Raw genomic sequence first — 72,089 nt, 5'->3', positions numbered from 1 at the left:
AATATGTTAGAATTATAATTCTGCAGAAATAGTTGAAGGTTCAAATGAATGTTATAATTTGAGTAGTTCTCTAAATAATGTGAATTTCGGATATGTCATTTTCTTAGGTGTCTATATTTCTCATAATCTTGACATTTATGATTTTGAAAAGTATATGTAAAGTTGTGAGGGATTTAGTACTCAACAATCATTATAAAATTGTTCATATGTCCTTAGAGTGGATAATTGCTATTGTACTCTCCCAAGATCCATATTTGGGAGAGTATAGCAATAGCTTGATCTTTTGCATCTGTACCCTTCTGAAAGCTTTCTTGCAAACCCATGATTATTGTAAAATTCATTTTGTTAATGAAACTAATAGGCTACTTCCCAATATAGGGTATTCCCAGAAACTTGATTGAATGTGAGATTTGGAGTTTTGGGCGTTAATCAAGTAAGTAACATTACATATAAATGTATATGTATGTATATAATTTCTGATTATCGACAATTTTGAATTTATTTAAATTATTTTAAAGTTTTTTTTTGTAAGATTAAAACATTTGCTGGGCTTTGATTCAGTTTCTGTCATTATATACTTATTAAATTTTTGAATTACTTTTCTTTCACTAAAACTTTAATTCCCACATTTTGATCATATATGTTATTCTTTGAACTATTATGTTTGTAAATTGTTTTGAGTATAACTAAATTATTTTTACTAGAAAGGAATGGGATCATGCGTATGTTTGTATATTTGCTCGATAAGTTATTCTGAAAATTCTCTTTTGCCCTAACCTGTCTGAAAATTCTAAAATTCTGAAATTTTGTTTTGTTTTCCGATAACAAAGTTATTTTGATATAAATACGCTTAAACTCCATTTAACTAGGCACTAACCCTGTCACTGGGGGTTAAACACTAACCATGTCGACATAAAACTCTCAAGGGCGGCTTAAGTTAATAAAAGGCCTAAAACGAAATTTTAGAATAAATCATCTAATTTATTTAATAAAAATTAAATTTTATTTAGATTTTATTTTAATAAAAAACTTGTTTGTTTTTCTTTCTCCATGTTACTAAACTCGTGATAAGGAGATATATTTAAAATCTAGGAGCAAAAGTCAAAATTAAAAATGTAACAATATGAAAAAGAACAAAAACTCTTATTTATAATTATAAGAAATGAATATTATATTAATTTTGAACAAATAAATGCATGAGAAAAGTCAATAGGATCAAAATATAATTTTGATCCTATTAGTTAGAGAAGATATGAGATTGGTTAAGCATCAAAGTAAATATTTTACTGTGTTATTTTTAATTTTAAAAGTTAGCTAAGATTATTTAGCATTGGCTAAATATTAAATTAAAATATTTTTTTATTACGATAATTATTGAGAGTTCTTCAAAATTTTAAATTTTTAAAATTTTTATTAAAAAATTAAAGACGAGGCCTTAAAATTAAAATTATTATTAAAAAAATTTAAAAATGAGGCCTTGAAAAATATTGGGGCCTAAAGCAATTGCTTCATTGGCCTTACCCTTGAGCGGGCCCTAGAAACTCTGACTCTGTTAAGAAGCTATAGTTTCGCACAGTTCCGTCGGTGAAGAATAACGGCCTCTAATATTCTGGCTCAGGTCACCGAGGGTAAACTAATGATCTCTGTTATTTTGTTTTGGCTTTAGTGATTTGGAGACATATATTTATGTCTGCTATTAAATTGTATTTTGTTGAACCTCTTTGATTTCATGAACTATAATTTTGATAAATATTTGTTATACCTGATATGATTGGTTTTTGATTCTTAATTTCTGAAAAATTTTCTTATGTCCCAGTTATTTTTAGCGGGTTATTTACTGGGCTATCAAGCTCATAATTTTGTTGTTGAATTTTTTTTAGATCCAGAGTGATTAATACAACAGTTATCTTAGTGAGCTTGCGAGAGATTGCATTCTTGATCACTTCTAAATTTGTGTTGTCTTTCTGTCTGTGTGAGTATTTGATTTATATATAGAACACTAGTTTGTATTTGAAGTTGGGAATTCTGAACTTTGTAAATATTTGATGTTGACTTTTGAAATTACAGTTCTATTAGATTGTTTGTTCTGTTTTGGATCAGGTTTTGAGGTCTTGTATGTCTACTTGGCTTCGGCCTTGCAGGTGTATGGCCGTTTGTCGGCGTCCCTTGTCCATTGAGCCGGGTTCAGGACGTGACACTTATCTTCTTTCTATTTGCATCATATATATATATATATATATATATATAAATTATAGTTTGAAGGGTCCCACTTAATTTTATAGTATATTAAAATACACGTGTGTTTGTATAGTTGAATTTAATTTAATTAAAATAAAATAAAAGATCTGAGCCTCACATGCGTGTCTAAATGCAAATTGGGTGGCAGGAAATTGATGAGATGTCCATGAGAAAGCTACAGGAGAAAATAAAGCATGGGCATCTTCGGAAAAAAAAAAAATGATTGATCGGCTCTAGACGGATGCGAAAATAATTTTCTTGGAGTTCAGTAACATTGGTAAAATCCAAACTAATTCGATAATTTTCCTATTTCGCACAGAGTTAATTCGATAATTTTCCTATTTCGCACAGAGTTAATCGCATATCATTATTACTTTATATCTTTGCTAAGCAATGGCAAGACCTAAGAGAAGAGAGCGAGCAAGGGGCTTTCAGCCCTCCTTAAAGATCAAGCTTGCTCAAGAGAAAAACTCTCTCAACCCTCATGCATCAAGGGTAGCCCCCTTTTCTAAGCCCCCTCCGAGATTCTTGCTGCTTGAGAAACTTGAACCTTAGTTACACTTGAAAGACAGCTCCTTGCCGAACGTGTTATCAGATGAGTCAATCTTCTTAGAAGGTTAGTGTATCCTGCCATTGGAGTGAGGCCATTCCACCCTGCACAAAGTAGGATAATTCAGTGTTAGGGCAATGCCTGTGTAAACCTAATCTCAGGGAAGATCATTCTTACTCTTTTGTTGATTTTAATTAGATTTTGTGTTGATTACTTGCATGCTAATTACTATATATATTCTTTTTTTCCAACAATTATTATTTCTAATTAACTCTACCCATTAAACTCTATTGACATGTCTTCTCTATTAGTTTTAAAATCAAACACTTCTAATTGAAGCCACTTATATTTTCTTAGTTTTGTTTTTTCAAAATATGAAATTGAAAACAAAAAAACAAGAATTGGCAACATTGGTAAATCACCCCATAATAATCTTCTTCTGCACCACCATCTACATGTATAGTCCATAACGTACTTGATGATTGTATAATTATTCATTATTATATATTATTTTGTACACTCATTAGGCATGTATTATAATTATATTATAAAATTTGATGTTAAATGTAATATGTTTTGCATTCTCAGGCTTCGGGTAGTACTTAAATATGATATCGAGAGAGCCAAAACGATGAAGATGGAGTTCTCTCGACATCAGTCAAAGAAGGCAATGCAAATAGGATTATTTATGAGCATCTTACGGCCGTAAGCCTCTTCTAGAGAACCATGCGCACATGCTTATGCCCGTAAATGCACTACACCATAATTGGTCTTTAGCGGCGTTTTTAAAAACACCACTATATTTAGAGTTTTCGTGGCATTTTTAAGTAAAAGTAAAACAACACTAAACTGTAAATTTTTGCGGTATTTCTCAACAAACGCCGCTAAAGTACTGAAATTTAGTGGCGTTTTTAAGTAAAACACCATGAAATTCTTGATGTTTTTAAATATAAAAGTCATAAAATTTATATTTCGTGGTGTTTTCCAAAAAAACGCAGCCAAAATGATAGAAAATTTTAATTTTAAAATTCATAAAATTAAAATTTCACGGCGTTTTTAAATAAACAACGCCAAATTCTAAAATTTTTTGAATTTAAAATTTATAAAATTAAATTTTCACGGTGTTTATCCCATAAAGAGCCAAGAAACTATAAATATTTTTTAATTTAAAATCTACAAAATTAAAGTTTAGCAGAATTTATGCATAAAAACGCCGCCACGTTATAGATTTTTTGAAAATTCAAACTTAACACCATCTATTTTGAAAATTTTAAATTTGACTCCATTTATATTAAAATTTACATTTAGTAGCTTTTTTGAGAAAAAAAAGGCACTAAATACCATCATTTTTTTATTTATAAATATCTTTTAATTAGAGGATATTGAAAAGAGAAAGAAAGTGAAAAAAGAAAGGAAAATTATTTTTTAGTCCATAAAAGTTTCCAAACTTCTCTAAAAGTCCCTCTGACATTTGAATTTGACAGACAGTCCCTCCTTTTTTATTTTGCTAATGGTTTGGTCCCTGGTTGTAACTCCGTAAGTTAACTTCATGCAATATTCCATTTTTGCCCTGCTAGTTGGAGGGAAAGCTGGCGCCACATAGAGGTGGGCACGGGCCGTCCGGAAAACCAACCCGCCCGAACCGCTCGCCAGATCAATGACCCGGCGGGCGGTTCATCGACCCGTAACCGACCCTGTCGTCAGACGGGCGGTTTCACGGGTTGGGGTTTTTCCCAACCCGTGACCCGGCGGGTTGACCCGCCGGGTCAAAACCCGGTTGGGCCCGGCGGGCCGGGTCAAACCCGGTTTAACCTTATTGTTTGTTTTTTTTTTTAATACTAAGTACTTGTTGGTCATGGGATTTGAATCCATGATCTTGAACTTGGATAGCAAAAACCCAACCACTTGAGCTAAAATTTGTTTCAGATATTTATTGGAAAGAATTATACATAGATAGATATAGGATATGGATCAAAATATTTTATATATTTAATTTATAAAAAATTTAGAAACCATATAATAAATTAAAAAATTATACAAATCAATTAGTAAAATATCAAAGTATCAAACAATAAATTTTCATAAATATTTTTTTTTTAAAATAATTATTTTGTTAATTGTCTTTTGGCTCATAAACACTAAATCTCTACATATGCACACTTTTAAATTCGCTTTAATAGCGCACTCTTATTTGTCACACATATATATTAGATTATTTTGTTTCAATTTATAAAATAAAAAATAAAATTACAAAAAAATGTTTTTAAATTATGTAAATCAATTTATAAAAAAATATATTAGTAAAAAAAAGAATATCTTTGAATAATGGTTCACACCATATTATTTTGATTTGTAACTTTTTTTTCAATGACAACATGATAAACACAATAATAACCCTATTGTTAGAGACCAAAGTAAAATCTAGAGCCAACCCTAATTATAATAAATAAATAAGTTGATGATAACTTCAATTTAAAATAAGAATACTACTTGATATATACATTTTGTTGCACTTAAAAAGGTGTGCTAATAATTTAATTTGATAGATAAATAAATTAAAAGTGTAGCTTTTTTTATCCTTTTTAAAATTATTTTGATATGTCTTAAAATTTTTTAAGTTATTATAAATTATTTTAAATTTTTTGTTGTTTGGGATTAAATTTTAAAAATATTTTGTAACTTATTTATATTTATGTATGTTTTAAATTAAAACAAAAAAAATTTGTAGGCCAATTGGTTAATGTTATTTTCCCATGTGAGAGGTCCTAGGTTCAAACCCCATCCATGACATATTTTTTTGTTATTTACAAAAACCCGTGTGGTCAAACGGGCCTGGCCCGGACCCGGCGGGTTCTGTGATAAGCCGGGCCGGGTCAACCCGGCCCGCCGGGTCTCCCCTGTAGCACGGGCCGGTTCCGGGTCCGGCTTCCGGTGAACCGGACTCGGCGAGTCGGGCCCGGTTAACCGGCCCGTGGCCACCTCTAGCGCCGCTCGGTCTTGTCAACTTTTTGGAAAATAGTACGGTTGTCAGTTTTAACTTTACATGCTTCTTTAACCCAAGCTGCCTTCTTCTTCTTCCATCATCCTTTTTGTTGGTTTTTTTGTTTCCATCTACGCAGGATAGATAGATTTGTCTCTTACCCGTTGTTCTGGTTTTATTTTGCACTCTTGTACTTTGAATATTTCTTCACTCGGAAGACAATTCATGTAAGCTTCTCCACACTTGTTTTGGTTTTATTTTTTGTGGTCATGCAATTGTTGACCATGCTTTCTTCATGCAGGCAGTCAATAAATACCTTTTACGCAGTTGCTAGGTATAGGGGGGAGGGCTGAGTCCTCCAGTTCACAGCGTTGACTCCTTGGGAGTTAATTCTAGATGAGATATGTCAAAGATGTGAGTTTGACATTGGCACTGTGAAAGTGAAGTTTGTCACACCCGATGCAAACCGAACTATTTGTCCTATTGATTCTGAAATTGACTTTAAGCTTATGTGCCAAATATATCAAATACTAAACAGCGCTGCCGTTGACCTTATTGTTGATGCAGATGCAAATGCTGTATACATGCCATTGTGTTCTTCACTCCCTTCGTAAATATCCTTTCTTTGCTTGATGTGTAGTCATTTTATTTCATTCTTCTACATTATGTCCTCATTCATAAATAATATTTCTCGTATAGTATATAGAGTAGTCACTTATTGTATGCACTTTCCGGTTAATTTCTGGAGATATCATTTACCATTATCTATTTCAACTTATATTTGTCTGTTTATACTTAAAAATTTCTGTTTTCGCTTAACATTAACCGATATCGCTTAAACTCTGCTTAAATGGAAGAGCACTCATTTTAGATGCGAGAGGCACGGGGTTCGGTCCCCCTTATCTCCAACCATTATTTTGATTTTTTAATTATTATTTTTAATTTTTAATTCCACAAAACCATTCTTTTTTGTGAACATTATATATTTGCGCTTAAATTTCCCCGATTTCGCTTAAACTATTTTTGTCCTCTGCTTAAGAGTAAACTATTTCACTTAAACTTATCCGATTTCGCTTAAAATTGTTATATTTCGCTTAAACTTCTTTGATTTCGCTTACAATTATGCGATTTCGCATAAAATTTTTTGATTTCGCTTAAACTCGTCCGATTTAACTTAAATTTATCCGATTTCGTTTAAAGTTGTTTGATTGAGCATAAAAGTGCCATGATTTCACTTAAACTTATCCGACTTGTACACTACAGTGATTCATTTTTGAAGAGTGTGTCGCTCAACAGGGCCACATTTTCACCGCATCAACAACCTGCGGGTGTTCTATCCATCCGGCCTTCGTCAGAAGATCATGAGATTGTTTTAATGGAAGTCGGTGATCAGTTTTCTGACAGTGAACATTTTAAGGATGCACTTAGGAATTTTGCTATCAAACGCAATTTTAACTTTACATTCATCAAGAATGACAACCAGAGAGTGATTGTCAAGTGTGCTGCTGAAGGTTGTGAATACCAACAATATCTTCACAAAGTTTTCTTCTTCTCCCCTCTTCCGGACTAGTGTGATAAGAGTTTTTTTGATAGCTTCCCTATGTCTTTCATAGGTTTTCGAGAAATATTTTTCTTCAAATTCTGAATGTGTCTTTCTCTTTTTAAAACCACCGCGTCCCCATCGCATTTGAGACCAAGAATAATGGATACATCTTCGGCCCTAAACGTCAACAAGCTCTCACCAATTTTAAATTTTTGGGAGCACTCATCGTATCTCTGCAACAGAGCATTGAGCAATCTCCTCTCTTGTAGTATAGGTTCAATTTCCATTAACGATGCGAAAGGAGTACTCCGGATGATTTCTAAATGCCTAGAACTCATGTTTTGTCTTAACTCAGCAATCGTTTCCGCTATAGAGACCAAATAACACCTACCGTTTACAAAATTGGTTGTCATATGTCCAATACCTTCACCAAGAAGGATTAAAGAACTATCAATAATATTTAAGCGGAAACTAGAAATTATAAGTGGAAACACATTTATTTAAATGAAAACCGATTAATTTAAGGGGTAAACAACACATGCAAAAAAAGACAAAACTAAAACTAAAACCAAACGTTTATAAACATCATCTTCCATTCGTGAAAGAACGACAACTTTCCAAATTTAAGCCTGGATCATACACAACAAACAAAAATTAAAAAACCTTCAATTACAAAACCCTAGAAACCTAAAACAGCGATGTAAACAACCCTACAATCTTCCATTAATACCTTCAAGTTTGCTGATTCAAGAGTATGGAGATGGTGTCAAGGAAACAACAATGAAGACCCGGGAAAGCTCTAGCAAACTTCTTTTCAATACCTTCAGTTGAACATAGGGGTTCAATGTGTGTAACTCTCAGCATCTGAAGGGACAAGTCTCAGAATGTGAAGGGGCAACTGAGAGAAGGCACGCACAGGAACCAACACTCCCTTCTCGGGATTCGTGGCCGCTTAACCCGCCCACTTCCCAATGTGGAGAGAGAACACATCATTGATGTAACTGGCGAGCATTTCGGTCTTTTCTCCTCAAAATTCACGGAGTTAGCAACTGCAAGGACCAAATATTCATATGTACGGAAAAGGAGGGATGAACTGTGAATATTCAAACTAGAAGGGTGTTTCTGTGAATACCTGAACTTTGGAGGGATTTTTTGTTCATTTCCAGAAAAAGAAAAGAGGAAAATGGAAGAAGGAAAGATGAAGATGATGATGATGATGCGATAAAGTTAAGAAGAAAAGGAATAAGAAGGAATTAGAAGAAGAAGAAGAAGAAGAAGAAGGAGGAGGAGGAGGAGGGGGAGAAAGAGAAGCAATTAGAAAGGAAGAGAAAAAAGAAAATAAAAAAAAAATCCAAAAAAATATAATAATAATAATAATAATAATAATAATAATTAGAGAACTGATTTATTTTTATATTTTAAAAATCAATTCTAAAATATTAGCCTTTTTTTAAATCTATTTTTAATTTATTTTTGGGAAAATTACTGTTTACCCTTCGTGAATTTCAAAAATTCCAAAACAACCTCTCCAATTTTGGCAAACCCCGGACAACCCTTCCGTTATTGTTCAACTTCCCTTTTACCCCCTGTCGTTCACTTGAAATGCGACCATGTTATGAAATTCCATTTTTGCCATTGAAAATGACGGGAAAAAACGGCCACTTACATCATGTCCAACCTTTATACATACAATTTTGCATTTTTTTGTTGCCTTTTGTCAAACAAAGTTTAGAAGGCTCATCACATCTTCTTCTTCTTCTTCTTTTTCTTATTCTCCTCATTTGGTTTGTTATATTTGAATTCTGTCGGTTTCTTGATAAGGTGAGAATTTTACATTTTTTGTTGCCTATTGTTCACGGCGCTGACTTCTTGGGAATTGGTGTTAGCTTAGCTGAGATACGTGAGCGATTGGGTCTTGATGTTCCCCTTGTCAGGGTAAAGTTTGTCACACCCGATGGATATAAAACGGTTTGTCCAATAGAAAACGAGGTTCACTTTCAGTGGATGTGCCATTGTCGATCTTGTCGAGACAGACGCTATGCCATTGTCGAATCCTACTGAAAATGAGTTTTTCTTGTTGTAAGATTCTTCTCTTTTATGTTTATCTAGTTATATAAGTTGATTAACGTTTAACGTCACCTGTCTCTATTTAAATACATTATTTTTATATTTAACAATTGTCTTTTTCGTTTAATTTATTTGTCAGTATTCAACTATTTGCATTACTGTTTAACATGTAATGTATTATTTAAACATTTTATGTCTCTGCTTAAAATATTTATCTTTTCCGTTTAAACTGACTTGTTGGCAGGTGGCCAATGGCAAATTTATGGTATCTCGTGCACAAGAATTAATGACAGCATTAAATTTTCTAAAATTGACATATATATCGGAAGACCCCTTTCTCTTTCTTGTTAATGAGAAAAGCTCTGTCCCCCGTGCGTTTCCTTTTTTTTTCTCGGATTTGAAGCATCAACCAGCTTACAGACTTCACACCATAAGTGAGAAGGAAGACCACTTCCCCTGGACACCCCCTCCTCCTCGTCCTCTGCTTCTTCTCGGATGAGTTTCATCTTCATGTGTCCAGGATATTTGTTTAAAGGATGTGTCATGATCATCTTCTTCTTTAGAATCAATCACGCAACAAGTTAAACTTTCTTTTTCTATTCAAGTCAGAAAGCCCGCCTAATTGCCTGAATAGGGAGGATGACGGGCAAGCAATTAAGCGGGTATTTTGACTTGATTAGGACAAGAAAGTTTTCACGTATTGCTTGATTGCGGAGGATTCTCTGGAGAGGGTGACCTTGACACATACTTTGAAATGAAATTGATATTTATCACTTGAGAATTGTTCTCATCGTTTAAAAAATTTTCCTTAGTGTGCAAATATTATTGTTTGTGTTTAACTCATAGGATCTTCGCTTCATTCAGACCACAAGTTAAACTATCTATTCTTGACCAGGTCGAAATGCCCGCGTAATTGCCTTAATGCATGGATTCTCCAGCGGAGGAGGACGGGCGTTTCGACTTGGTCAAGAAAAGAAAGTTTAACTATCTTTTCACTTATTGCTTAATTGCGGAGGATTCTCCAGAGGAGGATGACCATGACACATCGATTATATTTAAACTGTTTAACTGCCTTTTTTAACTGTTCGTATTCTATATTGTATAGGTTCAAGTTGATGCGCAATTATGCAACCGCCTTGCGCATTCAAAGGTAGAGATACTTGTTGATAAAAGCCGAAATCTTAATAGACGAACTAGGATCGACTCACAAGTGTTCGATGCCCATGAAGACATTGTAAATGTTGTGGATGTTGTAAATATTGTAAATATTTTATTTGAAATGAAACAAACGTATCTGAGTGTGAACTTTTGATATTTAATCAGAGGTAATTGTAAATGTTTAAATATTTTAAATGAAACAAACTTATTTGAGTGCCAACTTTTGATATTTAAACATTTTTAGAAACAAAAAATGGCATTGTAAACAAACAAAATGTTAAACAAAATCGGCTTAATTTTTAAATAGTAACAACGGTGTTTAAACAAAAAATAAATATGTTTAAACAGTGACAACGGTTTAAACAAAAAAATAAATATGTTTAAACGATATACAAATTATTTAAACAATGAACCGATAGTTTAAAGAATATATATAATTGTTTAAATGTAAAAAGGTTGACGTTTAAACAGAGACCCATGAGGTACCCAAGAGGATTGATGGAATGTCTATAACACGATGTTTTGGAAAAATATCCATCTTCAACAAGATGTCGCAGAAAGCATTCAATTTAAACAATTACATATATTTTAAAACAGTTAAATCAAAATATTTAAATGGTTTACATATTGGTTTAAATGACATATTGTCAGTAACAACATTCAATTTAAACAGTAAACAAGCAAGTTGCTCAAGTGTTCTCTTCATGGAGGCTCATTTAGTGAATACAATATCAGTAACATCATTCAATTTAAACAATAACATATATTGTTAAACAGTCAAATGATAATATTTAAACGGTTTACATATTTATTTAAACTATATAAAAAGGTTTTAAATACTGAACCAACATGTTAAACACTGAATCATATTTGCTAAACATTAAAGATTGATATTTAAACAGAGAGAGAGTCATGATAAGTGGAGTACTTTCTTTCGAGCGATGAGAGGTTAGCTTCTATCGTCCTTTGCTTACTTCACACTGCAACATCTTCCTTACAAGCGAAGAAAAATTTTGAGACAATGGTGGAAAGCGACAATGGTGGAAAATGAAGAAGAACTACGAGCCAAGGAGCCAGTAATGATTGTCTCTAGGGATTAACCCTTGTCGGTCACTTCAAGTGGGTCCATGTAATGAAATACCTTTTTTGCCCTTTAAAATGGTGGGAAAAATACCGCCCAATCACATCGTGTCTGACTTTATGCATACAGTTGTGTACTTTTTTGTGAAACACATTTTAGAAGGCTCTTTATGGATAGTTTTTGTTCAATTTGATTTGGTTTGTTCAATTTGAGTTCAGTAGTTATATTATGGATAGTTTTTGTAGTATTACTAGATACAACGGGGAGGGAAGAGAGCTAATGTTCACGGCGCTAACTTCATGGAAGTCGGTGTTAGCTGAGATATGTGAGCGATGGGGTTTCAATGTTTCCCGTGTGAGGGTGAAGTTTATCACACCCGACGGGTATAAAACGGCTTGTCCAATAGAAAATGATGTCGACTTCCAGCGGATGTGTCACGTTCACTCGATCTTTAAATGCTCTATAGTCGATCTTGTTATGGAAAAAGACAATGTGGCATTGTCGAATTCTACTGAAAACGAGCTTTTCTCATTGTAAGATTATTGTCTTTTATGTTTATCTAGTTGTTTAAGTTCATTACAGTTTAACTTTGATAGTCTCTGTTTAAATATATTCTATTTGCATTTAAATTTTATCTTCATCGTGTAACTATATGACTTAACGTTTAAATTATGATGTTATCATTTAAGCACATTATGTTTCTGTTTAACTTATGGATGATTTCATTTAAACTGAAGTGTTGGCAGGAATTCGGATTCTGCGAGCGCGCCCGGTCAACCCCATGGCAAACCTGATGGTGTGGGATGCCTTCCTTCCTCGTCAGATCATTTTGAAGTGTTGTCGTTGGATATCGGACAATGTTTTGAAGGTGTTGAACATTTCAGGGACGCACTTCAAAATTTTACAATCAAACGGAATTTCGACTTCAAATTCAAAAAGAACGAGAAACACCGGGTGACTGTGGAATGCGCTGCCGTTGGTTGTGAATGGCGTCTTCATGCATCAAAAGAATATAATAAAAATATTTTCAGATCAACCCGTCACACACTTGAGGTGGTGGAGTGGGATCGGCCTCACACCCAAAAGCGTCCAAAAAATGGGTAAGTGCACGAGTGATACAGAAATTCAAAGACCGGCCCTTGTACAAAGCCATTGATATTCAGAAGGACATGTTGCAGGAATATGGTGTCCACATTCCATACAAGCAGAGCTTGGTTGTTAAAAGAGCATGCCCGGGTGGTGCTCGGCGGCAGTGACATCTCCAGCTACGATTTGTTGCTCTGGTACGTGGATAAGGTGGTTGAGACAAACCCTGGCAGCATTGTGATTGTGAAAAGAGGCGGTAAGCGGTTTAACGTGCATTCTTTTCTTTCAGAGCGTGTATTGTCGGATTCAAGAACGCTTGCAAGCCGCTGCTGTTTGTCGATGGTACCCACCTCCTTGGAAAATGTCGGGGTACTCTACTGGGTGCTACAAGCAAAGATGGAAACAATGGTTTCTTCCACGTCGCCTTCGGTATTGTCGACAACGAGACTGATGCCAATTGGACTTGGTTCATATCTAAGTTAGGTGATGCTTTATTTGAGGAAAGAGATTATCATAAGATAATTACATTCGTCTCGGACAAGTCCAAGGGCCTTGTGAACGCTATTGCGAGAGTCTTTCCTTCTTTCCCACATGCATGCTGTCTTCGACACTTGGAGGCCAATTTCATGAAAGCCAACGTCAGACTAGGGAAGGCATTGAGAGATGAGTGCTGGTTTATATACTTTCGTATTGCGTGGGCATCCACGGCTAAAGATTTTGATGATACTGTGAATGAACTTCAGGCCACATCACCGGAAGCCCATCACTGGTTGATTAATAAATCGGATATGGTACATTGGTCGAATTATCTATTCAGAGGCGAATGTCTGGGTGAGTTGTATTCAAATGTCTCGGAGTCGTTCAATGTTTGGATCATAGAAGCTCGGCATTTGCAGGTAACGAAGATGGTTGACTCAATAAGGTATTCTAATGTTCATTTTCACTTAAGAATTCGTATTAACCTTTGAAATAGTTTATAATTAAATTTTCAAATATCTTTTTCTGTATTTAACCATCTACATCATTGTTTAATTTATGATAATACCATTTAATAAAGTGTGTTTATGTTTAGCTATCAATGTCTTTGCTTAACCTTGTATGAAATTTGTGTTGTACGCTGTATAGGTTCAAGTTGATGCACATGTTATGCAACCGCCGTGAGCAAGCGAATAAATAGGAGACCTACTTGTGCCCAGACATACATTCGAAGGTGGAGATACTTATTGAGGATAGCCGAAATCTTGGTGTTGGTCCTTGTGTCCATGATCATTATGAAGTGATTGACCAGTGCAGCTACTTTGTAGATCTTGCCATCAGAACATGCTCATGTCGCAGGTGGCAAGTTTATGGTATCCCGTGCAAACACGCTTGTGCTGCATTAATGCAAACAAACACCAACGTTCATCGATTTATTAGCGGCTACTTTACCGTCAACAATTACAAACTGGTGTATAAGGAAGCTATATTCCCCATACCCGACGATGACAAGCCTACGTTGCAGCCACTGCCTTGGCTCCTGTCACAATCGCAGATCTTGCAATGAAACTGTCGCCAACTAGCTATTGTAAAACAACTGATTTTTAAAAAGAAACAAACTTATTGTGTGCCAACTTTTCATTTTTAAACAGAGAAAACCTTATTCTTACAATTAACACATGTATTTATATAGAGACATTGTTATTTTAAACGGTAAATAGTTATTTTCACAAGTGACTAGTTCGTCTTAAACTGTAACATGGATATTTAAACAATGACATTGACAGTTAAACAATGAAACTTAAAATTAAACAATGAAAGTGCAAGTTAAACAATGAAACTGGAAGGTTTAAAAAAGAGTCAAGTATATAAATATAGATACATGTAAATTTACATTGACAAAATTTTTCATGTTCTTCAAAAATAATGAATTGAATTTAAACTGGTTTACATTTAAAACTAAGATAACGTATTCTATGAACCCACTTTCGAACACTCCCTTTTGGCAGTGATGCCAACTGCCCTCCCTTCCTTAAGTATGCGGGAAACATACTTTAATCGCAGATAAGGGACGTCCGTCTGCGGTAGCCGTAGCTTCTCATCGGCGAGTAACTGCTCGATAAACCGCATTACATAAATGGCGCAGTCGACACTTCCTTGTTTTTGTCATGGGGTTTCAGTGTCGTGAACAAGTGGGTACTTTGCGGTTGCCGACTCGCCGAACTCTATGTCGATACAAAGGTCGAATAAGTTCTGCTGTGGAGGTATACAAGTTGATATTAGAATAGCGGTTATTTACCAAACACTATTACTCAAACACAAATTATTAAAGCACTTACCATTTCTAGCGCATCTTTATCGTGTTCCTTGCTTTGGCATGAAGAATAATGCATGTATTCTTGTTTGTCATTGTCAAGGACGACTGTGGACTCTTTTTTTCTCACTCGGCCTCTTATTAGGGTTAGATCGGTTAAAATAAATGGATCACAAATCAAATTAAATTTTTTATGACTTCAAAAGATTATGGGTTCATGACTTCCATTAGGGGCAAGCCCTTAATGTTAATTACCCTGGACATTGTCGCAGGAACCTCTGATTAAGAAATAAGTGTGAACAATGAAATAAGTTGTGACAATCAATTTAATTTATTTCATGGATTTCATCGAAAATACAAGAAATTTGAAATCATCTGAACTTATGAACTTGTGTCTTGGGAATGTTTGCATCTTTTGATTTGATTTGTATTTTCAGTTCTGGATTCTCTATGTTGATGAATCATAAACTTGATTTTGACTTTCCATAGGCTTCGGCTTTGTGCTTGTGAAGCTTCCTTCAAGTCTTGACTTGTGAAACTCTTTGGGTCTTTGACTTATGATGTCTTGACACTGATGAGTCCAATTATCGATTTATATGGATTTTGAATATTGACTTTTGGAACTCTTTAGGTCTTTGACTTTTGATGTCTTGAGACTACTGAGTTCAATTGTCAATTTATATTTTAACTTGTGAAACTCTTTAAGTCTTTGACTTCTGATGTCTTGAGACCACTGGGTTCAATTGTCGATTTGTGTAATACCCTGAACCTTTGGATACCTGTTGGAAAATATATTCAGGGTATTACTACAGTTGCAGTAAGATTTTTCTACGGAGTAATCTTGTTGAGAAACCCCAAGTGAAAGAATAAGGACCTAAGTGTAAAAGTTTTTAAAAGATTTTGGGTTAAAGAGTAAAAGGAAAAGGATTGATATAAAATGTTTCTGGCAACCAAGGACTGAAAGGTAAGATGAAGGGATCTTTTTGAAATATTGTGCTATAATCCAGGGAGCATTGGATAATTTTAAAGGACCTTTTTGAGAATACTATTTTTATAATTCAGGGACCATTTGTGAGTTTTTTTCAGAGACTATTTTTGTAAGAAATTAAGTTTTTGAGGGACTAAATGTAAATTTCGGCTGAATCATAAGATTGGAGAAAAATTTAGAATTTGTTCATCTTCTTCTCTTCATCCTTCCTATGCTACAGTAACCCGTGAGAGAAAAATAAAATAAAAATGAAATTGAAAAGGAAAATGGGAGGCTTGAAGGAGTTTGGAGCTTGGAGAATGCCGGAGAAAGTTCACCGGAGTGTTTGTTTGCTTGGTAAGGATTTCTTGGTGTTGTATTTTCATGTATGTATGCATGTATGTATTTTGGGTGATTTTGGAGGAAATAATGAATTTGTTTTGAGGAAATCATGATGGAGTTGATGAGGGTGTTGTTGTGAAATTGTTTTTGTGTTGAAAACCTTGTATTTGTGATGGAAATTGCTTGAAATGGAGATGAGTTTGCCGGAATTACTGTAGCAATTACTGTAGCACCGAGATTAGGGTTTTGTTTGGTTAATTAAATTGATTATGATGATTAGGAGGTTAATGATAATGGTTAGATTGAAATGGGTTGAGTTAGCCAAGTTGAATTGGTTGGATCTAACCAAGTTGGATTGAATTGATTGAGTTGAATCAATTTGGTTGAGTTGGGCTTGATCAAATCAAGTTGAGATGGTTTGGGTTTGGTTCAGTTGATTTGGGTTAAGGGTTTTGGACTGAACCAAGTTGGTTCAAAGGATTTTGAATAAGAATTGAGTTGGTTCAAGCTGGTTCAGTTTGATTGAGTTTGGTTCAGTGCAATTAAGCTTGGTTCAGTGCAATTGAGCTTGGTTCAATGGAATTGAGATTGGTTCAGATTGGTTTAACTATGTTTAGTCTAAATTGAGTTGGTTTAAGTGCAATTGAAAGCCAGTTGGATTATGCAAGGTCGGATTTTAACCGATTGGAGTGAGTGGGCCCAATAGAGAGTTGATTATTATTTTTTTTTTTGTATTTTCTTTTGAGTTTAAATATATTATTTATTTTTATTATATTATTCTTGTTAGGTGTTGTTCAGTCTTGGGAGGGAATTCCAGGTCTAGCAAGGAACCCAAGGACACCAGGTGAGTTGGTAGTGGCTATTATTTTAAATAATTGTTTAATTATTATTATTTTGAAATAATTATTTAATGGCTAGTATTTTGAAAATAAATGTTTAAGTATTTCATTTTATCATGTTTGATTGCGTATAATGTTGAAGTATACTTAAACTTATTTGTCGTTGATGTTCATGACAATCATATTGATACATCAGCTTTGTATAATTATACGTATTTATGAATAGTATAAATACATGTATATGTGATTTAATTATTCGGTTCATGAATTTATTTTTGAATGGTTATATATGCTTTGATTTGGAATGATTTGTGAAATCATGTGCGTGTATTAAAATGTTTTACCGACAATATTTGTGGGACTGGTTTTCATACTTGGCATAGGAATGGTATTTTGTATTTGGACTTTACTGGTATTATGCATGTATCGTACTGTGAATGTCCTGGATAAGGACCATGTGATATGATTTATACAGTTTGTATTATTGCTGCATCTACATGTTGGTTTGGATGGTGGCGGCGGGCTAAGGCCCGACTACTGCAGTAGTGGGTCCCCACGGGCCAACGTTTAGAGGTGGCGTGGTGGACCTGAGTGTTGATTTGTCCAGGTCAGGTGGGAGCGTAGAGCCCTGATTGGATTATACATCGGGATCCCGAGTCGCACATGGGGACCCAGATGGGCCAACGTCGAGGTGCGAAGACCTTGGCGGCTCCTAAACTAGTCGCGACGGCTAAGTGGGGAGAGTTTTTCAGTCGTGGAATTGAGAATGAATTTTTTTATATTACTTGTTATTTTTGGGTTGTGATGAGGGGCGAGCCCATTGCCGCTCTTAGGGAGGCGAGTCTCTCACAACAATTTGGATTTTCTTAGAAAATTGATTTGATATTGATTTATGATGAGTTTATGTTTCAAAAGTTCTTTAAAGATGTATTTTTGCTAGAATTACATTATTTTTGGAAAAGTTGGAAAAATTATTTGAGAAGTTGGTATTTATATACTTTATATACATCGTATTTTAGTATTTGAAATTATTAAGCCACTCTGAAGCCAATCGAATGGGTCAGAGTGCGAGGAGGCGGGACCCTAGATTGCTCGATCGAGTATAGAGCTAGTCGGGGGTTGAGTCCGGGACTGCGAGTGGGTCCCTCTTTCTTTCTTTCTTGTTATTGGTGTCATGATCTTGTAGCGGTTGTACCCATAAATTAGAGTGATTATATTTATTATATTTATGTATTTGAACATGTACTTGGTGAAAAATTGTAAATTGTGATTTGTAGGTCTGCTTTTGTTTAAAGCAGGTTGTCAGTTTCCAGTTAAAAGGGAATTTTAACTGATGGGTGCCACATTTACCTCGGTAGAAGGGGTGGGTGTGACAATTTGTATCTTGACTTGTGAACTCTTTGGATCTTTGACTTCTGATGTCTTAAGACCACTGGGTTCAATTGTCGATTTATATTTTGACTTGTGAACTCTTTGGGTCTTCGACTTATGATGTCTTGACCTTGCTGAATCCAATTGTCGATTTATATGGATTTTTCGAGTCTTAACTCTTTTCATATCTTAAATCTCGAGTTGACTGCTTTAGTTTTAATTTAATTTTTTTTTGTCACATGTCGCTGCATATGCCTCATCATCGCGTTGCATGCCTCGTTGTAGTCTTGCATGTCTCATTGCCGACTTGCCTCGAGATAAGCATTCTTGTCATTTTTTTCCGAATAAGTGATTTTGTTATTGCTTTGAACTTTCGGACATACATATATATATAAATGTATATGTACATATATAAAAGGCTGGTTGCATGCCCTGAAGAATGCCCGGATTTAATTCTTCTAAAATTTTTATTAGACACATCATTCATGCGATTTTTCATAGTGGGACCCACTTTTGAAATTGTTTTGCCACTTCAAGATTTCCATTCAATTTATAAGAGACAGCATCATACCATGTCCATCCATCATCCTTTAATCAATATAGCATGTTGCTCTGGGATGTTTATATATATATATATATATATATATATAAATAATCCCATGTGAATGGTGGACCCGTCCTATTGAGAATTCTTCATTTTAACTAATGATACACATGAGTAAACATATGTGCATGCATGCCATTACATTGCATTTCATTTTTGAATCCATAGGTGTCTTGATTGTGAGGGAGACATCCACTAAAGTGTTTGGTTGGGCACGTACATGCTTGCATGCATGCATGTAATGCATTTATTTAACTACAAATCTTGTAGTGTTATCATATATATATATATATATATATATATATATATATATATAATTGAGAGAAACACAGACATATATATTATTCATTTTTTTTTAAAATGAATTTCTTTCGACAAGAGAGAGAATCTCACGTGGATTTTTTTTATGATTCCTCAACCAGGTATATTGTTCTTAAAGACTCCCTTATATTGCGTGAGAGAATTGCGAAAGAAAGGCAGCCATTTGCTATGCTTAATGACCTTCATTTTATTTCTCCATTCATTGATTGTGAATTCATGAGTATGAAATTTTGGGCCCGGAACAACAAGTCCGATTGGGTTGGGAAATATTTCAAATTCCAAAGTTTCATTGAGAACCATCATCAACTTCTTGCATATGATAGAATGAAGATTTTATACAACCCAGTATTGATTAAAATAGTTCTGCATTGTTTATTGGGTTCTTGGTTTTAGTTAGAGTGTTCTAGGAATTCACTTTTGGGCCCATCCTGCAATCATGTACAGGTTTAGTCTTAAGGAAAGACTTTTCTATTGAACAACACCTCTGAATATGAAAGAAGATGAGTCAAATTTTATGGGATATCCCACCATTTGAAATGGCCAAATGCGACTTTAATGCTAAACTAAAATCAACAATAGAAATATATATTTAGATATATATATATATATATGTATATATATATAATGATTTAAAGACCTTATATATATATATTCGTCCAAGGCCTATTTATCTGTTTTGTGGGCTTTTGAAGTCCAAACATAACTATATAATATGGGGCTTCCTTTATGTCTTGGAGAGACTTCTTATGCAATCATAGACATAATGAGTTGTGCGTTGTTTCTTTTGGTTCACTTCTTTGAAACTGATCACATCAATATTTCTTTCGTTATAATTGCTAGTTCAAATTTCCGTAGTCTTGGTTACATAATGTCTTCCTTGTATTAACAGTGTCATCATAGCCAGTATCTTAGGATCCGATGAACCATTTCTTCCCATTAAATTCCTACACAACTTGCACAATATCATCAGGGTTATCTAAAATTGACAAACCTAAAGCACTTGGATTTTCCATCTCTCTCCATCATTTTAAGATCATCTTCTGAAGTATATTATGAGAAATTCTTTACAGATGCCTTATTAAACTTTCCCATGTTCACAACACCCTCTCATTACTGTTTTCGAAAGAATGGTTAACATAACTTTCTAATCATTCAAAAGCATGTCATTAAAAGCCTCTCTATTGCACTTTGGGCTGCCTCCTCTAATTCATATTGAATAAACCCATAATCTTTTAACTTACATTCAAAATTTTCATGGCTTTTGTTTCATTAACAAGATTGTGTAACCAAATGACATCCTGGTGCTAGCGTCCCTGCAAACAAAGACCACTCATAGCTTTTGTTACATCAACAGGATCGCCTAACAACATAGACATGGGTAACAGGGCCGAAAGCACAGAAAAGCTTAAGGAGGTCAGGTTCTCGGGTATCTTCTGAATGATTTATAACTTGGACTGAGTTCTCATCATTCCGACGTCTCATTTCAGTTCCAGATCGCTTAGCACCTGCTCTCATGCATGTTGGGCGGCATATATGCACCACCTGCATCCTTGTCAGCACCTGATGAAGCTAAGGTTTCTTTTGGAAGGTTGTCAACAAAGGCATCAACCTGTGGAGCCAGATCTTTATATGGGCACTTTGATGTCCAGTGATCACCTTTTCGGTCACATGTCCAGCATACCATAATGATAGCACCTGCTTTTCTCGTAACAGCTAATGTATCACTGGCAACCTTTACTTATTCTGGTTGACTACTTGGAGACTTGGTCACTTAGGGAGAATCTCCTCTGTAGAACCATGGTAAGGCAGCTTCCAGCGTCTTCATGGGCGGCATCCCCGAACTTGCTTCAAGACTTCCGCTCCATCGGGCGTTTGCTGAGGTGAGTACGAGTAAGCTTGCGGGCATAAGTAGTGGTGTTGAGGACAACAGCACCGAAGGCATGCGGCAAACAAAATGGCACCACCGAAGGTAGGCAGGGGCAACAACAGCGACGTTAGTAGTGAGAGGAAATGATGAGCTACTTCTTCTCCTCTCTTCACGTTCCTTTCTCGTTGGTTTTCCCTCCTCCTTCTATCTTCTCATTTCTCTCGTCGGTCCTCCTCCTCCTCTCTAGATTCGTGCGACCTCCTTCCCCCTTCGTCTTCCTCTCTGCCCTTTTATAAAGGCCAGGCCGGTGTCAGTTGTGAAGATCGTGAGGTGGTCTCTTTGATCGTGACCCTTGACGTGGACGACCATGGGCAGTTATCACGATTGGTGACGGAGATTTTTCTCGTCCCGTGACCACGTACGACCAAACATATTAGATATATAAATATATATATTTGATTTCAAAATTTTATTATATATATATATATAATGTTATTATTTAATATTATTATTATCATTTTCTTAATATATATATTATTTGATATTATTATTATTTTTTAGATTTGATTAATATCATTGTCGTTATTATTTTTATTATCATTATTATTATTATTATTTATTTGATTTGATTTATTTTTTTTATTATATATATACATATATTTATCCGATTTGATTGTTTCATTTTATTTTATTATTTTATGATTATTATTATTTTATTATTTTATTCGATTTATATATATACTATCAGATTTTATTTATATATATATATATATATATTTATCTAATTTGGTTTATTTTATTATATATATTTGATTCATTTGATTTGTTTTGTTTTATCTTTTATCTCGCCATTTAAAATAAAATAATTTTATTTATATATATATTATTAATAATTATATATATAATTTATATATATTTTTTTAATTTATTTTATTTTATTTTTCTTATTTTAATTTATTATATTTATTATATATATGTTTGTCTCGTGATTTGTATTTTGAGATTAAGATCACCTCGAGATCGGTGCTCTTGGCTAATCTTAAAATTTTGGATATTTTGAATCGCCTTGAAATTTGTGTTCTTAGCTGATTCAGATATTTGAATATTTCTTTATTTGCCTCGAGATCAGTGTTCTTGGCTTATCCGGAGATTTGAATATTTAGATCGCCTCGAGATCGGTGCTCTTGGCAGATCTTGATATTTGAGTATTTTGGATCGCCTCGAGATCGGTGCTCTTGGCTTATCCCGAGATTTGAATATTTAGATCGTCTTGAGATCGGTGCTCTTGGCTAATCATGATATTTAAGTATTTTGGATCGCCTCGAGATCGGAGCTCTTACCTAATCTTGATATATTTTGATATTTGTGTATTTTGGATCGCCTTGAGATCGGTGCTCTTGGCTTATCCGGAGATTTGAATATTTAGATCGTCTCGAGATTGGTGCTCTTGGCTGATCTTGGAATTTGTAATATTTAGATCACCTTAAGATATGTATTCTTTGGTGATCTTGAATATATTCAAATTTTATGAAATTTATTTATCTTATCCACATGTTGTCCTAATTTGATTATGATTGGGTCACATGTGGTTTTAAAATTTTAATTTGATTTGAATTAGGACATGCAAAATTTTTATATAAACAACGACGACATGGAAGTGGTCATTCATAATTATCGGGAGGATTACAATTATCATAGCCATAGTGGTATCATAATTATCATAGCCATAGTGGTATCATGTACGTCTTCCTGCATTACATAAATAGTGCCAGTGGTCGTATGATGGAGACGCACTTCTTATAACGATATGGCACTATGCTCAGTGACTTTTGGATTATACATATGAAAGTGTCCATCACAACGTATGCGACCATCTCCTTCCCCTCAAGCAGATCGAATAGCCTGGACCGTGTGGTGCAGACAGAGTCATTCTTCCATACGATAGTGCTGCGATTAAACAGTAACAGAGATACATAAACAATATTGTAAATATTTAACTGATACATCAACCGTTTAAATTCTATGTCGAATATTTAAACGTTAACTATATAAATTAAATGGTAACATATAATAGTTTAAATTCTATCTGGAATATTTAAACGTTAAATATATAACTTAAAGGGTAACATGTAATAGTTTAAATGCTATGTGGGATATTTAAACGTTAACTATATAACTTAAAGGGTAACATATAATACTTTAAACAATACCATAAAAACTTCAAACTTACTTGTTCATAGGGCAGTTGGGGAAGATCCTTATCAACTCATGTTCATACTTGTTGAGGCGCGGTTGGCCAACGTATTTTTTCTTCTTCGGAATAAAGACTTTTCGAACTTCTTCCAATTTTTTATTGCATTGATCTTCTCTCTCGTCGTCATTTCGGCGGCATTCCCTTGACCCTCGTCAACAGTTGTTTTGGGATTATCATGTGGCACTGTTGTTGACGGGTGCCGGTGTTTAGCACCAGCATCATCTTCCTTCGATGCGGGCACGACAGCATCATCAAGCGGAGACATATCCTTACATGCTTCTTGTTGTTGTGGGATTGTGTCTGCCTTCGATCCGGTATTGTCGGCCGTTGGTTCCACCGTGACTATGATTTCATTGATTATAGAGTCAACGACCTTCTCAACTGTGGCCACGACAACAGCATCAATGGGAGACACAATGTTAGCTGGTTCTTGTTCTTCAGAAATTGTGTCCATCTTTGATGTCGTACTATCAGCCGCCGTTCCACCGGGTTCATGATTTCGTTAACAACAGAGTCAACAATCTTATCAACCGCGGTAATGGCAACATCATCTAAGATATCCTTCATCGTGACGGCCATGTCATCAACGGTAACACCATCAGCCGCCGATGGTGCTACTATTGTTTTATTATCAGCCGCCAGTGGAGACGGAGGCATATTGTTTTCTTTTTTTTTACAAGCCTCTTCGAATGAGGCTGTTTTTAAATGACCTCCCCGATGATTTCATCGTCATCGAATTCTGATGTCGCGTCCGTCCCGTGTGCTTCATTTGTTCGGAGGGACGGCGCAGTCGATTGTGACCGGCCTTCCAATGCCTCAACCCGAGCGACAAGCCGAGGGAACTCGGTCATCAATATCTGGAAAGTCTACAGAAGAGTTGCAGTGACATTCTCTCCTAGTGCCGTCATGGGCGCTGCCATGGTCGGGGGGACTGTCGATGTCGTCGTTGGGGGTGTTGCAATCCGGCGGGGTAGGGGATAGCTTCACCGGCGTCGAGGAATGTGTGCTCGTTTTGGGCTGGAAGTAAGAGAACGGCGTTGAGCGCGCACGGAAGAGGTTGCCTTCTCATCTTGCATTCGAGCAAGTGGTTCCGGAGTAATAGCATCCAACCGACGGTTGGTCCTAACAAATATATCTTCATCAGCATTCGCCGGAACCAGCTCAGAAAACTAACATGTGTAAACCAAACAATCTTAGCAAAATCATTCAGTTGAAACAATAAAAACTATAGTGAAACATTGAACTTATATATTTAAACATTATAGCATAAACGTAAACAGAGAACAAAAGTTTTAAACATTGAAGAATACTTTTTAAACGGTAAATGAACAAAGTTAAACGGTAAATAATATGTTTAAACATTAACTTCTACTGTTAAACACATTGTTCATGATTTATTACCTCTTTTCTTTCGAGAGATGACAAACTGGTTTCTATCATCGCTTGTTTCCAGTAAATATTTTCACCGTAGCACAACATCCTTAGGATCTTGCAGAAACGGACTTTCTTTCTTGTTCCGGTTAGCTCGTAAAACTAGATGTTAAGCGCGACCGGGCAACGCTTAATATACCCTGTGTTGGTCTTCTTCCCCGCGCATTTAGCTTGCACTCGAGCAGCTGTTTGTGGAATGCCCTCCATAAGCCACTTGTGCGTCACCTGCGCCCATGCGTATCGCCCCATGCCAGGTAGATCATGGACATAATCAACGATCTAGTTAGGAACCGAGTATGAGGTATTTGGGAAGAGGATTGTACCCATGTGGTACACCATCAGTAGTTTCACAAAAAAAATTTCTTCTCCCCTCTGTCCAACGAGTTGTTGAAGGGTGCTCCTGATGGAGTCTCTGTGTCTCTCGTAGGTTTCGGATAAATACCTCTCTTTGAAAGCTGAGCGTGTTTTCTTTTTTTGAAATACGAATGTGTCTCCATCGCAACGCAGACCAAGAACAAGGGCCACATTTTCAGGCCTGAAAGTCAGCATGCTTTCCTCGATCCTGAATTTAATGGTGCGGCTATCGTACCTTTGCAACTAAGATTCAAGAAGGGCCCGCTCTTGGAATACAGCTTCCAACTCAGTAAATGCTGCAAATGGTGTCCTTTGGATGATCTCCCAGTGTCGAGGGATCATGTGAACTTTCAATTCAGCCACGGTCTCTACTACCGGTGTCAAGTAGCATTGCCCATTAACTAGATTGACCGCTATAATCACAAGCCCGCGACAATAACAGCACATTCAGCTAGCCGTATTCACAAATTGTTAAGCGGAAATATAAGTTATTAAACGATAAACTCTCAATTCTTAAACAATGATATCACTTGTTAAACAGAGACCTATATTATTAAATAGGGATACCAATATTTAAACTCAGACGACAAAACTTAAACGATAAAAGCTCATTTTTTAAACGGAGACCTCATTTGTACAACTGCAACCATATCAATTGAAAGGGAAAACGTACATTATAAACATTACGCAAATCACAACAATCGAAAAACTATTTCGATCGTGTACACAGACGAAAATGTAAAACAAAACAAAACCCTAGCCGAGAAATCTCCCTGCAGACTAACAAAACCCCAGCCGATAAATCACCCTGCAGGCTTCAATGTCTTCCAATAAAAACAAAATCACAAAACAAAACCGAAAAATGTTTCTTTGTAACAGAATAGTTAACATAAAACCATAATCAATAACTTAGATTGCAAACTGATGAAATGCTGAATACTTGCGCGGGACTTCTCCTTTGAGACACCGGTGGAAAGGGAAAAGCTGAATTTTATAGAGGATGTGCCGCAAAAATGGCTGGAGACGCGAGTTGAGAGAAGACAAGCAAGCGGCTCAAATGGTTGTAGCCCTAAGAAAAACCTCCCCACTTTCTCTCACACAGCCGAAATGGCTGCAGCCACGACTTCCCGTGCAAGGGCATTTTCATCCATAAAATTTAAAAATCACTCTGTTAACCACCGTCACATACTTTGGGGGTTTCAAAATCATGGAGTGTAAAAGGAATGGGGTTTGGGGATTGCAAAATTAGGGGGGTTTGTTTGGCAATATGGCAAACTTAGGGGTTTTTTTTTGGCAATTTCCACTTTATTTTTTTAAAAAAATATTTTTAAAAAACACCGCTAATGGCACAAAAAAGGCTGCTAATTTAGCGGCGTTTGCATATAAATGCCGCTAAATTACTTGGTAAATTAATTATTCTTTTTAAATATAAAACACAGCTAAAGGTCTCAAAAACACGGCTAATTTAGCGTCGTTTACAGAAAACCACCGCCTATTGCTGGAACATTGCCGACACTATTTTATTTAAATATATACTTATATTATATAAGTATGTACAAAACTAATTAATAAATATATTTTTTAATTCGGGCTGAGCCGACCTAGGCATGCTTGGGCCCGTGCTTTTAACAATAAAAACCAAACCCCACCTATTTTTAAAATAGGCATTTTTTTTTTGGTCTAAGACCCAGATATCAGGCCTTATATATTTACCCAAACCATTTCAATTTTTGGGCAGACGTTTTAATTTAGGCTGCTAGCCCATCCCTTGGACAAGTTTAGTTATTACCTCATGTATTAGATTGTCCTACATGATAAATTTTGAGAGGATCATTAAACCCAGCACATGTTGACCAACTTGATCTGGCCATGCGTAAAGGAGGTTATGCTGACTAGCAATATTGGCATCTTGATGAGTTCACAGGTAAAAAAACTATGAGAAATAATCAATAAAAATAGAATTTTTAAAAAGTTCAAATAAATTCCAAATATGAAGAATGAAAACATCAAAATTACAAAAATGTGAGAATTTTTAGGTATTAAAAAAATTTGTAAAGAGATGTTCTTAGTTGATTAGAATTTGAATGTAATGCATAATTTTTTATTGTAAGCACTTGTTGCACTTATATAATTGTTTAGTTTCATTTTTACTACAGGCGTCCTTTCTGCTCCGCTATAATGATATTTCTATTTTTAATTTATTAATTTTTTATTTTTAATAAAAAATGTTAATGATATTTTTATTATCAAATTTTTTTTATTTTTAATAAAATAATGGCGAAGAGAAACATGCAATCTTTTGTTTTTAACTCCATACCAGTTTAAAAAATAAAAAATAAAATTTATGAAGTTACATATGTTTTCTACATTCATATCATCTGATACCAAACTATATTCTTAATTACCATCTGACATTGAATTTGGTCATGAAATGGCATTTAGAATTCGGAAGGCTTTTTCCACATTCTTATCCCTTACAACGATCCATATCATGAGCATGTATTAAAGTATGATTGAGTAGAGAAATAGAATGATGATTTATCTCTTGGACATGAAACATCTTCGAATTTTGCCTCTAAAGTCTAAGTCATATTCAAATTTTGCCTCAAGTCTAAGTCAAGCCATCAAGGAAGAAGAAAAAGATTCATGCAACAAATAGTTAGGATTAATAGTTTTTGTTGATGTTATTGTATCTTATGGTTAGTTTGTTTTTTTTTAAAAAAATTGGATAATCATTGCTTTAATAAGGAATATCTTATTGTTTAACACCCAACTAGTTCAACCAAAAAAAACGTCCATAAAGTTATGAGACGTTTTCTACATTGATTACATCTAATACCAAACTAGGTCTATGATAAAGTTACAAGTTAATTAATTTTTCTACACCGAACTTAATTGGTCATGAAAAAGCATTAGAACATATATAATTAAGTCGCAAGGTTTTTTTCCACATCCATATCCCTTCAAAACTAATTAAATCATGAGAATGGATTAAAGTAAGGTTGAGTAGAGAATGAAGATTAATCTCTTGCACATGAAACCCTCATCATCTTCAAACTTTGCCACTGAAGTCAAGCCATCAATGAACCGTCACCATTAAATAATGGACATTAAGCATGACAATGAAACAAGAATAAGTACAAACAAAAAGTTTTCCACATGCACGTAAACCTAACATATCTAGAACTATTAAGTTTCCACAATGTCCCCTCTAGATTAATGGTTTTTTTCGCCACATACATTGCCGGCCTCACTCTACCACCCAAAGTCACACGTAACTTACGTTCAAACCAGCCAAACCTATGGATATTCTTCTCATATGTCCAAATATTCAGCTTTAAGTTAACTCTCGTCTTACAAACATATAGCACAAGACTGGATCCCTTCAAATTAACCAGGCTCTAGTGAGATATGATAAGGTAAACTAAGAGATGAATCAGCAAAGAAAAGTCAAGCATGCATAAGAAATTCCAACTCTTTCTCATCTATAAATACCCTACAATCTCCATTCCAACTCTTCATAACTAACTAAAACTAGTAACCATGCATTCATTTAGAATAACATTCCTTCAAGCTATCCTCTTCGCCGGAGCTGTTTCCGGCCTTCTCTCCCGCTTCGCCGTGGCACAAAACTGCGGCTGTGCTTCCAACCTTTGCTGCAGCAAGTATGGATACTGCGGCACCGGTGATGCCTACTGCGGCGACGGGTGCCAACAAGGGCCTTGCTATAGCAGTGGTAGTGGTGGAGGATCTGTTGGTAATATTGTAACTCAGGCATTTTTTGATGGAATCGCAAATCAAGCAGGAGCTGGATGTGCCGGCAAGGGCTTCTACACACGTGATGCTTTCCTCAGCGCGGCTTCGGCATACTCCCAATTCGGCACCACCGGTGCTGATGATGTGCAGAAAAGGGAGATTGCCGCATACTTCGCCCATGTCACCCATGAAACCGGACGTATGTTCATTTATATTAATGTTACTAATTAATTTAGTTTCAACGTAATTTGCATGCATGCTTGCAAAGTTGCATGCATCTTCTTCTCAAACACAAGGACAACCTTCATGTATACATGTAGTACTGCATTAGATTGAATTTATTATGATTAAGTACCATTTAGTTAAATTTATACAAATTCTGTTTGGTCCAATCCCAGAAAGTATGGGCAATTTAACAGAAAGTCGTGGACTCATGTAATAGTAATTGTTCTGAACTCAATTAATATAGTATTAAAAGATGTAGGCCCTTATGTCTATGTACATCGAACTCTAGATCCGAATTCTAATTAATGCAATAATATTAAAATCAGCTCAAACACCTAACGAATGACTAGTTATTAGATTTATGAGCAAATTAATTAAGCTTGGAAGGTTAGACAAGCAACCATATATAAGTTCATAGTCCATGTCAAAGTCTAATAGTCTCTCAGCTCATCTATCAGCTTATTTAGATTTGAGACTTTAATTAATTTACATGAATTCTAATTAATATATATATACCTTGTTCTTTGGTGTAGATTTCTGCTACATTGATGAAATTAATGGAGCTAGCCAGAACTACTGCCAGGCTAGCACAGCATATCCATGCAATGCCGACAAGAAGTACTTTGGCCGTGGTCCTCTTCAGCTTACATGGAACTACAACTACATCGACGCCGGCAATGCGCTCAACTTCGACGGCCTTAATGCTCCGGAGACTGTGGGTTCCGACCGGGTTATATCCTTCAAGTCTTCTCTTTGGTTCTGGACAGCCAAAAAGGTGCATGATGCCATAACTTCCGGTCAGGGCTTTGGAGCCACCATCAGGATCATCAATGGCGGGGTTGAGTGTGATGGCAAGAACACAGACCAGATGAATGCTCGGGTTGGATACTATAAGGACTACTGCTCCCAGCTTGGGGTTGCTCCTGGAGATAATCTCACTTGTTAGATTATTAATCATACATAGTTTTATAATTAAGTACATGCATGCAATGTATGATAATAAATTGGTGGGAGATCATGAGATGCCCCACTGTGTAATGTAGGCCATTACACTTTGTGTACGTGTTCATTAGTGGCTCTAAAAATCTTTGATGAATAAATAAAATCTATATCTTGATAATAATGTCAATTTCTTTTTTTTAAAAATCAAACATCAAAAGATAATGGACGCATGTTGGCGTGTCAAACTACATAAAGGTAATCTTGAGTGAAATCCTGGATTTAAAATTTTGAAATCTTTAATAGTTAGTAACTATTTAATCACTCTAGGTCTCTAACAATGATCTGAAAGAGCCAAAATAGCCTTTAGACTGTAGTATTTAAAAGACGACCTTTTTCTTTAAAAAAAAAATTGAATGTGTAATGGATAAGGTATTTACAGTGGATAATTAGCTGAATTTGTTATGTAAAACTCCAAAACATTTTTTAAATTCTTAATTTTCTTTAGTCTTTCTATATATTACATGTTTTTACTATTTTCAACAAATATATATTTTTAAAATATTATTTAACTTCAAAAACAAAAATGAAAATAAAAATAAGACATGATCTAATTCTCTAGCCATTAATGGCTTGCCCAGCTTGGCGCCTTGGCATAGTTGGCCAACATTAATAAGACATGATCTACTAAATATAAAATTGGTATAAATATTTATTTATCCTCACTATCATTTGAGCCACACGCATATGGCGACACGCAGGCAGTTGGTGTCTATTTTTTTCTTACTATTTATATATCATTGATGGGCTCGATTTTTTTTTTAAAATAAGGTGGATAAACCACAATTTATATATCATTGATAGGGGTGGATATAGGTCAGGGTCTGGGTCCTGACCTGCTAGACTCAAATATACTAACCCATATATTCGAGTGAATTTGCAGCTATGTCTCAAAATGGGTGTTTTGATCTAAACCCCGACCCATTTGATTGTCATTAGGCCCGAGCCCATTTCTAACCCGACCCAAAGAATAAATAATTTTTTTATGAAATAATTGAAATAACTAAATAAAACTACTACTACAACCCCTAACATTTTTTCAAACATTTAAAAAAAAAATATAACACAAGTATTATAAATGTTTACTCTTTTCAAGCCTATTACTATTATATATATATATATATATATATATAATTATATATATTATAAATAATATATGATATATATATATATATTATTTATTTATTCAGGTCGGGCCGGGTCAAAATTCATTTGACCCAAACCTAGCCCGAAATTCAATTGGGCCAAAACATTTGAGTCCAACTCAGTTTTTTGGGCCAACTTTCTAAACCCAAGCCCTGTATTTCTTGGGCTGGGTTCGAGCTAGCCCATGGGTCGTCCAGCCCTTGTCCACCCCTAATCATTGATGGGCTTGATTTAATATGAGGTTTCAACATTAAATGAGAGCGAGAGATGTGAAAGTATTCATATTGAATGCAATATTTATTATTTTTTATTTGTCAAATTTTGAAGGCTTTTTTTTATTTTTTTTACTTTTCATATTTTAAAAATTTTGTACAACATTCAATAATTTTTTTCAAATTTATCTTTTAATTTAATGTACTTATTTAATTTTCAATAAATTATAATCAACTAAGCATTAAATTATATATTCCACTAGTGGAGTTTTAAATAAGGGTAGTTTGAAAAATAATAAATTTTTTTATAAAATATAGACAACCAACTAATTTTAACCAATTTTTTTTAATAGATGTAAATTAAATAAATGTGATATGTAAAAATGAACGAGATGAGTATATTCCATAAATTTATGGTAGTCTCTTGTAACTTTTAATTTTTTTTTATTAAACCAAATACCTTATTTTTATGTTTAAAAGGACATTTTTCTTTATGCTATACTCACAAATATTGACATAACTGGTCATTTAGGATAAGAAGTAACAAAAAGTACAATATATCTATTTAGTTTAACTCATATTATTTATTTCATAACTCAAAGAGCATGAGTATTTTTATTTTTATTTTATTTGATTTTTATGCCAGTCTATTACTATTTGTACGTTGGTTAAGCTATTTTTCTAAGTTCAATAGTAAAAATATAACTCAAAATTAATAGTAAAATAACTCAAAATTCTTATGAAATAACTTTTAAAATCTTAAAATATTTATTAATAGATTCCTAAATTCTCATAAATTATGGACTGCCTTGGGAGTTAATTATGATCTGAAAGGATCCTCTTGGTCTGTCACATGCCTTTAAATAAAAGTCCCTTTCCTTTTCTGTCTTTTCTTATAATGTACACAATTTTCTGTCCCACTCAACTAACTTTGCAATGTCTAAGTTATTGTGTATATATATATATATATCGTCACAGATGAAAAGTATTATTGTGGTTATAAATAGTAACCCAGTAAAAAATAGGATATATAGTAACTTAACAAATCTGGACCATCTAACCCTATTTTTACTAGATCTACAGCAAAATTTATAAAACCAAAACCAAACTAATCAACCCAACCTAACCCATAATTAGCTCTAACTGTAACACATTAATCGTTACTTCGTAATTCAACGGATCCTCACTATTGGATAAATAGTATTACTGTGTTTATAAATAGTAACACTGTAAAAAGTGGTATGTACAGTAGTTTGATTTGAACCGTAATTTGTGCACAGTAACTTAACAAATATGGACCATCCAACCCTATTTCCACTAGACTTACAGCAAACTTTATAAAACCAAAACTAAATTAATCAACCCAACCTAACCCATAATTAGCTCTAACTGTAGCACATTAATCGTTAATGTGCTCACCTACGAACGTCCGCAGATGATTTATTTTCATATATATATATAGAAGGAGATGTGTTCTTTACTTGTTTGTTAGTTTGATGTATTTACCTTTTTTTTTTTCAATAAATTTGTGATTTATTCATTATATTTATAAAAAAAAACCACAATAAATCTAAAGAATCCTTGTTATAGAATTCTGAAAACTACACCTGTTCTCCTGCCTTCATAATTTTATTGGATGGTTCTTTTCTTAATTTCCTTCTCATTTGGCAACACTTATGAACATCTCAAATACCCAATTTATTTATTTTTTCAAAATTAATCGAATTTAAGCCAAGTTCACAAATTTTAACTGAGTTGATTTTCTCGTTTGGCAACATTTATGAACGTCTCAAATAATCAAAATTCATTGTTTAAAGCATGCATTTAAGTTTAAAAAAAAAATCCAAACTTTCGATGCTTCGGAGGCTAGAAATCGATGAAATATGTATGAAGGTACATAAGGGGAAAGAACAAAACAAGGGGGGCCCTCCAAGATAATTGCAAAGACCCTGTAAATTCAATGTTTTTGGATGAATGCCGGAGAATTTTTTTTAATAATAAATAATTGCGAAAATCAAACTGATTTCAATAATAAAAAAGTGATCATTTATATTTTTCCCACGTGACAGGGTAAGAGTTCAATTTTTTTTCACAACAATAATTGAGAATGGTTACTTATCCATGTTTATAAATAAAAAATAAAAAATAATAATAATAATAGATAATAAACAAATAGTCCTTCTGAAATTTGGTTTATTCACAAAAAATACTTTTGAGTTTGAGTATTAATAGAAAATCACTTTTTTTTTCTGACATCGTATTTTTCTATCTTTTTATCATAAAATAATTGACATTGACTGAAATGCCTATTAATTTTTTAAACCGAAACATATAATATTAAATAGAAATGTTAGATATTAAACGGAAATATCAAAGGAAATGTAAAATACTAAATGAAAGGTACCATATATTTAGTGAACACTTTACGAAAATAAACAATGTTAAATGAAAACTATACATTTTAAACGGAAAGTATATGTAGTAAGATAGAATAAACTGACGTAGTGAGCTGTATGAACTGAAAAGTAAACTGTTAGAAAAAAAAGATTGTTTCATAAATTCAAATATCAAACCGTCTATTTAGACAATTTAATTATTTTTTTAAATAATAATAATGAATAAAAATACGGTGTGCAAATTTTGTATTGCATGATAACTTGTTGAGCGTCAAATCATACATATGTTGACAGGGGATTCACATGTGCTGATTAATTTACACTTGAATTAATATACGGACATTTTTTTGGGCGTGCCAACCGTGTCAGTGTCGTGAATAAGAGGGTACGTTAGAGTCGCCGACTCGCCAAGGTCCATATCAACACAATAGTCGAATAGTCTCCGTTGTCGAGATTTAAAATTTGATGTTAGAATCCTACTAAAAGAGCACTATTTATAAAATTGTAATTATCAAAGCACTTACCATCTCTCTGGCGTCTTTGTCGTACTCATCACTTTGTGCCTGTATTCTTACTTCTCGTTATCAAGAATGACCAAAGGAAAGTGGCAATTCATAATGATTGGCAGGATGACTATGTCAACATTATGCAGGTTACGTGCGGCATCTCCCATCATAGCAAGAGCCATTTCACTCGTGTCCTCCTGCTTGGACATAAATAGTACCAGTGGTCGCGTGATGGAGGCGTGCTTCATATATGGATATGGTACTCTCGTCAGAGAATTCTAAATTATGCAAACGAACGCGCCCATCACATCGTTTGTCACCATTTCCTTCCCATCCAGCATCACGCACCCATCACATAGTCATTCTTCCATATGACAGTCCTGTGGTTAAACGGTAAAAGATCAAGTTAAACGGAGATAAAAAAAAATTTAAGTGGTAACTCATAAACTTAAATGGTAACGTAAATATTAAAATAGAAACTAATATAGTTAAATGGTAACTCATAAAGTTAAATGATATCATATATATTTAAAGTATAACGGAAATACTTGATACTTACGAATCCATCCAGTAATTCAGGAAGATCTTTAATAATTCCTGCTCAAACACATCAAAACGCCCCTGTTTGGGGTATCTTTTCTTCTTCGATCGAAAGTCCATCCGCACATCCTTGCATTGTTGGTTTGGAGTACCATACTGTTAACAGTAACACCGTTCGTTGTTTTTTCGCTGACGTTTCTTTGCCCTCATCAGTAGCATCTTTTGGTTCATCACTAGGTGCTGTTGTTGACGGTTCTACCGAGACAAGAATTTCATTGACCATGCTGTCAACAATCTTGTCAATCGTGGCATGACAACAGCATCAACAGGAGACACAATCTTTGCTGGTTTTTGTTGTTGAGAGATTGTGTCCACCTACGAGGCGGCACTGTCGTCTGCCGGTTCCACCGAAATGGGGATCTCTTTGGTCATCATATCGACTATAGCTACAGCTTCTTCCAGAGTAATTTCCTCAGACGCTGCTGTTGTAGCCGGCCGATCAACCGCAGGTGGTGCTACTATTATTGCATCATTGGCCGGGAAAGGGAGTGACATTGTTGTTTTTCTTCTTTTGGTGATTCTCTTTGAACGTGGCAATCTTCGAACGGCTACCCCAATGACGTTGTTGTCATCAAAATCCGACGCCATCCGACTCACGCCTTGAAGAGGATGGCCTCTCATCCTGCCTTCGAGCCAAGTGTTAAAAGCATCCCCTATACGGATAGCTCGAACAAAGATTTCTTCGTCTACATTTGCCGTGACTAGCTCAGTAAACTAACATAGTTAAACAATACAATGTCAGTGGAAGCATTGAATTTAAACAATAACAAATGGTTTTAAACAGTTAACTCAATTATTTAAATAGTTTACTTAGGTTTTTAAATGATATAAAAAAATATTTAAATTAAAAACCGCTATTTTAAACACTAAATCATATTTTTAAACAAAAACGTTTGATATTTAAACAGAGACTCATAATTTATTACCTCCTTTCGTTCGAGCGATGATAATATGTCTTCTATCGATGCTTGCTTCAGGTAACTATTTTCACCGTAGTATAGCATGTTTGGGGTCTTGCCAAATCGCACCTTCTTTCCGGTACCGATCAGCTCGTAAAACCAGATGTTCAGTGCGACCGAGCAACCTTTAACGTACCCTGTGTTCGTCTTCTTCTTAGTGCATCTTGCTTGCACTCGAGCGGCCGCTTGTAGGACGTCCTCCATCAGCCATTTGTGCATTGCTTGTGCCCATGCATATCGTCTCATGCCAGGTAGGTTATCAACAAAGTCAGTGATCTAATTCGGAATCGAGTAGGATGTGTTTGTTAATTGTACCCATAAGGTACACCATCAGGAGTTTGACAAAATTTTCTTCTTCTCCCCTATGCTGAATAAGCTGCTCAAGTGTCCTCTTGATGAAGTCTCTGTGTCTCTCGTATATTTTGCAAAAATATCTATCTTCAAAAGCGAAAGGTGCTTTCTTCTTCTTCTGAAATACGACGAGAGACACATTTTCGGGCCTAAACTTACAAAGAATTAAGGAAGGCCCTATCTTGGAACACAGATTCAATGTCAGTGAATGCTGCAAATGGTGTCCTCTGGATTATCTCCCAGTGTCGTCCACTCATGTGAACTTTCAACTCAGCCACAGTCTCCACTACCGGTATCAAGTAGCATCGCCCATTAACTAAGTTGACGGCCATAATCACAAGCCAGCGATAATAACCATACATTAAACAACATTCAGATAAATTTAAGTGGAAAGTAAAGTTTTTTAAACGGTAACCTACATTCTTAAACGGAAACATAAATATTTAAATAGAAACATCAAATCTTTAAATAAAATCCCATTACTTAAACGGAAATCTCATTTTTAAAATTGCAACCATATCAATGTAAAGGGGAAACCTACATTGTAAACATTACACAGCATAACAATTGAAAAATCTTTTTCGATCGTGTACACAGATGAAAATGAAACCAAAACAAAACCCTAGCCTATAAATCTCCATGCAGACTTCAATATCATCCAATAAAAACATATCTACAAAACAAAATTGAAAAATCTCTTTTTCTAACAGAATCGTTTATAAAAAAAAAACCATAAACACAACTTCTTCAACGGTGTCCACCTCGGCTTAATACCTTAGACTGCAAAATGATGAAATGCTGAATACTTGAGTCGGAATTCTTCTTCGAGACAATGATGGAAAGCAAAGTTCTTCTTCGAGACAAGGAGGTCCAGGCAGAGACAACTTTGGAAATGGAAAACCTGAAGAGGTGAAGATTGAAAAAAAAAAATATAACCGGCGGCAGTAATGGTTGTCTTTAGGGATTACCCAAAAAAATAACCCCCACTTCATCTTAAACTGGAAACAGGATTGCATTGCCACAACTTCCCATGCAAGGGCAATTTCATCCATAAAATTCAAAAGTAACTCTGTTAATGCCGGTTACAACCTTTGGGGATTTGAAAATCATTGACTTTAAAAGGAATATGTTTTTAGGGATACACAAATTAAGGGGTTGTTTTTGTGGATATTGCAAAAGTTAGGGGGTGTTTTTGGCAATTTCCACTAATTTAAATTATAAATTATATTTTATATAACAATTTAAAACATTACATATATAGAAGTGATTTTTTTTTAATGATTCATTCTCTTAGACCCTTACCAAAAACCATTTGTAAATCTCAAACTATATTGTAAATTCATTAAAGAAATCCTAAGTAATTCTCAATATCTTTATGTTTATTTCTTCATGTGTATATCTTTATATTTAATTGTAATAAAAAAATATAAAGGTAAAGAAGGTCCTTTCGTGATCTTCGAGCCAAACACATGCCAAACAATCCCCTACTATTCCCAAAGCAATCAACATATATATATATATATATATATATGCATTTTCAAATACTAAAACATAAATATAAATAGACATTCATTGCATTTTTTTATAATTTTTTTGTTTTTAATCCCATGAGAGCCTCAAATGTTTTCACGTGGTACATTTTTAATTAAAGAGGTCGGGTCTTCCATATGAGGAGAATCCTATGTGTGTATATAGTTTAAAACTCACTTAATTTGTCAACACCTAGATCTCACCTAATATCTTATAATATATTATAAACTCTATTATTTACTCTCATCCCAATGATATTTTGTCTCTATTAGACATGAAAAGATAATATTTTTATTGTGTTTACATTTCTAAAATCCGATTCTACATTAATCGCATAATATCAATTACCATGTGATTATTTAGTCATCAAACATACTATTAATACTTAGTTGAGCCCATGCTTCATCTTATATAATTTCTTTGGAGCCATCTCATAAGTCAGAACATGTATATATATATAGGCAACTCAAAACATTAATCAAGATCATGGTTGTCAAACCCGGACCGGCCCGTCCGGTTCGACCGAAAAAATCGGGAACCGGCCATGTGGCCAATTCGGCTACACATCTTGACTCGGCCTTATAGTAACCCTGCCAAAAACCGGATAACTGGCAGGTTTACTTGGAAACCCGGAAACCGGTTGACTAGGTGATGAGAGGAGGAGGCTGCCGAAAAGACATGAGGGAGAAGCGACAGCAAGAGATAGCCGAGAAAAGTGAACACGCGCCAGAGAAAGCCTTCAGACAGAGAAGAGAAAGAGAGCAAGTCCCGAGGCAATTGATTTTTTTTTATTGTTTTGTGAATCCCCAGAGAGAGGGTGAGTAGAGGAATTATTCTGGTTTTTTTAATATTTTAATATTTTTTTAAAAAATCAATGATATTATTATGATATAAAATTGAAATTTTAAATATTAAATTTAATAATATTTTAGATATTTTAAAAATCAAAGAAAATATATAAAATTAAAGTTTTAAATATTATATTTAATTAGTTGTATTTTTTAATTATTTAAAATATAAATTATATTATTTTTTATCATTACTAATTACTATAATATATTTTTTTAATATTTTATTATTGATCTCGGTTCGACCCGATCGAACCCATTAACCTGACTCTTGGGCTGGGCCAGGTCAATGCCCAGGTCGAGTCTAACAATCTTGATCAAGATATGCATATATATATATATATATATGGGATTACATCTCCTGGGGACATCCCCAGAATTCATATCTGGGGATGTCCCCAGGGACCGTTGGATCAAATGATCCAACGGTTCCTATACATCCCAAAAAAACCATTATTTTAACTTAAATGAAAACAAGAGTGAAATGGTTTTAGATCCATCCCCTCCACCAGCGCCCACCCATCAACGACGCTTCTCATCATCGACACCACCGTCTCCCGTCATCTCCACCGACGCCTCCACCATCAACGCCTCCCTATCGTCTCCACCACCGCCTCCCCGTCATCTCCACCGACGCCTCCACCATCAACGCCTCCACCATCAACGCCTCCTATCGTCTCCACCACCGCCTCCCGCCTTCTCCACCAACGGTGCCTCCTCGTCGCCTCCATCAACACCAACGCCTTCTCCGTGTCAAGGTTTAGATCCTTCTCTTTGATTTAGTCCATTAATTTCTAGGGTTCCAAAATTTCATCGAAAGATATAAAACTTAAATTTCATCGAAAGATTTAAAACTTAAATTCATATCTCGGTGTTTTGTTTCAGTTAAAGTGGGAATATTTTTCTGAAAAGCTAGATAAATTGTTTGGCATAGTTTTTTTTTTTAATTATTATAACAAAATCGGGAGCTGTTGATTACATTATGCAGCATGCTGAAATCGCTTTTGTTTTTGTTCAAGATAAGAAAGTGAAAAATGTGAGAGCTTAGAAATTTTTTACTATGTGTTCTTCATTCTGTGTGGTTTTCCAGTTTGATGTTAATCTAAACCATTTTGTGTAGATTCTGTTACCTGATTGCAATTCTGTCCAACAACTAAAAGGTGAGAACTAATTGTCTCAAGTATTGATTACATTTTCGATACTTAATTGTCTCTAGTTTCAGTCAATGTTGTGATCACAAGGATTGGTCCGAACTTTACAAGTTTGGAATCATTTGGCAAAGTCGATGAATTCGCAGAAAATCTGGTAGAGTTCGCCAATTGGGATACTTTCCAAACATTTCATTTTTTCGGCTAATAAAAACTAAATCAAGAATGTAACATCTAATTTCACTAAGCAGGTAAATGGCTAGGACAGAAGCTGGCGAAGGCCACCTGGGTTGGCTGCAAAACTAATTGATTCCAAAGCTGCAAATGGTGATGGCTGATGAATTATATTGATTTGTGAAAAGTAGCCAAAGTTTCATATTTTTATAGCAATTGTGTAATGTCATGACTGTATTATTTATACTGAGTTCACATTGCAAAACTGAATTCAGAGAACTTAATTGTCAGAGAACTTGTCATGCCCTGTATTATTTAATTGTCTTGCAGTTTATGGATGATGAATCAGAGAACAAACTCATGTTTATGGATGATGAAAGCACCACTCATGTTATTCAACAAACTCAAACAAACACCATATTACAATGACTTGATCAACACCAACTTTCTAAAGAATCAACGAAAGAAATGAATAATGAGAAAAAAATTTGTGCAAAATTCCAACACCTTTCTTTTCTTTCATTCTAGGGACATATAAAAACCGGTCATACATGTGACGGTGTATGTACAGAAGAAAGTTCAAGGTTTCGCAAATTATGTATGCTGGAGAAGACAGAAATTAAACACTCCGGCTTCTCCTCGACTTGTATATGAAAAGGGAAATATTTCCGGCCTTACGTATTTTACTTCAAGAACATTGCAAGTGGCTCAAGTCATGAACCACATCCGACGAGCTGCTTCAGTGTACAAAGTCGGCCCTGTGGAGAAGATTTGATTGGGTGCCTGTGCCTTCGGAATCCCCTTTTGTTGTACTATAGGTTGAGGTTAATAAGCAGTGGCACACACGGACCCAATGTGTTTTGGCATCAGTTGAGCAACAACCGGTAATTTTCACTAGTAATATGGCTTCCTTGTCCCTCGTATCTTCAGCACCACCAATTTTGAGCAATTCCATCTAAAAATTCCTCCTTTGTGCAGAAATCCTCATGACAAATGGAAACTTCCACCATTTGACTAGGCTTTATTATACCGGTAGTTGGAAGGATCTGTAAAAAAAAAATCAACATCTTTTTGGTGATTCCTCGTAACAATGTTTGAAGGTAAAAATAAAAATTACATAAAGAGTCCGGGCATGCTTTATGATGTAAAATCCAACACAAACAAAACATGCTTGGAAATGTTTTTGTTATATGTGTATATAATAAGCAATGAAGGATATGATACTAACTATAGTCAAATAGAGATCTGTCGTGACTGCAACAACATTTCAATTATATAACAAGATTTATGAATCTCAACATATTATCTGATAACTAATACTGAGTGGAATAAAAAGGTCTCACGGTTTTGCTTCTTTTCGCTAGTCATTGCAATAAAATAGGTCTGTGATCGGATATGAATATTATCTCAATTTTTTTGTTTTTCCCACAAACAAATAATGTAGACCGAAAAGAGGAATCCCAATCGAGAGGTAACATGGCTTTTAATTAGTTAGTTTTCACTAGTCTTGTTTATACAGACTATGTCCGTGTCAACGAATTGAATTATGTTTATTTACATTAAGTAGTGTCAAAAATTTCACACGACCCACTACATCAAAAGACTATCCTTGTCATGTAACATACACTACTTGATAAGAAAAGTTCATGCGCAAACTTTTGAGTACAAGTTATGCATGGATTTTCTGCATGTATGGCCAATTTGTTTATACACCAATCGACCACTTTTTCACAATTTCAACCAACCAAAATTCTAAGATCAGGTAAGAAATCATAGATACATATCTAAACAAAGGAAAAGAAAAAAAAAATTTAAGTTTTAAATCTTTCGATTAAATTTTGGAACCCTAGAAATTAATGGACTAAATCAAAGAGAAGGATCTAAACCTTGACACCGGAGAAGGCGTTGGTGTTGATGGAGACGACGAGGAGGCACCGTTGGTGGAGAAGACGGGAGACGGTGGTGGAGACGATAGGAGACGTTGATGGTGGAGGCGTCGGTGGAGATGACGGGAGACGGTGGTGGAGACGATAGGAGGCGTTGATGGCGGAGGCGTCGGTGGAGATGACGGGAGACGGTGGTGTCGATGATGAGAGGCGTCGTTGATGGGTGGGCGCTGGTGGAGGGGATGGATCTAAAACCATTTCACTCTTGTTTTCATTTAAGATTTAAAATAATGGTTTTTTTGAAATGTATAGGAACCGTTGGATCATTTGATCCAACGGTCCCTGGGGACATCCCCAGATATGAATTCTGGGGATGTCCCCAGGAGATGTAATCCCTATATATATATATATAGTTTAAAAAAGTTTCTTTTATAAACCCCGGTCAAAACATTAATCAAGGAAAGGTAAGAGTTTATTATTAAATTGCATTAAGACTATTTACAAGAAAACATATCCCAAACTAATATATGGGTCTCACTATTAGCAGTGACATGATGATATTTATATTTACTTCAATGAAAAACATATGCATCCAAGTTATAAAATTAAATAATATGTGACAATTATTTCAAAATAGTGGGAAAAGCCACTATCAAAAATAGTTTTACATGTGTGTGTATTTTATTATATTATATTATATTATTGACAAATTTTATAATATTTAATTACTACTACTGATATAAAACCTTTGTATATGTATTTATTTTATAATAAAATTTATTTTAAATTTTATTATTGTTAGACTTATTTATTTTTAATTCATTTAATTTATAAAAAAATAATAATTTATATGTTTATGAAACTAATTATTTACATATTTACATATACATGGGTCATCCTACTAGTTATGGTTAATGTCTCAATGTTGGACTCTTGAACCAATTGGCTGATATTTCATAATCTCAGAATATAGTCGCTATCTATCACAATTGAATCTCAACCGGCATCAATAATTAACGTTCAAAATTAGTCACTCATTCAAGTAACTTGTCATCAGCTGCCAGATGTCATGATTGAGAGGCAGTTGAATCCCATTTGGTCACTTCTTCTTGATTCATTATTTTCACATGCGTTGTTTACAAAACATCCTTATAATTCCCCAAAAGCTCACCAACAAATTAAGAACAAAAACATATTTAAGCTTAGACATAAATAGCACGCTCCCGCAAAGTTAACGCACACATTCACTGATACATATAAAGCTAGCTAGCTACTTAGATTTGCTGGATCTAGCATTCATCAACCCTGGCATATGATCCAAGGCCAACTCCATTGCAAAAGCATACAAGTGCTACACTACTACTACCTCAATCTCATCCAAAGAAGTACATGATAACATCCGCCCATGTATAAATATCACACCATTCCTCTTCGAACTCTTCACAAAATGGCGCCATTCAATAGCCTTACCTTCCTGCAAGCTCTTCTCATTGCCGGAATTCTCTCCTGCCATTTGTGGCAGTCTGTTGTTGCTCAGAACTGTGGCTGCGCTCCGGGGTTGTGCTGTAGCCAGTATGGATATTGTGGAACTGGCAATGAGTACTGTGGGCAAGGATGCAAACAAGGGCCGTGTCACAAGACTTCTGGTGGAAGTGGAGGTGGAGGTGGGGGTGGTGGCACAGTGACTAGCATTGTGAGCCAGAAGTTCTTTAATAGCATTGCCTCCAAAGCCGGGGCCGGGTGCGAAGGCAAGGGGTTCTACACGCGCTCTGCCTTCCTGGAAGCTGCGCTCGCGTATCCTCGGTTTGGCACTACTGGAACGGCGGTTGAGAAAAAGAGGGAGATCGCTGCCTACTTTGCCCATGTCACTCATGAAACTGGAAGTAAGTTATTCATGAGAAATTTTCTTGCGTGCATACATATATGTGTAAACTGTGTGTATATATATTGATGTTTTTTAGGATTGATTATATAATGTAAAATGTCTTCTTTTAAGCAAAAAAGATGATACTTCCTAGTCTAATGGTATTAGTCTCACTGTGAAAATTGTTATTGTTATTGAAAATCCTAAGATCAGTTTAGCTAAACACAGTGGTGGAAATATGTCATGGGGTGAGAACGTATAAGTTGGAAGATCATTTTCCAGTCACGTACGCACCTGTTGACTATTGGTTGTAGCATTTATAAAAAATAAAAAAATAAACTTAATTTAATTAACTATTGACACCGTCTTCACGTCTTCACACAGGTCTCTGTTATATCAATGAAATCAATGGAGCAAAACAGAACTACTGCGATAAGAGTGACAAGCAATTCCCATGCAATCCAAGGAAGAAGTACTACGGACGTGGCCCTCTTCAGTTGACATGGAACTACAACTACGGCGCCGCAGGGAAAAGCATCGGCTTTGATGGCTTGAACTCGCCGGAGGAGGTGGCCAATGACAGGATCATATCCTTCAAGGCCTCACTCTGGTTCTGGATAAACAATGTTCACTCTGCCATGACTTCCGGTAAGGGTTTTGGAGCCACCATCAAAGCCATCAATGGTGATATTGAGTGCAATGGGAAGAGTCCTGCCGCTGTCAATGCGCGTGTCAGATACTACAAGGATTATTGTCGCCAGTTTGGTGTGTCTCCTGGTGCTAATCTTTATTGTTAGATGTTGCTGTTTAAAGTGCGTGCAAAACTAATTGAGTTAAAATAAAAATAAGGAGGTGAAAAGCCATGTACTACTAGCTCTTTATGTTGTATTTTGAGTCTGATGAAGAAGGCATCTTAATTTGCGGAACTTATTATATATTTGGTCTTGGTTAGTTTTACTGTATCAATTGTAAGCTTTTGAGTTTGGTCCAAAATTATTAAGTATTTCATGCATTTTTTTTTTTTTTTACTTTGATCTGGAAATGGAGGACAAGATATTGGGGATAAATCTCTCAAAATAAAATAAAATAAAATAAAATAAAATAATTAGTAAAGAACAAATAATCCCTCTAAAATTAAGGTATTAAAAAAAACCCAATAACTTTGAGTATTCTCAGACGGTCCTTTTTTTTCTGACATGTTATTTTTTCAAACCTTCTGACGTAAAGGTGGCTGATGTTAACAGGATTGACTTTCAGTTTTTTAAACGGAAACACATAATTTTAAACGAGAATGTCAGATTTTAAGCGAAAACTCATAATTTTAAACGGAAATATTAAATTTAAAGTGAAAACTTATATTGTTACACGTAAACACACAATGTTAAATGAAAACTATAAATATTAAACGGGAAGTACATGTTATAAGATAGAATAATATGACGGAGTAAGCTGCAGTGATAGAAAAAGAACTGTACTGAAAAAGGAGGATTTATCTGGAAAATTCAAATGTCAGAGGGTCTGTCTAGGATGTTTTGAAATTGTCAGAAATTTATATTTTATTTTCTCTAAAATAAATTTGCATTTAGTATTCAAATTTAAAATCACTTATATAATTCATAATTTTTTTACTTAATCAACCCTGCTGGTATATTTATTAATCTTCTTATTAGTCATATATATATTACTATAAGAACTGACATGCTAATTATGAACTTAAGAAAAAGTCTCAAATTAAGCATGGAATTTTTTTTTTTTTAGGAAAAGGATGGAAAAGTTAAATCAAGATAACTCTGATTCATTATCTATCAAGTTCCCCACAATCATCCTTAATGAAATCTAAAATATCTTCTTTTCTTTTCTTTTTCTTTTTTAGAAAAATCTAAAATATCTTTAATTTATTTCTTTCCCAAAATATATAATAATAAAGATCTATGTCGTACGTCTCAGTCAAAAATATCTATATATTAGTACGTACATAGATATTAATTCAAAGAAAATTGGAGCATCCAATTCCAAGGACAAGAAATTAATTACGTAGTCTATTATTTCTCAGTGCTTTTTTTGAACTTCAATTCAATATTACTCCAATATGTATTGATTTCTTATATGAAGAATAATGGTATTTTGGGATAAGGTTAGTTTGTTGTGAGAACTATAGTTCTGGAGAAGAATGGCAAATGGTAAATGGCAATTGGCAATGACAAATGTTTGGATTAATGATCCTCGGCCCTAATGTACTGATCAATTAGTCAATTTAAATATATATATATATATATATATATATATATATATATATATATATATATATCTCCCTTTTAATTAAATTATTGTTAGATGTGTGGTCCAATAGTGGTAATGTGCACTTTATGTGCATATAAAGTTTGTCTTACTCCCTCGGCTGCTTTGCATAAATATATAACGCCCACATGACAATATGCCATGAATTTTATTTTTAAAAAATTGATTAATAATGAAATAGACATATTATATATTTAATATTAATAAACAAGTAAAATTTTATTTTTTAGAATAAATTCAGATCGCATGGAAAATTATATAATCTTAGTTATAGGGGGAAAAAACTTTCCAGATTGATGATGTAGTATGATGCGGCACATGTCACTTCGATGTTAATGGCCGTATGATCATAAAAATATGCCTATCTTATTTTAAGTAATTTTGATATAATAAATGACCATATTACCAAGTGAGCACCATATAAATGATATGGACCAATATGAACTTTTATGCATCATACATAAAAATCAAAGCATGAGGTTCCTGGGCGGCGCTGGGACCCTCACGGTGGACCTCGGTTTTCTCATGGCGGAGCTCGTCCTCATCGCGGCGGAAATCGTTTCTCACACGGTGGATATCGTGGCAGTGCTTGTCATGGCCATGGAGACTTCCGAAGAGACACTCGCTCGGAGGTGTCCGATTCGCTGCATCAACACATCAACGCTGCTTCGTTGGTTTCCCACTCTCCACCTTCAGCTGAAGGACCTCATAGGACTAAGAACTCTCCTGTCAAAGATAGCGTTTCTTTCGCTGACATTGCTCGTCTTTCTCCAGCTTTAGAGACCGTTGCTTCACTGAAGCGTCGCCGATCTCCGGATACTGAAGAAACCTGCAAACGTTGTCTTAGATCCGGGCACAAAGTTGAAGATTGTCGCCACCAACTCACTTGCCGTCGTTGTTCTGGAATCGGACATTTTGCAGCTAGATGCCCTTTCAAACCTCCTTCCTCTGGCCCACACCCTGAGAAGCCTAACCAGAAGAAGAAGCTTCCCTCTCCTAAGCCTCTGCTCCACGTTCCCATCTCTCGATCTACTTCAAAGACCACCTCTTTGAGGATCTCTCTTCCCATCTCCGAAGCCATCATCCAAACCAAAGAAGACCTCAAAAGAAGGGTTATCATCAAGGTATTATCCGGCAACGCGAGTGTTAAATCTCTTCATGACGCGCTGCCATATCATCTGAACTCCGACCAATGCGAGAACATCACCCCCTTCGAGACTTCTTCATTCTCACCTTATTCTCAGCAAAAGCAGCAGCATCCATCGTTAAGATTAACCAGCTCACCCTCTCCACCAAGCATGGCCCTTGCACCATCAGTCTTTCACACTGGACCCCGGATTTCGGTTCTCAAGCTGTGGCAGCTGGAAATTATAACTGGATAAGAATCTCCAATCTCCCTCTCCATTGCTGGAACTGGGATTAAATTGTGGAAGTTTTGAGACCTCTGGGAGAGCTTATCTTCGTCCGAAAACATGAAGATATTTCGCTTGAACACATGCGGGTCCTCGTGAGGCTAAAATTTCCCACTTCCTTCCCTATAGAGATGACCATTGACGTGGGAGTAAGAAGCTTCAAAGTCTCACTTGAGGATGACGGTGTTCCGATCATCAGGTCGAAGACGACTCAAGGACCTGCTGCTGCTGCTCCTCCTCCTCCTCTGAAGCCGACGGTCGCTTCTTCTTCTCGCCCGTCGTTTTCCGCTGAGAAAACTCTGATCTCAGTCGAGAGCTCGGAGGCCTGTCCTTGGCCAAGGAAAGCCGGAGCTCTGGTGATCTCCCCACAACGATCCCCCAGATTCCTCCGTTCTCTCGAGAGAAACAGGAGGAAGGGGATGCACTGTGTTTGCACAACGGCCACGTGAAGAGTGCTCTCACAATGGCCGTTGATGTCCATTGAGATAAGGCTAATCCTGATCAGCTTGGATGCTTGCGTGTGTCCGATTCGCCTCGAGATCGTGTTCCTCCAGATTCCCTCAATAATTCAAATGCGAACCAATCCCAAGACAACCAGGCAAAATCCTTGGTTCCTCTTGAGATTAGGGCTCCTCGGGATTTGAACTCACCTGTGATCAAAGCTAATACACCAGCTGAATTGATCTTGCCTCGGAATATGGTTGCTTCCAATAACTCTCAATTGGAATTAATTCAATCAATCTCATTAATTAAGAATCAGACTTTGGTTAATACTGATCCGAATTTGAGAACTTTACCAGTGAACATTCAAGTCATTTCTTCATTCCCTTTACCTGGTGATAAAGGAAAAGAAATTGTTACTCCTATGGACACTGATTCCTCTAATACTGATGTCCTACCTACACACTTAAATCCAGAACCACCGACTATTCCTATCCCGGATGGTAATAATTGGATCTTTGTTCATGGTGGGTGGACTTTGGTTCCTATCGTCAATTCTGAAAAATTCTTTTCTCAAGATCCCACACCACCTATTACCCCATGGGATGACCATTTTGATGAAGAATTGCTTGACCGGGGGGAAGATGATGACATCCCCGCAGAAGGGATCGCTGATGATGACCTAATTCTGAAAGAGAAGAATCTTAACCAGTTTGAATCTGAAATTATCCTTGAGGAACCGACTTCTGTTACTTTGACTGTCCCAGGGATTGATTTACTCAGTGGTAAAGACTCTTCTTCCGACATGTTGGTTGAGAAGGCCCCTGTTGACTCACTTTTTGGAAAACGCCCTGCTGTAGCCACTACACCTGGTCAAATTCATCAGCATGTCAGAAGAAGTGACCGACCCAAGAAACCCTCCGGCCGTTGGAATGAAGAAGCTGGGTTTATACCTATCCCACCCAGATCATCCAAGAAAAAAGTTCCTGTCGACCCTCGTGACGGTACGCCTAATTCATTTAATGCTGCTATTTTTTCCTCTTGGACGGATGCTCAGTTCTTAAATTATAGTAATGCTTGTGGTGTTAAATTTCAAGGTTCACCAAATCATATGCTTAAATGTTTAGATAATGTACGTCGACCTGAATCTTCTAGGGTTGGTACTTCTTCTTCCCCTTCAGGATCTCCTTCGAGATCAGAACATTAGAACCCAATTGTTTTAATGATTATTCTATGTTGGAATGTTAGGGGACTTGGCAGACCCTCTAAACGCCATTTAGTTAAAGACATTATTTATTCTTCGCGAGCTGACATTGTATGTTTACAAGAATCTAAACTCCAAGAAATTCATAATTCTATTTGGAGATCTATTGGTGGTTCGAGACTCAATTCATTTGACTACCTCCCAGCCAGTGGTATCGCTGGTGGTATCATTATCGCCTGGGATAGTTCCCAAGTAATGAGTACCTTAATTCACAAAGGAACTTTTTCTATCTCTATGGAATTCATAAACCTCTCCCTAAATACTAAATGGGCTTGCACTAGTGTTTATGGACCTAACACTCCCTCTTTAAGAATAGACTTTTGGAATGAACTCCGGTCTATTAGAAACTTACACGAACTACCATGGTTAATCTGTGGAGATTTTAACACTCCATTCACTTTGAGCGATAAAAACAAAGGTGACCCTAATCCTAGGGATATTGCTTGTTCACAAAGATTCTTAGGAGATCTCAACCTTATTGACCCCCCTCTTCACGGGCGTAACTTCACTTGGACTAATGGTCAATCTGACCCGACTTGGGTTAGATTGGACAGATTTTTATACTCGCATGACTGGCCATTGTTATTCCCTAGAATCCTTCAAAGCTCTCTTCCTAGAATAGGCTCTGATCATTCGCCCATTTATCTGGAATTTGGTAATCATCGTTTTCGTCCCAGAACTTTGAAATTAGAAAAGTCGTGGTATTCCAATGATCAATTAGAGAATTTAATTCAGAGTTGGTGGTCGAATGATAACTTTGATGGTTGTGGAGCATATGTCTTCTCTAAAAAACTCATTTTACTAAAATCTAAACTTCGTATCTGGGCTAAAGAAAATTTTGGTGCTTCTAACCTTCACAAAAAAAGTTTGCTTGCCGAATTAAACTTGCTGGATACTTCTCGTGAAAGTAGATCTCTTTCTGAGATTGAATCAGCTCGCTTCTCCCAAATTCAATCTGAGCTTTACACTTTACTAAAACAAGAGGAGATTTACTGGAAACAGCGTTCTAGAATCACTTGGCTCCTAGAAGGTGATGCAAATACAAAATTCTTTCATCTTCTAGCTAATGGTAGGAAAAATAGAAATTACATCCCTAGAATTCGATTTAATGGGAATTGGATTGAAGGTAACCATGAAATTGGGAAAATTTTCACTGATCATTTTCAAGCCTTACTTGGTACCCAGATTACACATAGATTCCTCTTTAACTGGGATCATCTGTTTAATTTCAAAGATAGAGTTGATCTCTTTATGCTTGAACTTCCCTTTAATCTTGAGGAAATTAAACATGCCGTATTTGAGCTTAACGCTGATAAGGCTCCAGGTCCAGATGGATTTCCAATTCTCTTTTTTCAAAAACATTGGAGTCTTATTTAGGAGGATTTATTTAAAATCTGCAGGGACTTTTATGATGGATCTATCAACTTTGAAAGACTCAATTGGGTTCACATTGCACTTATTGCCAAAACAAATTCCCCAACTGAGGTCACTGAGTTTAGACCCATCAGTCTTATCAACTCAACATGCAAAATTATTTCCAAGATTCTTGCCTTCAGATTGAGTCATAAGATTGGTCTCTTTGTGGATAATTCTCAATCCGGATTCATTAAAGGTAGATGCATTGCAGATAATATCATTGCTACTCAGGAAGTGATTTTTAATCTCCAAAAAAGGAAAACCCTTGGATTTGCTTTTAAAGTTGATTTTGCTAAAGCCTTTGACTCTTTAGACTGGAATTTTCTTCTCGAGATTCTAGAAGCCAGAGGATTTGGCAACCGCTGGATCTCTTGGATACACACTATTCATAAAACCGCCAAAACCCAGATTCTCATTAATGGAACTACACAGGGTTACATACGTTGCAAAAGAGGATTGAGACAAGGTGATCCTCTTTCACCCCTTCCTTTTGCATTAGCGGCCGATACTCTATGTGCAATGTTTTATCATGCTATCAATTCCAAGGTTATGGTTGGAGTTCAACTTGACCATTCAAATAACATCTGTCATTTACAATATGCTGATGTTCTTATCATTTTCTCGGCTGGAGGACACGAAGATCTTAAAATTATTAAATTAATTCTATACCTCTTCGAAGGCTACTCTGGTCTTTCAATCAACTTCTCAAAAAACTGCCTTTACTCCACCAACTTTGGTTTTCAACCACTTTTCTCCTCAGCAAGTATCCTTAATTGCAAGAGAGATTGTCTTCCCATTACCTATCTTGGTGTTCCCCTTTCTGGTAGACGACCCAGAAGAATTAACTGGTCTAAGCTGATTGATTTTGTTCATGCCAGACTCACACCCTGGAAAGCAATCTACCTTTCTTTAGGGGGGGCGCCTAACTCTTATCAATTCCTTGTTATCTTCTATTCCAGTTTACTGGATGTCAGTGTTTAAACTCCCAGCCTGGGTCGTTCATGACATTGATAAAATCAGGAGAGATTTCTTATGGAAAGGGCCTGATCTTGGTTCGAAAGGAATTAGATTAATTGCATGGAAAAGGATCTGCCGCCCCCGAAGCATGGGGGGCTGGGGTATCCTTGATTTACAGGAGTTCAACAAAGCTTTACTTGGAAAATGGTGGTGGAAATTCATCACCACACCGAACTCTTGTTGGTCTAAGTTTATCAAAGCCAACTACTTCATTAGTGATTCCCCCAATATTCTCTACTCACAACCCCTAAGAAACAAATCTTTCTTCTGGGCGGGAATCAATACAATTCTACCCACTTTCTGTGCTTGTTTAACCAAGTCTGTCGGTAATTGTGAAAACACTCTATTTTGGTTCGACAGATGGCTAGAGGGTCAATCCCCCAATAACCGCTGGCAATCTCTATTTTTGGACTGTTCTTTTCCTTGGATTACTTTAAAATAATTTATCCTCATACTTAACTCCCAGGGTAATCCATTTCGAACAACCACATCTGAAGAATTCAACTTTTTATTAAATTCTTTACCAGATTGTACAAACGAAATCGAAGACTCATACTCCTGGTCTTTAGATAAAAATGGAAATTTCTCCGTCAAATCATTCTACAACTTTTTAATCGACGGAGGTCTCCGCACTCAACTATATCCCAACTTTTGGAAAACCAAATCTCCTAGCAAAATCACTTTATTCTGTTGGCTTGCCTGGGATAACAAAATTCTTACTCTTGAGAACTTATTCAAAAAAGGTTGCAATCCTTATGCCTCTGACACATGTGTACTTTGTCACAATAACTCAGAATCAGTGGGCCACCTTTTTTTTAAATTGTTACTTTTCTACTCGCATTTGGTCCTTTTTTCAAGTGTTTATTTGATTCTGAAACTTTACCTTCCTCAGTTTTAAATATCTGGACCAATTGGATACCCTCATTAAACCCTTCTCTCAGAAACCTCTGGGACCTTTGTTCTAGATCCATTTTCTGGAATATTTGGCTGGAACGCAACAATCGTATCTTTAACCAAAATTGTGCTTCTACTTCCTCAATTCTCTACAAAACAGCTAATCTGATTCTTACTTGGATTTCAGCAGACTCGGAGTCCCACCAGCAGGAAGCCACAGAGGACATTCACAAGATCAAGCATTTCTTAAGCTTCCTGAGCTCCAGATCTTCCGACCCCACCGGCAATATGGCGCCCAGCACTAGTCAGGAGTAATCCGTCTCTTTCTTTTCTGAGCAGGCCTGTGTCTCCAGACGGTTGACTTCGCCGGCTCCAGATCCTCTATCTTTTTTATGTATTTTCTTGCTTTCTTTGTTCACTGTTCTTCTCATCTCTGGTGAGGGTTACAGTTCTTTATTTTGTTCATTTATGTCGCTTCTGTTTTATGTATTTTGTACTTCCCTGTTTCTTTTTTTTCTAATAAATTGTGGTTTATCCACCTTATTCAAAAAAAAAAAAATGATACATGAATTATAATACCTTTTCTAAAATACGAAACTAAGAGTGCATTATGTGTCAAAGTATAAAGACTAATGTTGTACCTTACCCATTGTTATATTATAATCTTTCAGATGAGTTTGAGATCCTTGGTTTTTTATTTTTTATTTTTATTTTAATTTTTTTAAATACAACCCTGAGAACATTAAATTTTATCATATTCATCCCACTTGTGATTTGTGAATCTTTCTCTTTTTAAACAACAACCATTATTTAAAATTAGTTTCTCACATTCCTACACATATTAACAATATTACCAACGTTTAAATTGGGTAGAAACATGCATTGATGAGGAGATAAAACAATATTACTCCTTCAATTTAATATTAACTATCAAATTTATTTTTTTAAAATTATTTAAGTATTAATTTTTTTTTAATTTTGCTTTCCCATTTAAAAAAATATATATGTATTGACGATAGTAAATAACTCTGGACAAAAATATTTTATCAATATTTTTTAAAAAAAAAATTAAAAATTTTAAAAAAATGTTTAATATTTATATATAACTTTTTCTTTTAGAAAGACAACAAGCGCCGGAACCTAGGGAGGAACACGTGGGGGAGCAGCGCTCACCACTGAACCGTGCCCTCACCTTGCGCGAGATGGAGATCGAACTCGGGGAACCACGCTCGACACTCGAGGCGAACACCCTACGCAAGGGACCCGATGCCAATAGGTTAAATGGTCGTTGGCATATTTATATATAACTCAAATCTAACAGAAAACATAAAATAGAGGAGGTATAAAAATACAAATATATTTTTAAACACCAAAATGATCAAATACAATTTCTACAGGTACCAAAACAAAAAACTCACCCAACTTAAATAAATAAAATAAAATAAAACACAGCCATTCTGCATAAAGATCTTTATTCATGATCGGTGTATGTTTGTTAGGGTTGTTGCATATAGAGAACAAGAAACACAGCACAGTGCTACAGCTCATCAGCCACCGATTTAGTAACCTACTCAAGTGTGCATATATACATGCACTTATTTATAATTAAGAAGCCAGATTACTAGCGACACAAATGAGGTAATGTCCAGGAGACACCAAGCTGGGCACAATAATCCTCATATTTAGTATCTCATGACACAAGCTTTCATCTCGTCTGGGTTCATACCGTCACACTCCTGCAAGACGCCTGTGAGTATAATAGTCTGATGGTAACTCCGAAGCCCCGGTCGGACAGTATCTCATAGTGCACCTGCTTCTCCATCCAATACCATAGAGAAGACTTGAAAGAGATGATATATCGGATGGTGGGCGAGTATGTCCGGATCATTCAAGCCATCAAATTAGGGTTGAGCGCCTTGCCGGCCTTGATGTAAAAAATAAAAAAAACACTGAAACTATAGTTTTTTTATTCACTGAAAAGAAGAACAGAGGAAATATCTTAAGCGTTCATCCCCATCATTTCAGAGATATCATCCACATAACCCAATGAGAAACATGAAAAGACAAAAGTACCCTTGTTTTGTACTCCACTGAGAAACAACTTCCGCTTTGAACTAAGTGCTGTTTGGATCTCACAATGGGAATAAAAATGAAAAGAATAATAATGGTAATAGTAATGATAATGGATAGTAATGAGAATAAAAACTGTGATTGGTTATTAAAAAAATTCATTGGGAATGAAAAAAAAAGAAAAAATGTAATAAAGTTACCATTTTGCCCTTAGTACAAATAAATAATATTAAGCATTATTTATGTCAAACTTTTTATTAGTGAAACTTTTGAAATATTATATATTTTTTATTATCATATATTAGTTAAATAATGTATTATTATTATTATTATTTAAATTATTTACTACAAATAGGTTTTATAAATATTAAAATATTATTGTCCAATTTTATAAATATTAAAATATTATTGTTCATTTTAATAATTGCGAGTAAATATGTATGTTAAATAGTTCATAATAATAATATTATTATTATTATTTTAATAATTATAATTATATATATATGTTAAATATGTCGTAATTAAATATTATTGGAGAAGGGTATTTATGTCAATTCCTTTTAATTCTCATCTATTCTCCCCAAATTTGGAGGTAATGAAGACCAACCCTTTATTGCTTTGACCAGGGAATCTATTCCTATCCCTAGCTTCCCCAAACATGTGCTTCTCTCGGGATATATGGGCATCCCACTCTTGAGTAATCAGAACCCCCATCCAAACGCATACCAAACTCATGATGATGCAGTCCTGACCCTCCATCCTTTCTACACACTCCATTTACACAAGCAACAAACTTGACAAAACATTTAGAACCTATACATGCAACCAACCATTAAGAAGCACAAACATTCAGACACACTCTAATTAAGCTTCTCACACAACAGCTGCACAACAATTCACTTTAAGAGCTTCAATCATGCTGACAATTCCAATATGTTAGCAGAAGAAGACCATGGCCAAAATACTTCTTGTTGGAATTAATATTTCATTTCCTCACATCAACCGATGTAGGATTATATTTTTTTAGTTCCAACATCGCCCCTCAAATTCAACTGGGTTAATATTTTCTTGCTAGTTAAACTTGTTCAGACTTGTACATCAAACACCTTATGCTTGTGTTTCAGAGGTCGATTTTTACCAAGACTTATACACCAGTGTCTCAGATGTCTTATTTTAACTAGTTTGTGTTCCTCTTTCACTGGAACCTCAGAGGCATGTGCATTAGTGAGACCTATTTGGGGGTGTTATATAAGCTCAGGGGTCTTACACAAAAAAAGCTTCAAGGCTTAGTGGCTCAATCCCTATACTTATATATAAACCCATTTCATTTTCTTACATCAACCGATGTGAGACTATATTTTTTTAGTTCTAACAAACTGGTGTGGAGACATGTAGCTGCCATTGACTTGTGATGCAATTCAGTCTCAAAAGGCCTGAGTTACAATATCACTAACCATTAAAGTGTCTTTTTTTCATAGGACAGACTTCTGCAAGGCCCCTTTATGCATGTAGGTCCACAGTAGTCGTAGCCGATGCCATAGTTGCCAGACATGTTGCAACAATAGATGGTGAGGTCGCGGTAGCACCAATATATATGCCATATATAGTAGAGCTAGAAAAGAGGCCGGAGAGAACTCCTCTGGTGATGAAGAGAGCTTTAAGGACTATTATTACTCTAAATGTATGCATGGTTTATTAATTAATTGCTACTACTAATTGTTTCATGAAAATTAATGCATCTTACCAAATTGCTGTTAACTAAGATTTTCTGTTCCTATTTTCTATACAGTAAACTTGGTCAATACTTAGGTGTCAATAAAATAGCACTTTGCTCTAACTTGGTAAGATACTATGTAAGATAGTTTCAACAGAATTTGTTTTGTTTTGAGTCTTTAAATTCAGCATCTTATGTAATGCTTTATCAGTAAGGAAATAAGCAGCAGTTCATTCTCCAGGTATAAGTTCTATTCTTTGTGTGCCTTCATAGAAATTCTGCTCTATTTTATTACATGGTATCAAAGATTGGTACAAGGTTCTAATCCTTTGGATTCTTAAGAAAATCAGAACCCTGTAAAAGGAAAACTGCAGCTCTACACATTGAGGTGGTAAATGGAGGAAATAGTGCTAACGCTCAATATGGTGTAGAGAAACTTGTAGGTACAAACTACAAGTATTGTACCTACAAGTATTAGAGAATTGGAGAATGTGTATAGAAGCTTATCTTCAAGGTCAAGACTTGTAGGAACTCATTGCTTGTGGCAATATAGAGATTCCTGATGACACTCCTGATAATACTGAACCACGAAGGAAATGGAAGATTAAATGTGGAAAGGCTTTGTTTGTCTTAAGAACTTCGATCAGTAAAGAATTTTTTGATCATGTTCATGATGTAAACTCTTCGAAGGAAGTTTGGAATACTCTAGTAAGGTTATTTACCAAGAAAAATACAGCAAGGTTACAATTCCTGGAAAATGAATTGGCAATGATAAAATAGGAAGGTATGTCAATTTCAGAATATTTCTTGAAGATCAAAAATATTTGTGCCGAAATTTCAGAACTTGATCTATAAGAGAAAATAAGTAAAGCACGGGTGAGGAGATTTCTCATACATGGTCTACAGAAGGAGTATAATCCTTATGTCACCTCTATACAAGGCTGGGAGAAACAACCATCAGTTAAAGAGTTAGAGAGCTTACTTTCCAATAAAAAAGCTTTGGCTAAGCAGATGGCCAAAACAATTAGTTCTGAACAAGATACGGTTCTTTTCTTAAGAGAAAAGTTGTATGAGAATAATTCAGTAGAAGATACGAATGGAAAGAAGGCTATTAATAACAATCCTTAAAGTAACAGGTTTATCAGATGTTACAGATGTGGAAAGCCTGGGCATATAAAGAGAAATTGTCATACAAAGCTCTCAAGAGCAAATGCTGCTTGTGAAGATAATATTGAGGGTGATCAACTCAACTAGGAGCAATTTTTTACAACCAAATTAACTAGTTGAAGAAAGTGACAGTGTTACTTTCAAGTTATCATCAAATCAAGCTCAAATCAACTATGTCGACTATAAAGAAGAACGGATCATTGATTCTGGTTGCTCACATCATGTGATGGGTGATGATTCTTTATTCTCAGAGCTACGACAACATAATGGGAAACGGGTTATCATTACTGGTGATAACTCAACATATCCGGTGGCTAAAGAAGGTACGGTGAAGATTGATGTTGATGAAGCAAGTGCCAAGTTGGATGATGTTATCATGTACCATGTTTGAAGAAAAATTTAATTTCAGTCTATCAGATAACTAATTCTGGAAAATATGTTTTATTTGGTCCAATGATTTAAAGGTGCTTGATAATGTTAAAAATGTTGTAGCTGATGTTGTTCTTTTGGGTAAAAAGAAAGGATCTATATTTTGTAATCTTAGTGGGAGAGGCATATATGAAGAAAGAAAGCCAAATGGAGAGTGCAGCAACATGGCATGCTCAATTAGGCCATGTAGGTTACCGATTGTTGCAATAGATTTCTTCAAAGAAGTTATTAGATGGCCTACCAACACTCAAGAATGTGCATGAAGATGTTGTTGAAATGTCCAGAAGCTAGACCTTAAGCAGCTACACTAGTTGTGCATGCATGGCTTACACATTATCAGGGTTTAGTCTTATCTATGTTATGTTGAGTCAACTATCCTAGATTTAGATTAATATCATGTTCTATTAAGTAGGTGCTTGTACTGTTTAAGTTATCACGTGGGTTGTGAGTTGGCTTGCATTTGTTGGCCATCTCTATATATGTATGTTGAATGGGGTGAATGAAAAGTAGATCCTTTTTGGAATCTCATGTTAAGAGCCTAAAACTGAGTGACTTGTCTTCTCTTGCTCATATATTCTTTTCATTTCTCTACAAACATTGGTATCAGAGACATTGTTTTAGTCCAGTCTTGAAGGAAAATGGCTGCAAATGGCAGCGGTGCTGGCTCTTCTCAGACCAATGTTCCTCCCTTTGATGGAGAGAGTTACAACCTATGGAGCTTGAAGATGGAGACCATTCTTGATGCAGCGGTATACTCGAGACCGTTGATTCGCCTTGGAATGCCCGGAAATAAGGTGTCCAAACCTTGTTGATCAAAGATATCCAGGAATTGGGAAGAGTAAAATCTTATTACTCAAGAAAATGATTATCACAAAACTGATTTCCTCTTGCCCATAGGCTTACATTAAATAGGTGAAAATAGCACTAAGAAAGGAGATAATTCGAAAAATTACCAAAAAATAGTAAATTCTCAAATATCAGCAAGAAATAAAAGATCTATCAAAATAAAGACAATTGCTACAAATAGCTCACAAATCAGATATTTCTATCCTAAGATATAACGAAATCAATTATTACTAAAAATAGCAAAATTAGGATTTTCGAGGCCTAAACGATGGCATTTGGCCAAATTTTGGTATGGACACAAACTCGTGACTTTTGTTCCTTGACCCGTTTCCCATCAAATAGACATGGTACAACCATAAAATTTTGTCGCACGCCAAATTACCGAAATACCCTTGCGTCGTACTTCTCCATGTACGCACATGCCACGTCGTCTATGCGCCCGTCATCATTCTCCCCTGGATGAAGAGAATTCACCCTCGAATTGTCGTCGTCGAAAGAGTCACCATAATAGGGTATCAAATGCTTGACATTGAAGACATCAGTCTTACGGATGTGGCTCGGGAGCTGAAGCCGATATGCATTGGAATTGATCTTCTCAATGACCTCAACGGGCCTAATTTTCTTGGCCTTAAGCTTGTTGTACTCCCCAGCTGGAAAACACTCCTTGGACAACACAACCCACACAAAGTCTCCAACCTTAAACTCAACATGGCGGCGCCGCTGGTCTGCATGTTGCTTGTAATGTATGTTGGCGGCGTTCAAGTTGTCGAGAACGGTTCTATGAAAGTTCTGTAAGCTCGTTACAAAGTTAGCCGCTTTCCCATGGATCCAAGTCTTCGCTGGTAGGGGAATCAAGTCAAGGGGTCTACGAGGAATTGCCGAGTACACCACCTGAAATGGACTGAACCCTGTACTTCTGTTTGTAGCATGGTTGTGAGCAAATTCTGCCTGTCTCAATCTCACATCCCACCCTTTAGGATAATCCCCCACAAGACAACCAAGCAAGTTACCCAGTGAGCGGTTAACGACTTCAGTTTGCCCATCCGTCTGAGGGTGATAGGCACTGCTAAGATTGAGTCGAGTGTTCACCATCTTCCACAAACTTCGTCAAAAGTGGCTAAGAAACCGTGTATCTCGATCGGAGACAATTGAGGATGGTAGGCCGTCGAGGTGGTAGACATCACGGAAGAATAGCTGGGCCACATTGACAGCATCCGTCGTCTTCTTGCAAGGAATAAAGTGCACCATCTTGGAAAAACGGTCTACTACTTCAAAAATAGAGTCGTTACCATGCTGAGTACGTGGCAAACCCAGCACAAAGTCCATACTAATGTCCATCAATGGCTGAGAAGGTACTGGCAACGGCATATAGAGCCCAGCATTGGTTGCGCCCCCTTTGGAGCTCTGGCATATTCAGCGCAGTTGAACAAACTTTTCAACATCCTTACGCATGCCTGGCCAGAAGTAAGAAGCCTGAATCAACTGGAGCGTCCGGTCCCTCCCCACATGGCCTTCACCGTGTAACTCTCTGATAATGTGCACCCGTAAATTGCAATATGAAACACAGAGCTGGTTTCCCTGGAACAAGAAACCATCTTGGAGTAGGAAATCCGTCCGTTTTGGCGCCTGTACATCTAGGAGGATCGCCGAGAAATATGGGTCAGTTACAAATAAATCACGAAAAGAGTCAAAACCAGGTACCTCGACTCGTAATGTGACTAAAAGGTTGCTTCGCCTACTGAGGGCGTCTGCCACACGATTAGAGACCCTTGCTTTGTGCTTCACAACAAAGGTAAATTCATCTAAAATGTTCACCCATCGTCCATGGCGGGCAAACACTTTATCTTGTTGATGTATATGTCGTAGGGCGGCGTGGTCTGTGTATAGAATGAACTCCCGATGGATGAGGTAATGCCTCCAACGCTTGATAGCTTGCACCACAGCATAAAACTCAACGTCGTAGGTGCTATAATTCAAGCGTGCGCCAGACAGCTTCTCACTGTAAAACGCAACAAACCGCCCTTACTAACTCAGGACATCCCCAATACCCACCTTGGATGCATCTGTGTGAAGCTCAAATGGATGGGCGAAGTCAGGAAGTACCAAGACAGGGCAGTGGTCAAGCGTTCCTTCATCAATTGGAAAGCAACCTCGGCATCGGCGGTCCATGTAAATTTGCTGCCTTTCATGCACTCAGTCAACAGTACCATGATGCTGCTAAAGTAAGCGATGAACCGCCGATAGAAGGATGCAAGGCCGTGGAAGCTTCGCACCTCGGTGATAGTTGTTGGAGTTGGCCAATCTTGAATCGCCTTGATCTTGGCCTCGTCCACTTGTATACCTTCCCCTGAAACAACATAACCCAAAAACAATACCTTGGGTGTGAAGAAGACACATTTTTTCTTTGCCGCATAGAACTCTTGGGATTGAAGAGTGGTGAGGACATCTCGAACATGTACAAGATGCGTCTTCTCATCGGGGCTATAAATGAGGATGTCATCAAAATACACAAGCACAAATTTGCCAATGATTGGACTCAAAAGTTGGTTCATGACCCTCATGAATGTGCTAGGGGCATTGAAAAGCGCAAAAGGCATCACCATCCACTCGTACAACCCTTCACGCATCTTGAACGCTATCTTCCACTCGTCACCAGGCCGCACGCGAATCTGGTGATACCCGCTCTTCAAGTCTAGGCGCGTGAGCACCGTAGCCCCGCTAATCTGGTCAAGCAAATCATCTAATCGAGGAATAGGGAATCTATACCTGATAGTGATTTTGTTGATGGCCCGGTTATCCACACACATGCGCCAAGTGCCCTCTTTCTTTGGTGTCAATAAAGCGGGGACCGCGCATGGGCTCATGCTCTCGAGGATATGTCCTTTCGCCAATAGTTCTTCTACTTGACGCCTTAGTTCTTCATGCTCCATTGGGCTCATCCGATAGTATGGTCGGTGTGGTAAGACAGAGCCAGGCTGGAGCTCTATTTGATGTTGTATGTCCCGTAGGGGTGGAAGTCTCCCCGGTAAATCATCGGGGAAGATGTCTTGGAACTCGTCAAGTAAAGGAAGAATGATATCTGGAATTTCCGGCATAGCACAACAAGTTGGTGTTGGTGGCGTTTGGTGCTTCCACAGGCTTGTTGGGTGCCAACACTATCTTCACGCCGCTGTAGACAAAGCTATAAGAGTTTGCGCGGCCATTGTGTGTCACCTTCCGATCGTATTGCTATGGCCTGCCCAATAATAAATGACATGCATCCATAGGCACAACGTCACACCATACTTCATCTCTGTACTTCGGGCCAATCGAGAAGGCGATCAAAGCGCGCTTGCTAACCATAAGCTCGCCACCACGCTTGAGCCAAGCTAGCTTATACGGTGTCGGGTGTCGCTCAGTGGAGATATTCAGTTTCTGTACTGCTTCGTCAGAGATAATGATGCGGTGTGTATTGAGGAGCAAACCTATGTCTTTCTGGATAAATGGGGCATGGCCTAACAAGTTTATTTTGGTAATTTTTTAAGCGGTGGCTTTTTGGTTTTTAAGGGTCTCATTTGAAGGAAAACATGTCAACGAGCACAACTAACTAGCTTTGCTAGTGAGTCATGCTAGTTTTCGGCCGAATTCCATCATCTTGGCCTCGAAAATAGCGATTTTGCCATTTTAGGAAAGATTTGATTTCATTATATCTTAGGCTAGAAATCTCTGATTTGTATGCCGTTTGTGGCAATAGTCTTTATTTTGTTAAACATTTTATTTCTTGCTGATATTTGAGAATTTATCATTTTTGGTAAATTTTTAAATTATCTCCTTTCTTAGCGCTATTTTCACCTATTTATTGTAAGCCTACAGGCAAGAGAAAATCAGTTTTGTTATCACTATTTTCTTGTGTAATAAGATTTTACTCTTCCCAAACTTCTAGCTATCTTTGATCAACAGGGTTTGGACAACTTGTTACCGGGCATTCGTGCGCGAATCAACGGTCTCGAGTATACCACTACATCACTTTAATGATAAAAAACTTTTAATCAATGAATCTGAGAACTATTGCAAGGAAAAAGTTAGTAATCAGACAGACTTTAACAATCCAAATGAAGCTTGAAAGGTTCCTGCAAAGAAAGTTTCAGTAAAAACCACAAGAAATTGGAAGATTCTCATATATATCATATATATATTGAGAAGGTGTATATATATATATATATCTTCTCAATTAAACCAAGAATCCCTGGTTTTAAAGGATTAGAACATTTTCCGCCTTCTGCTTGAATAATGTTGGCGTCTTCTGGTTCAAGTGCTTCTGCCAGGTTTACCTGCTTTTTCAACAAAACGATGGCATTAGAGGGAAAAAATTCAAATGACTGAAAAAACTCTGATTTAAAATTATAACATTTACCTGATCAGGAAGAGTTAATGTGTGTGGCACAGTGACAGAAGTGTTGTGAATGGAAGAATCCTTTTTTGTTTCTTGTGTTAGCTTTAGTATCTGCATATTTATCATACAAGATAAAGAGAAGAATATGTTTGATAACATTTATTTCTTTGTTTATAAACTAATGATACTTATAGCAAGACTTTTATTGGTACCTGATCTGGAGAGAGCTGAATGCCCATCTCATAGAAGGAATCATAGTTTCCAATTTTAACCTGTATTTATAAAACATTGTTCAAATTATTATATATATATGCACATAACAAGTAAACTACAAGAACAATAATATATATCATATATATGCAAAGATGAAGAAGACATTACAAACAAGTGAACTTCTTAATTGACAGAACCATGAGATTGAACATTAACAGATGACAGTACAAAGATGTGACCAAGTCAAGTATGAAGAAGACATTACAAACAAGATATGGTTTACCTTAAAAATCAAGTAAAGTCATTACAATTGGTATAAGACATTGCTAACTGTCAAAAGTCGTAAATGTCCTCGTCAACATCTTCATGGGCCCATTGACCGTCATCATTATCATTGAAGATACTCTCATGAGAGGAAAGGAAACATTCAGTCCGAGGTCCATCATCTGTTATTTCATTACCCATGTCATACACTTCTCTTGGTTGATTACATATTACAACAAACCAACCAGGTTCTTTGGGATCTTCAGAATAAAAAAACTTGCTTCACTTGTGATGAAAACACATAAGGCTCATCGAGGATATGTTTGCCAGTGTGAATCGTGCGAGAGAAATTTACCATTGTAAATCCATATCTATCTTTCTTGAGCCCCCTACTATTATTCACATCAGCCCAATCACAACGAAAGAACACAACCTTGAACTTGTTAAAGTAGTCTAACTCAATTATATCATTTAGCACCCCATAGTAGTCAACATTTCCTTCCAATGGATTAGCATCCCTAGCACTGGCATAGCTCATAGTTGAAGAAGTAACAAGACATCCAGAATTTTGAGTTTGTCTAAATCTTTCTCGAGATTTAGTATGGAATTGAAATCCATTAATGAAGAGTCCTTTATATCTCTTAATAATCCTATTTGGACCTTGCGCAAGAAATTTAATTTCTTCTGACACATTTTTTCCATGAGAAACCTATACAAGTTACATGAATCTAATTAAAAAAATACTAATAGAGAATTGTTCAAGTTATAAGATTTTCTAGTTGCTTACCATTTCTCCCAACCATTCATGAAAATTTTCGGTAAATTTCCTAACGAGATCACGAGCATTTGAACGTCAACCTCTTGTTTGATCTTTCAAAATATTTCTATACTCACTACAAGTAATGATAAAAAATGTTAAGAACTTCTAACACACCAAATAAGAAATGTGAAGTGTTTAACTTACATTTGGAGTGATTCAATAGCTTTATAGTGAAATAACATAAAACGATGTGCTTGTGCCCATGATCTATCATCTAACTCTGCTACTTCAACTTTCCTTATTGGTTCTACACCACTTTCAAATAAATACGACTTTGCAAGTAGCTCATGTTACACTTGTGTTAAATTTCTCCCAGGTCTATCAAATATTGTTTCAACATCAACCAAATATCTAGAACAAAATGTTACACATTCCTCTACTAAAAATTCTTCAGCGATAGATCCTTCAGGATATCGTTTATTCCGCACATAAGATTTTAACTTTAGCAAAAACCTACAACAGAATTGTTGCGATTGTTAACCTATAGAAGTTTGATTGACAAGACATTATAATAAATTGATGTTTTAGCAAAATAATACCTCTCGATTGCATACATCCATTGATAGTACACAGGTCCACCGATTTTGGCCTCCATTGGTAGATGAACAACCAAGTGCACCATTACAGTGAAGAATGAAGGTGGGAAAATCTTTTCTAAATGACACAAAGCTATTGTTGCTCGATATTGTAGGTTGTCAAAATCTTCCACCTTAAGAACCTTACTGCAAATAATTTTGAATATGTTACAAAGCTCTGAAATGGCATGAGTCACTTGCTTTGATGATCATACATCTCAAATACCTGTTGGAAACTGCTGCCTGAGATTATATGTCCATAGTCATTAAGAACAGGGTAGCAACTAATGCGTTCCTCTGGAGACCCTAATAGAAATCTCATCTCTACACTGAAACTAACCTTTCCACCATGGAAATCCAAACCCTGACATGATGTAAAACTTAGAGAAAGATTGGAGAAGATACATATACAAGCATCATAATAATCAGTAACATATATGCATGGTGATCAAAAGCAATATGGCAAACCTGATGCTCCCCGCGAAGCCAACATTGCAAGAAGACCTCCTGAAGTTCCCTTGGAGCAATGGGTTGCTTTTGTGGATTACAGGGCACGACCTGACACAAAGGTAATATGCATAGATTTTCCATTGAAATGTATTTCTTTAAAGCATTATTGTTTATTAACTATTTTTCCCATTTAAATGTTTCTCGTGTAATATGTAGGCAAAATCAGCTCAAAATACTGCCAACCGTAGGCACCTAACAATTCCTCACACGTTGAATTTGAAATCATTTGCTCGATTGGAAAATGAAATGGTTATTAGTTTCATATAATGCAAATCTTAATTATGACTATTATTTAAATACTATTATGCACATATTAAATTGATATAATTTTGTAGGAATCTCAACTTGGTCAGCCTGTCACAAGAGCTGAATTATTTCAAGTTGGTCATACCACATCAGATGGGTCATTTGTGAATGATGAGGCAAGGCAAAATCATGTGAGTTGAATATAGATTTGTCATATGTTCAATGTTTATATAATAATAAGTGCTTTAGTAAAATCATTCCTTTGACTTTATTTTTGTAGGAAGATCTAGTTGTTCGATCTCAACCTCCTTCTGAAAACGAGGCATATATTGGTGTTTTTGGTAAAGAACACCCAGGGTATGTTCGTGGCATGGGACTTGGAGTAGTCCCAACTCAGGTATATGGATAATCGAGTAGCTCGAGCAGTAGACGTTATTCGGCAGGGGGTACACAAGCTGAAGTTGATTCTCTTAGGCAAACTGTCCATCAGTTACTGCAACGAATTGAAGTTAATGAACAACATATAGCAAATCTTACCCAATAATTGGCAAATCAAAAGCCAAATTGTATACATAAACAGGTTTATGATAAATTTTCATTTTAAGGTTATAGATTCATATGATTGTTATAAATCTATTATTTATGTTTGTGCTTCCAAGTTTTGTTTTTATTTCTTAATATTTTTCATATCGGTTTCATTTTACAATAGGAAAATGCAGGCTCCCCGGTTATTGGGAGGTGTTCGTCACAAGCTAGCCATTTAGCAAACGGCGAACTTAATTCAAACAATGTAGGATGACCACATAGTGAAAGTTGTATTATCTCTTTTTTTATACTTTTTTTAACTTGAAAAAATGAAATGTATGTTTCATATGTTATTTGTTTGATTGAGTATGTTTTTTTTTTTATCAATCTAATAAGTTTGCATCTTTTTATTATTACAGAGTATGCTAAGGATAACAAGCACTTTTCAGGAGATTCGTTGAGGATGCGGCAACAGAAATGACAACATTATCTTCATTTACTGTTTTGTTTATGTTAGTTGTTTGGCTTATCATGACATTATGTTTTTGGCTATTGTTATCTTCTATTTGATGGACAATTAGTGATTTCCTATGTTTTTCCATTTCTATATTGAACTGTCGTGCTTATATAAGATCTGAATTTATATTTTGCTTGACTAGAACTTGTATTTGATTGATCTTTTTATCTTTTAGTAATGTTATGTGTGTGATTTTTGTTTATATATAACTCTTGATATAAGGCAAAGTTTAATACATGGTTGAAAATTGAATGATGTCAAAATGGTCATACTCTTGACTTATTGATGATTAGGTATATGAAGTACTTTACATATATATGTTATTTATATTGTTGTTGATGATGCAACTATATTAATTATCTATATACTTGTTTCTAACATATATATATATATATTGTTAATTATCTATATACTTGTTTGTAATACATAGTTGCAGAAGAAAAGGCCAAAGTCAAAAGGGTACAAAAGGTGTGATTTTATTAGCTAGATTTATACATTTAATACTTGTTATAATTAGTTCATTGTCAAAATAACTAATTAAGTTTTTGCATGTGTTCTTTTTGTTTATGAACTTGTTCATTTGAATCAAATTTGGATGAACTACTTCATTGCATGCAATGTATCTTGGTAAGCAAATAATTAATTCTCGTCTCTTTTACATCTTGTTCCTTTAAGTATATAAAGCTTGATTTGTTATATTTATATACACACAGAGTAGGTTATGATAAAGAAGATAAGGCAGGAAGAGCTTATGACTTGGCTTCTCTTAAGTACTTGGGAACAACTACGACAACCAACTTTCATGTAACTTAAACTCTCTACCTTTTTATCACTAATTTCTTTAATTCCTTTCATATACATACATACATACATATATATATATATATATATATATATATATTTAATTAATGTTGTATATTTTCAGATAACTAACTATGAGGAGTTAGAGAAAATGAAACATATGACCAGACAGAAATATTTTGCATCTCTTTCAAGGTATACATACATATATATGCATATATGTTTCATAGGCATAGTTAAGCATCACAATAAGACAATATGTTAATACTACTTAGTGTCATTATAAATGAAACATATGCCCAGACAAAAATATGTTGCATCTCTTTCAAGCTATACATACATATAGACGTATATATGTTCCATAGGCATATTTAAGCATCACAATAAGAGTATATGCTAATACTAGTTAGTGTAATTATAAATGCAAAAAAAAAAAAAAAGTCAGTGGGTTTTCTAGAGGTGCTTCAATCTACCATGGTGTGTCACAAGCTATATTCCTTGTATATATGGATTTATCCAAATCATTCTTTGCTCTAATCAATTAATGAGAGATTTATTGTTTATGCAGGTAATAACAAGTGAAAAGGCCATGAATGCAACACTATAATTATCAAGTGCAACTCATAATGTAAACAAAAAACTAGTTCCATTGATGTAATTGTTCAATTGACGTAACAGTGAATCTTTTGTGCTAATGGTTTGATAAATTTTATTTATGAAATATATTTTTATTTTTTGTTTAGTAATTGAATGGTGTGTAATGTAACTTAATAAAACTTTGACAGGTATAATATTGTAAACAAATTGCATATTTATAAAAAAATAATAAAAATAATAAAAAAAACTTAGTTGGCATTAGCGGCGGTTTTGAACTCTCGGGAAAGACAATATAAGCTATAATATGTGCATTTTGCGGCAGTTTAAACTGCCGCCAAAATTGCCGGCAAATAAAACAAAAAACAATAATGTTGCATTTTGTGGCCATTAAGAACTGCTGCTAAAACCGCCGGTAAATGAAATTAATGCAATTCATGGCAGTTTAAAACCGCCGGGAAAGTTGAACTTGGCGGCGGTCATAACTGCCGGCAAATGCAAGCCAAGGGGGATGTGTATGTGATTAGCGGCAGTTATAATCGCCGGAAAAACCGCCGCGAAATGCAATACGCATTTCGTGGCGGTTGTTCCGGCCATTAATAAAAACCGCCGTAAAATGAGTCCCGACGCTAGTATTTATGGCGGTTTTAAAACCGCCGCATAATTACTTTAGCGTCGGCTAAAACTGCCACGAAATGACTCAAAAACTGCCGTAAAATGCATATTTTCTTGTAGTGATCCTCCCTCATTCCCATTACGGTAATCTAAACGCACACTTAATTCAAAGAAAATTGGAGCATCCAATTCCAAGAACAAGACATTAACGACGTGTATTATTTTTCAATACTTTTTTGAACTTGAATTTAATATTACTCCAATATGTTTTGATTTCTTATATGAAGAATAATAACATTTTGGGATAAGGTCAGTTTGTTGCAAGAACTAGTTCTAGAGAAGAATGGCAAATGACAAATGTTTGGATTACTGATCCTAGGCCAAAATGCACTAATCAATGAGTCAATTTAAATCATGGCCATATATATATCCCCTTTTTAATTAAATTATTTTTAGATGCGTGGCCCAATTGTGGTAATGTGTACTATATGTGCATATAAACTTTATTTTACTCTCTTCTGCTTTGGTAATTGATAAGGACGCAAGTGTACGTGCTGATCACATAATAAAGTGTGCGAAAGCAGAGTATTGGTCCACATGGAAGAAAGTGAATACTAGTAGTAACCCTAAACCCAAAAAATAGCCTAAGTAATTGAATGTTGTGCGTGTGATCAAAAGCAAGCAAAGATAAGAAAATACGGAAAATAATAAGAGAGAAGTCAAGGAAGAAAGCGATGTTTGGACATAGCATCCCTTTAGGATTATGAAGTACAAGATAAAAGTTGTCTAAATATGCAATCCTATTTGAACCGAGAGATTTTAAGAATTATACTATACCTAGATTTCTCAGGTGAAGAGTAACTGAATAGGTGTAGAGCTGATACAGACATCTACACAATTGCGTGCATTAACACTCTATGAAACCTTACTATAAACTAATGACAATCACTTAAGTAGATAATCTACCACATAGAGAGAGATTATCCCTAATCCGAATATAGAGTAGAGATGTGATTTCTCCTAAAATCTACTTCAAATGATTGCAAAGAGCATGGAGATTATTCCTAACCAGATGTGTACTCACTATCCTCTCAAATCGCAGCATGTCTATGCTATGCAAGGTAGTCAGACCTGGCCCGGACATTGACCCGACCAAGTCCAGGGGTCAGGGGTCAATGGGTCCGACCGGGTCGAGCCGGGGTTGAACCGGAGTTAATAATAAAATATTAAAAATATATTATAATAATTAATAATAATAAAAATAATAATATAACTTATATTTTAAATAATTAAAAAAGCACAATTAATTAAATATGTTATTTTAAAATTTTATTTTATGTATATTCGTTGATTTTAAAAATGTTTAAAATATAATTAAATTTAATATTTAAATTTTTAGTTTTATATAAAATATTAAAAAAATAAAATATTTAAAAACCCTAATCGGTCTCTTACACTTCTCTCTTGAGACTCACAAAGAAGAAAAAAATTAAAAACAAATCCTTCCTGTCTAGCGACTCATCAACGATGGGAAAAAAATCTTAAGTGCTCTCTCTTTCTCTCTCTCACGTCTCTCTGTCATTTCTTCTGATCTAGTGGTCTCCACCGGCGTCGCTCTCACATTTCTTTTGGTTTTTCTCCGATTCTGCCTTGTTTCTCTCGCTTGTTTCTCTCGCGCTCGCCTTCGTTGCTTGAAGCCACTCGCCATAGAAATTTTTTATAACTGATATATGAAAAATCTCACTTTCTCTCGCCCTTCCACCTGCTCTCTCTCTCTCTCGAGTGCATAATGTGTTCCATGTCTCCATGCTGAGGAAATATGTTTAAAATCCTTATCACGTGATCCAGTTCTCGGGATTTGAGTTAAACAGTGATTTATCTTACGAAGAACAGCCGGTAAAGATTGTAGACTTCAAGAAGCAAGAGCTGAGGAAGCGAGTCATTCCTCATGTCAAAGTTCAGTGGAAAAATCATTCTGTGCGTGAGGCAACTTGGGAATTGGAGTCAGAAATGAGGGAGAAGTATCCTTTTTTGTTTCTCGGGCCAAGTGCGAGTTTAGAGGACTAAACTCTTTTTAAGGAGGGGAGGATTGTGGACCTCGCCAGCCTGGTGGACCTACACCTTTCATTTGTCTCCTTAAAAACCTAGTTTAAGTGCTAACCATGGTTGCTTGACCCCTTAATCCCTTCTTCTTCTTCTTGTCACCTTGCTGGGAGTCTTTCTAGAGAGAGGATTTTCCGGAGGGATTTCTGGACGCCATCCCGTCAATGTCCCCTTCTTGGCCGAATGTTTACACCCCCATGGTCATCTCCCCTCTTCATTCCTCCATCTATCTTCTTTCTCTCCATTCTCCTACTTGTTTTACTCCTTGGAAGTTGAAGAAGAAGGTCATCCATCACCGGAGTTTGGATCTCCACCGGTGGTCTTGGCATCCTGAGGTAAGGAGAAGAAGAACAAGTAGCCGCCGGCCTCATTCAAAGGCAAGGTAGGCTCTCTCATTCTCTTATTGATGATGGAGTGTTTACTAGAGTCTTGAGAGAAGCTTGTGCTTGTGAAAATCTTAAGCTTAGTGGTAGATTAGTTTCTAATTAATATGCATGTTTTGAAGCTCTTAGTGAGTGATCTATGCTCCCATGTGTCTATGGTTGCCTTTGTTGATGATGTTTGCATGAAGAGCTTCACCATTTTAATTTATGTTTGGCTTATCCTTGCATGGAGATATATATTTATATTTGCATGCATGAAACCATGGCTAGTGATTGTGTAGGAAGCTATATATTTGTGTGTGTATGCTTACATTTTCATGCAAGAGATTAAATAGTTGGTCATGCTTGAAACCCAAGCCAAAAACCCAAGTTTTTGCTTGCCAAATGAGTGTATAGTTTTGTAGTTTTGGCATGTGTGTTGGGCCTTGCAATTCCTGCACCCTTGGCATGACTTTCTAAGGCATTTTTATTTTCTTTTTGTTACCAGAAATACTAGTAAACTTTATCCCTCTCTTGAGCTTTGCATCCCTACTTGTTTGCATGGAAAACAAAAGACTAGAAGCCCCCAAGATGTGGTCCGGTTGCATGTCATGCTTTGATTATATAAGCATCAAGTATAGTATAGATATTTACATGCACA

The 72,089-nt window shown here is 35.7% G+C and overlaps 2 protein-coding genes and 1 pseudogene across 2 annotated transcripts; 2 read left to right on the top strand and 1 right to left on the bottom strand.

The window, feature by feature from the left end:
* Positions 1 to 20,784: 20,784 nt before the first annotated feature.
* On the bottom strand, positions 20,785 to 23,823 carry LOC120270195 (annotated as a pseudogene).
* A 5,057-nt stretch (positions 23,824 to 28,880) lies between these two features.
* Positions 28,881 to 30,447, top strand: LOC120270095 (acidic endochitinase-like). Its single transcript, XM_039277108.1, has 2 exons — positions 28,881 to 29,298; positions 29,858 to 30,447. Exons 1-2 carry the CDS (start codon positions 28,887 to 28,889, stop codon positions 30,268 to 30,270), a joined length of 825 nt encoding a protein of 274 aa, XP_039133042.1. The 5' UTR covers positions 28,881 to 28,886; the 3' UTR covers positions 30,271 to 30,447.
* Positions 30,448 to 43,340: 12,893 nt separating this feature from the next.
* LOC120270092 (chitinase 4-like) lies at positions 43,341 to 44,861 on the top strand. The gene is made up of 2 exons (XM_039277104.1): positions 43,341 to 43,962; positions 44,328 to 44,861. Exons 1-2 carry the CDS (start codon positions 43,485 to 43,487, stop codon positions 44,738 to 44,740), a joined length of 891 nt encoding a protein of 296 aa, XP_039133038.1. The 5' UTR covers positions 43,341 to 43,484; the 3' UTR covers positions 44,741 to 44,861.
* Positions 44,862 to 72,089: the final 27,228 nt, after the last annotated feature.

The sequence above is a fragment of the Dioscorea cayenensis genome, chromosome 10, assembly GCF_009730915.1.
Source record: "Dioscorea cayenensis subsp. rotundata cultivar TDr96_F1 chromosome 10, TDr96_F1_v2_PseudoChromosome.rev07_lg8_w22 25.fasta, whole genome shotgun sequence".
NCBI classification, from domain to species: Eukaryota; Viridiplantae; Streptophyta; class Magnoliopsida; order Dioscoreales; family Dioscoreaceae; genus Dioscorea; species Dioscorea cayenensis.
This window is presented reverse-complemented; position numbering and strand designations above follow the sequence as displayed.

What these genes read in the sequence shown, in the direction of transcription:
- LOC120270095 (XM_039277108.1), top strand. Translation starts at nt 28,887, where the DNA reads ATGCATTCATTTAGAATAACATTCCTTCAAGCTATCCTCTTCGCCGGA. An exon ending in TGTCACCCATGAAACCGGAC is followed by an intron (nt 29,299 to 29,857) that starts GTATGTTCATTT and finishes TCTTTGGTGTAG; the next exon opens with ATTTCTGCTACATTGATGAA.
- LOC120270092 (XM_039277104.1), top strand. Translation starts at nt 43,485, where the DNA reads ATGTATAAATATCACACCATTCCTCTTCGAACTCTTCACAAAATGGCG. An exon ending in TGTCACTCATGAAACTGGAA is followed by an intron (nt 43,963 to 44,327) that starts GTAAGTTATTCA and finishes GTCTTCACACAG; the next exon opens with GTCTCTGTTATATCAATGAA.